Raw genomic sequence first — 72,089 nt, forward strand, 5'->3', positions numbered from 1 at the left:
TGTGCTTGGATCTTTTCCTTATTTCATTATCATAATTTTTATTCAGAATATTTAAGTATTATTTTCCCTTAACTTTAGTTTTTACTTTCAATTAGTAATAGTTACCAATGAACTCATTTCTACTTTTCCCATTTTAAGACTAATCAATTTCTTTCACTGCTGTCTTGAAATTGTATACTTTATTTTCTATTTCAGCAGCTCTAGAATTTAAGGAACTGAGGGAATCTGTTAGATATTCACACCTAGTGACAAGCAATGAACTTGTTATCACCAATTTTTCCTAGTTTCTCAAGAAGAGATAAAAAGGGGAGAAAAAAAGGTTTATTTTCTGTTATGCTTTTCCGATGAGAATGAATCTTCTCTGTTTATTCTATAGCTGGAACTGAAGTTCGATTTGATGTCAGTGAAAAACACTGTCAGCTTAATTGACTACAGAACAGTTCCATAAATCTGGCAAGAAATAGAGACTCAGATGTGACCGACAGGCAGAACTTCCTTTACGGAGTTGCTCCTAATGCAACAAGTAAGCTGTTTTTTTGTTTTGTTTTGTTTTGTTTTGTTTTGTTTGTTTTTACTTTTTGTTGCAACACAACTCAGGAAAACAAAAAAAATTATATTATTGACTGGGAGAAGGTCAGTTACCAAAAGAGACAAAATGGATTTTAGGGAAAATGCTTAATCTGTACTAGACTATTGTGATCCTTTAACGTAATGATTTAATGTAGTTTTCTATCTAAATTTTTTCAACACTTTTTGTTGAACCTCTTTTATATGCAGGTATAGGTATTCTTCATAAAATACTCTTTTTTAAAAGATTTTATTTATTTATTGACAAAGAGAGATCACAAGTAGACGGAGAGACAGGCAGAGAGAGAGAGATAGAGGGAAACAGGCTGCCTGCTGAGCAGAGAGCCCGATGCGGGACTTGATCCCAGGATCCTGAGATCATGACCTGAGCCGAAGGCAGTGGCTTAACCCACTGAACCACCCAGGCACCCCATAAAATACTCTTTAATGTTTATTTTTAAACTTTAAAAATTATGATTCAAGAATATCTTTTTAAGGGTATTTATTTATTCATTAGTGAGTAAGAGAGAGCAAGAGCACAAGCAGAGGGAGGGACACAGGGAGAGGGAAAAGCAGGCTCCATGCTGAGGAGGGTGCCTTACATGGGGCTCAATCCCAGGATCCTGGAATCATGACCTGAGCTGAAGGCAGAGGCTTAACTGACTGAGCCACCCAGTGTTTTTATTCCAGAATATTTTTTTAAAAGATTATTTATTTATTTATTTGAGAGAGAGAGAGCATGAGAAAGGACTGGTCAGAGGGAGAAACAGACTCCCCATCGAGCAGGGAGTCTGATATGGGACTCGATTGTGGGACTCCAGGATCATGAATGAGCTGAAGGCAGTTGCTTAACCAACCGAGCAACCCAGGAACCCAAATGATTCTAGAATATTTTTAAATGAGAATTTATGTCTATGGAAAGAAACGTCAGTGCACTTCATTAAAAGAAAATTTGTGCTTGAAAATAAAAATATACTAATAAATTTTAAAGGCATTCTACCAACATAGCATAAATTAAATATACTATTTTATTAAAACATAATAAAATTCTAGAAAAAAAGGATTCAGAAATAAAAGTCAAAATCATAATAAAAGAGAACATATATGTGAGATACAGTACATTCTGTATTCTTCAGAACTGTGATTTATACCTCTTCTTCTGGCATGGATTCTGCTTTAATAATAACAGTATTGGGGCGCCTGGGTGGCTCAGTGGTTAAGCCGCTGCCTTCGGCTCAGGTCATGATCTCAGGGTCCTGGGATCGAGTCCCGCATCGGGCTCTCTGCTCGGCAGGGAGCCTGCTTCCTCCTCTCTCTCTCTGCCTGCCTCTCTACCTACTTGTGATTTCTCTCTGTCAAATAAATAAATAAAATCTTTAAAAAATAATAATAATAATAATAATAACAGTATTAATTATATTATAATAAATTTTTATACTAAAATAACCTATGATAGCCTGGAGAGACTGGCATTTTGTACATTTTCCATGTGTTGTCTACTCTAATTGCATATGAAATGCATTTGCAGTGAATGGTATCAGAATAATATTTGACTAAATCTGATAGGTAACTGGGTCTTATCTTGATCCTTTCCAGGCGCAATGTTATTACAGTTCATTTTCATGGACAATGTGCAAGGCATTTGCTAAAATATTGAATTATTTTTGGGATAGGAGTGGTCAAGGAGATACAATTCATTTTAGTTTCAGAGGGTGGTGGAGATGTATTTGATACTGGTGTATTTTCCATACTTTTGGTGAAATAGCCAATTGCGCCAAGTTGGCCAGATATTTGGAAAATGGCATTATGTTGTAAATAAAATGTATGTTTGAAATAGAGGATGAGCAGTCCTGCTGTAGAGCTGATTGAGCCATAATATGAACTCTCTTGTGGCAATATGATACCATTTATTGTACACTGTATATTTAAAGATAAATATTTAGGTTAATTGGTTATTGTTTTTTACATTCCACAATTAACCACTTAAACAGCACAATTACAACAACAACAAAACAGAACTGTGTATTTAATTAAAAAAATCAGGTACTGATCTTTCAGTTTAAAAAAAATATATTGATGATGAGAGGGGAATAGTAAAAATTGTAGATGTTTTTGCACCACTAAGAGAGGAGGGTAGCAATGATACCACTGATTACACTAAACTCAGATGATTCAAATCTACTAAGAAGGTGCCTAAATCTAATCTTAGTAATTTTTTAAAAAATATTTTATTTATTTGACACAGAGAGAGAGAGTGCGTGCCAGCAGGGGAAGCAGCAGGGAGATGGAGAGTGAGGAGGAAGCCAGGGAGCCAGACGCAGGGCTTAATCGTAGGACCTGGGGTTGTGACCTGAGCTGAAGACAGATGCTTCACTGGGGAGGGCACCCAGACACCCCTAATCTTAGTCTTCTTAAGAAGGCTTTCCAGAAGTGGATGATTAAGCATGTATGGCTTTAAAAGAATAGCTACATGGATTGTTTGGTATTTTGCACAGATTTATCTCTTATTTATTTGTTTAGTAATTTATTTGCATCAGTGTGGAAACAGGGATATGTATTTTATGCTTTTAGTTATAATCCACTACTACTTTATTATGTTGCTCAAACTGTTCCAGGTTTAGCCACTGGGACCTCTTTCACTTGGCTCCTGTGTCCCTTTGACATTACTCATTATGGCATATATTTGGCATATATGCCAAAATCTTTTTTAATTTATCTCTTTCATGTGTTTGTATTTTTAGACTTCCTCATTTCTGTAACTATAAAATGCTCCAGGTTCATATTACCTGTTTCTTGACTCAGTTCTAGAATCGGCTGCTTCCCCAAGGCACCCTATTTTGTTTTATTGAAGAATTCCTTAAAAAAACAAAGATCTGGGTGCAAACAATAGTACACTGTTGTTCCTGAAGTGTTGTTTCTTCTAGGACCCTAAACTGATAGGACAAGGAAATATATGAATGTATACTAACCTGTATATATACACACATCTATAAATATTTCTCTATGTTAACATCTGGCTATTTTGAACTAAAATAAGTTCATACTAATTTCTCCAACTCTAATCTATCATCATATGATCATCCTACCCCCCATCCTTGCTTATTTGTGATTTTTTTTCCTACTGCAGAAGTAAGAAATTTGGCTCCTAACGGTAAGAAACCTTGTATCAATTTACTTCTTTCTTTCTTTTTTTCTTTTTTTTTTTTTTTAAGATTTATTTATTTGTTTATTAGAGAGACAGAGAGATCACAGGGCAGAGTGGGAGGGAGAAGCACAGAAGAGGAAGGAGAGGGACAAACAGATTCTCTGCTGAGTGCAGACTCTGACATGGGGCTCAATCCTAGGACCCTGGGATCATGACCTGACCTGAAACCAAGAGTTGGAGGCTTAACCAACTGTTAAGGCACATCTACTTATTTTTTCAATTTCAGTATACATGTATTAAATATGTATAAAAATTGTTAACCCATACCCTTGTGGGATACAACTTTATCCAGTAAAGTATAGTGTTTATGTGCATTTTATTTTCTTTTTAGTCTTACAGGCTCCTCTTATTTCTAAATTTATTCAGGGGAGCCCCTTTAGTGAAGTTGTTTTATTTGTAATACTGTTAGATTCCTTTCTCACAGTCTGCATTTCTTCCTAGGATCCCCTAAACTCCTAAGTAAAAGTTTTTGTAATTCTATACATAAAGTCCTCTGGTACTATAAAGTTCTATGAACTTTCTTTTTTTTTTTTTTAAAGATTTTATTTATTTATTGGAGGGAGAGCATGCGAGAGAGAGAGATAGAGAGAGAGAGAGAGAGAGAATGAGGAAGAGATGGCAAGCAAACGGGAAGGAACAGAGGCAGAGGGTGAGGGAGAAGCAGACTCCCTGCTGAGCACAGAGCCAGATGAGGGGCTTGATCCCAGGACCCTGGGATCATGACCTGAGCCAAAGGCAGAGGCTTAACTGACTGAGCCACCCAAGGCCACACTATGAGTTTTAATATATTCATAGTACTATGTATCTATCATTGTATTATCATACCAAGTAGTCTCACGACCTTAAAAATGCACTGTACTTACCTGTTCAATTCTTACACCTCTCCCCAAACCCATGGCAACCACAATCTTTACCAGCCCACTATCTTTTGCCCTCCAACATCTCTGACGAGAAATCTGCTGATGATCTTTGAGAAGATCCCTTTTATTTGTGAATCACTTCTCTTTTGCTCTTTCAAGATTTTCCTTGTCTTTGGCTTTTGGCAAATTTTTCATAATATATCTCAGAGTCTGTCTCTGAAAATATATCCTACTTGGAGTTTCTTGGATGTTATGTTGTCTTTCATCCAGTTTAGGAAGTTTTAAACCATTATTTCTTCAAATAAATTCCTTGCCCCTTTCTCTTTTATCTCCTCTTCTCCTTGTTACTCTCTTGATACATATGTTGGTCCACTTGATGGTGTCCTAGGGTTGCTTACATTCTGTTCACTTTTCTTCTTTTTTAAATTTCTTTTTTTTGTCAGATATTATAATTTCTATTGTCCTATCTTTATATTCACTAATTCTTTCCAATGTCTGCCAAAATCTGTCTTTGATTCCCTTTCATGAATTTTTCATCTCTTATTATATTTTCAGCTCTTGTATTTCTTTTTGGTTTCTTTTAGATTTTCCTTCTCCTTATTGATATTTCCATTTTATTGATTCTTATTTTTTTTAATCATTTTAAAGATTTTATTTATTTATTTGACAGAGATCACAAGTAGGCAGAGAAGCAGGCAGAGAGAGAGGGGGAAGTAGGCTCCCTGCTGAGCAGGAGCCTGATGGGGGACTCGATTCCTGGACCCTGAGATCATGACCTGAGCCGAAGACAGTGGCTTAACTCTCTGAGCCATCCAGGCACCCCAATATTTCCATTTTATTAACACATTATTTTCTTGACTTTCTCCACATCTTCCTTTAGTTCTTTAAAGCGTCTTAATGGCAATTGTTTTAAAGTCTTTATCTAGTATGTCACTATTTGGTCTTTTTCTAAAACAGTTTTGTTGGCATATATATATGTATATATATACACATATATATAGAAAAAATACATACATGTATATATACACGTATATTTATAAGGGAAAAATATATATATACATATATATATATATTGTTTTTTCCTTATATATTTCTGGTTTCCTTGTATACCTTGTGATGCTGAAAAAATGATACTTGAGTCTGATGATGTAGTAACTCTGGAAATCTGATTCTCCTTCTTCCCCAAAATTTGCTGATTGTTTTTGTATTTTGTTTTATTTCTTTTTGTTATTGTAATCTGTCTCCAAGCTGAGGATTAGCCTGGGGCATAAGCTTTACTTTTTCTCTGGTCTTTTCTGGGTCTGTGCCTTTCCCTAGGCATTTGTAGTGACTTTCTAGTTTTTCCATGTAAATGTATTAGCTTTAATGTCTGGCTTCGATAAGGGGGAAAAGAAAAACATGAAGTAGATGAATGAAAAGATGCTGGACCTTCAAATTCTCAGAACTTACTAAAGTTGGAGGAGAATGGGCTTGCAACAATACCAGGGTGGAGGATGGATGTGTTGACAATGGATACTCACCTCTGTGTTTGCATGCCCATGATCAGAAACAGTAATTAGTGATCAGAACTCAGATCCCGGATATTTGGAAGTTATCGTCCACTCCCACTCTTGCAGTCTGCGTGCAAGCTGCTGTTGGAGTAAAGCAGAGCTATCTACTACAGGGCTGGAAGTGGGAAATGGTTGGTCCTGCTGAGCTATAGCTCAAATTGACATCAATTGACTACAATTTAATGCCTTCCTCTGGAAGTTACATGTTTACTAGAACCCAGAGTTCCAAAATAGTTATATCAGACAGATTTCATCTGTCTAATTGTTGTCTAGGTAGATAGACAGACACTGGGGCTTCCTGTTCCACCATCATTCCATAGTTCTTCCAACTTTCTTTTAATTAGTGTTAACATGTTATATATTTTTTCATCCCTTTATTTTTGAGTGATTCAAGTGTTTATATTTAAAGTAAGTGTGTTATAGACAACACATACTATTATTTTAATCAATTCTGATAATATTTGTCTATAATTGGTGTATTTTCACTAATCATCTTTGAGGTAATTATTGACATAGCTCTATTAGTATCTACCCTATTGATAACTGTTTTCTATTTGTTGCACTCATTCTTTTTTTTTAAATTTCTTATCTTTCTGATTTCTCTAGTATTACTTGACTTCATGTGATTATATAATATGCCCTGTCCTAGTTTATCAATCATAGGCTTTTTTTTTTAACACCTTTAGAGTTTGCAGTATATATTTACAATTAATATATATGTGCTTTCAAGAAACATTATATCACTTTGCTGATAGTGAAAGTACATAATAACAGGCTAGTCATAATTTCTTCTTAATCCTTTATAAATTTATAAAATCTCTCATTTATTTTACTTATCTATTTATTTCATTATAATCTTCCAGTACATTTTTATTTGCCATTAATGCTTAAAATTGTTGTCTATTAGATCAGTTAATAATAAAAGCAATGAAATATTTTATTTTACCTCTTTTATTATTTTCTCAGTGGTTTTCCTTTCTTTATGTATTTCTGCATTTCTGAAATATATTTTTTTTTTCTTTTCCCTCTAGAACATTTCTTCCAAGGTAGGTTTGTGAAGGATCCTCTCAGTTTTTGTTTGTCTGATAAATTTTTAGCTCTCCTTCACTTTTGAAGGATCATTTCACTGAATATATAATTACATAGTGGTAGTTTTGTTGTTTCAGCATTTTCAATAATTCACTTTCTTTGTATGGTTTCTGATGAGAAGTCTGCTGTCATTAATGACTTCAAGGTCTTTACATATTGTAGCTAAAACTAAAAGCCTCTTGAGTATTTTATTTTTACTTAAAATTTAAATTTAGGCAAACTTAAGCTAGATAAAAGAAAACTGATGTAAGGAGCACAGCATTCACATATTAAAATCTGAAAAAGTTAAAGCAGTGGTTAATACTAGTTGATTAGCAAAAGACAGGATAGGAGGAGAAATAAAGAATGTGATTCAAATCAAATTAAGAAGGTGATAACATTGTTTACTAGCTTTAAGTAATACTCTACAGTGGACAAATTGCATATTAATGGCCAACTCAAATTGGAAATTATAATTTGAAGCATAATGACCCTTAACATCTTTTCACAGTGTTGTTTTAGCATTATGATATTGACAGTGGTTTTGTATGTATTTCAGTATTTAGCTCAGATAGAGTGCTTGGGGTCTTCAAATAATAAAAGATAAAACCTTCTTTTTATTTTATCTTAAGAACTTCAAATATCCACTCATCTCTTTCAAAGACAAAAAATAAAATTATAACCTTTGGGTTAAGTTGACCAAAGAGTTATATTTGCAAGACAAGTTTTCCACATTGTTTTATTGGAAATAGTACATGGTTGGTAAGCACCCTCCTTTACACTTTTTTTTTAGAAACATTCTGTTCAAATCCAGTTATTTATAAAGTGAATTAGGTGACTTGCAATAGTGTTTCAATGGAGAAAATATGAGGTGTCTATTAGTTTGAATTCCAATAATGTGTCAGCCTTTTCATTGGTTACTTAGAGTGTTAGCTGTGTACATTACATCCTTTTGGTTTGTACAGTAGATCAGATTACAAAATGCACATTTTCAGAATAACCTCAAAATATAACTTTTCTTATCCCTTGTGGTATCACAGTATGATGGGATAAGAAAGCACAATGATCCCTTTCGATCTATTATATATTTAATTGACACATTTTAAAAATAAATTTCAACAAATGTGACTGCAAGAACCCATTTATGTTTTATGTGCTATTCTTTCTACTTAGAGTCAAATCTTCAGGAAAAGCAAGGCAGTAAAAAGAACCGTAAAATGTTTCATCAGAGGAACTCTTTATAGAAAATGCCCTAATGTTATAACCAAATTAAGTTAATCCGCACTGCTGGTTGCCTTTTTTAAAAAGTCATTTCTATAGTTAACTGGAAAATCTTGTAACCCCATGCCAGCCATGTGTCTGCTTCCCCTCCCCTCGCTTTTCTTCTCTCTCTCTCTCTCTCTCTCTCTGTTATCCAGAGTCTTAGACTCTTCTTCATTTTTAGCTGCAAATTCCATGACTCTAAGGAGCAGTCCAAGTACCAGTTAAAACTAGTTTATTTCTAGAGAATCTACTCTTGTCATCTTTTATTTGCCACCAACAGTGATGGACAACACAGAAAAGCAAGACAAAACAAAATAAAAACAAAAAAAACCCCCAAAACTGTGGATTATACTATAATAGATTCATTGTTTATATTACCAGTTGATCAAGAACTTAAAGTAGTACACACAAGGTTAGTTTGTGAGACTCTGACATGTGATGCTGTAAGGAAGTCTCTCACAGCGTGAGCCTTTCAAGGGGCTATGGAGGCATGGGTGACCGCATCCAGAAGTTGAAAGAGGGATTGGAAAAGGAGTTGCATTTCCAGATAATGTTGGCTAGCAACATGACAGAGAGTTTCTGGGTCAGAGACCTCAGAAGGGCAGCAGCACCTTGAGGTCTTTATCGTTTCAGATTTTATACTATCTATTAGCAGATGATGGGTATAGATTTGTGGGATAGGCCAAGCAGGCAGACTGGACATTGCTAAAATTTCTGGGTTATATCTTTTTCAAAAATCTCCAACTCCCAAATCCCCCAGACCCCTTATAGTAGGACAATATCAGACAGAGAGTATCCAGGACAATATCAGACAGAGAGTATCCGTCATAGTTGCTTTTGTCTCTGTTTCACAGAACCAAGCTTATCTACAAAAAGAAATGAAAAGGCCTGAGAAGTATGATAAAATATTTAGAATTGAAGAATGAGATGAGAGGGTGTAAGTACAGGTATTTTGAAGAGTGATCAACTGGTAATAGAAACAATGAATTTATTATCACATATCGATATTCCCTTAATAATAATATAATAATAATAATTCCTTAATGAGGATATTCCCTCTGTGCTTACTTTGTTGAGGATTTTTATCATGACTGGATATTGTACTTTGCCAAATGCTTTTTCTGAATCTAAGGATCATGTGGTTCTTATCCTTTCTTTTATTACTGTGGTGTATCACATTGATTGATTTGTGAATATTGAAATACTCTTGCAACCCAGGAGTAAACCCTACTTGTTTGTGGTGAATGATTTGTATAGTATACTGTTGGATTTTATTTGCTAGCATTTTGTTGAGAATTTTTGCATCCATGTTCATCAAGGATATTGACCTGTAATTCTCAATTGTCTCTCTCTCTCTCTTTTTTTTTTTTTTTTTTTTTGGTAGACTCTTTATCTGAATTTGGTCTTCAGTGTAATGCTGCCCTCATAGAATGAGTTTGGAAGTTTTCCTTCTATTTCTACTTTTTGGAACAGTTTGAGAAGAATAAGTATTAATTCTTCTTTAAATGTTTGCAAGAATTCCTTTGTGAAGCTATCTGGCCCTGAACATGTGTGTTTTGGGAGATTTTTGATTACTGATTTAATTTCTTTGCTGGTTATTGGTCTGTGCAAGTTTTCTATTTCTTCCTGTTTCAGTTTTGGTAGTTTATATGTTTCTAGGAAATTATCCATTTCTTCCAGATTGTCTGATTTGGTGGTGTATTCTCTTTAATTGTTTGTATTTCTGTAGTCTTGGTTGTGACCGCTTCTCTGTTTTTGTGATTTTTTGGGGGGGAGGGGCTCTTTCTCTCTCTCTCTCTCTCTCTCTTTTTTTTTTTTTTTTTTGGATAAATCTGGCCAGGGGTTATCAATTTTATTTTATTTATTTATCTATCTATCTATCTATTTATTTATTTATTTTCAAAGAACCAGCTCCTGATTTCATTGATGTGTTCTGCTGGTTTTCTCTTTAAGATTTTTTTTTTTTTTGCTTTAATCTTTATTATTTCCCCACCTCTGCTGGCCATAAGCTTCATTTGTTGTTCTTTTTCTAGCTCCTTTATAAGTTTATAAGTTTAGTTTGTGTATTTGAGATTTTTCTTGCTTCTTGAGATAGGTCTGTATTGCTATGTACTTCTCTCTTATGAATATTTTTGCTGCATCCGAAAGGTTTTGGACCATCATATTTAGTTGTCATTTGTTTCTATGTATTTTTTTTTTTAATTTCTTCTGTAATTTCCCGGTTGACTCATTAATTCTTTGGTAGGATATTTTTTTAACTTCCATGTATTTGTGATCTTCCCCAATTTTTTTCTTGTGGTTGACTTCAAGTTTTATAGCATGTGGTCAAAAAAGATGCATGGTATGATTTCAACCCTTTTGTACTTGTTGAGGCCTGATTTGTGACCTAGTATGTGATCTGCTCTGGAGAATGTCCCATGGGTGCTCCAAAAGAATGTGTACTCTGCTGCTTTAGGATGAAATTTTCTGGATATATCTATTAAGTCCATCTGCTCCACTGTGTCATTCAAAGCCATGGTTTTCTTGTTGCCATTCTGCTTAGATAATCTGTCCATTGCTGTAAGTGGAGTGTTAATGTCCCCTACTTTTACTGTACTATTATCAAGGAGTTCCTGTATGCTTGTTATTAATTGTTTTATATATTTGGGTGCTCCCAAGTAGGGTCATAAATATATACAATTGTTAGATCTTCTTGTTGTATAGTCCCCATTATTATCATATAGTGTCCTTCATCATCTCTTATTAGAGTCTTTGGTTTAATGTCTAGTTTGTCTGATACAAGTATTGCTACTCCAACTTTCTTTTGATATCCACTTTCATGTTAAATATTTCTCCATTCTTCTACTTTCAATCTTCAGGTATCTTTAGGTCTAAAATGAATCTCTCGTAGGCAGCGTATAGATGGGTCTTGTTTTTTGTTTTGTTTTGTTTTGTTTTGTTCTGTTCTGTTTCCGTTCTGACACCCTCTGTCTTTTGATTGCAGTGTTTAGTCCATTACATTCAGCATAGTTATTGATAAATATGAATTTAGTGCCCTTTTATTACTTGCCCTATCATTGTTTTTGGAGTTTTTTCTCTGCTCCTTTCTAGTCTTTGTCACTTTTGGTCTTTTCTTCTCACTGAGAGTCCCCTTTATTATTTCTTTCAGGATTGGTGTAGTGGTTACTATCTCTTTTAGTCTTTGTTTCTCTGGAAATGCAATCTCTCCTTCTATTCTGAATGATAACCTTGCTGGATAGAGTAACCCTGACTGCAGAATTTTCCCACTCAGCAGCTAGTATTGTTATGATTGTTGTCTTAAAATCTGGATCAGGTATATTTTATCTGTTTCGATTAGAGTCCTGACTGTGACCTCTTGTTCTTTCTTTTGGGATGAATTCCTCCATATATGCATTTTGTTTAGGTCTCTCTATCCTTCTGTGTGTCAGAAAAGCCTGTTATGTTTCCTGTTCCTGAAAGTAATGGCTTAAGGAAGAAGAGGTTTTATAATGTCCAGGGCCTGACACATCAGGAAGTGTCCCTGTTGTGTGCTGCTTGCACTCTGTTGCTGTGTTCTGACTGCTCTATGCCTCAAGTCATTCCTCTGCAGAGTTTTACCTTGCCCACAGAGGGGGGTCTTTGAACCTTAGCCAGAGTGTAGTGAGATTTAACTAGGTGTGCTCTGAACTGTTTGCTAAAAGAGATCTGATGCTATTTCCACTAGAACTGAAACTTTGCAGAAATCTATGGTCAGGAGACATGGTACTTGCAGGGTTTGTTCTGGTCTTCTTGGGGAAGGACTTCTTGTGCTGGTTCTTAGGCACATTGCCTGAGAAAAGCAGTCTCAGCAGTGCTCAGGGTTTGGGATTTGAAGTAAGTAGGTTAGACAGCTTGTGTTGGTGCTGTGCCGTTACTGAAGTAGGTTTATGCTGAGTGTGTAAGGGAAGGAAATGATGCCAGCCTGCTCCTTTGTCCCTGGAGAGGTGAGTCCATGAATGTTACTCCCAGAGAAGCACTTTCAGAGGAGTAAATAATTTCCCCTTACACATCACAAGTTGTTTTCACATCACTGATTTCACACGATCTCTTGCCTTCTTGGAGCTAGGTTTTACCCTAGCTAGGCCTGCTAACTTTTTTAAAATTTCAAACTTCAGGGACCTGGTCTGGCAGGGATCTTCACAGGTCCTCTGGAATGGATCTTGTTGCACGAGGATGGATGTGAGTTTAACGCAGAAGGGCAGTAGCGCCAGAGTGCAGGAACATGGGATTTGCAGCAAACCAGCCAGACAGCCCATGTCCAGGTTAGCTGCCTTCAGTAGGCATCTCTGTGCTGATGCTGAAGGATAAAGTAGGGAAGTGGTGCCTGCTGGGTCTTCTGTCCCCAGAGAGACAATGCCACCTCAAAGATGAGCTCCAAAAAGTACAGTCTCCCCCTGTGTGCCTTAAGGATTCTCAGGTTGCACAGCCTGCCCTGGGGTTGTTTGCCTGTCTCTTCTCAAGGAGTAGGGCAGTGTCCGCGGGTCTCTATCCCAGCAAAACCAGGGACCTCTGAGACCCCACTTTTGAGCGCTGTTGGTTATAAAAGCTCAGGACATTCAGCCCCTGTCATTCTCCCAGCCAGTGGCTTTGGGGAAGTGATCTTACATGTATCTCTGTGTGCTCCACTCTTTCTCGCCTTTCTCTGCGACCAGGACTTCTTCCCCTCCACAGCACCTGTGATCCATTTCTCCCCCAAACCACATCCCACACTTCCTGTCTGCCTCCAAATGGCCTCTTCTTTTACTCTAACTGTGTAATTTATTCTATCAATCCTCTGATTGATGTCTTGAGGATTTAGAATAATTTGATAACCATCTAGCTGTGCTCAAGGGATAGAGGAGCCTAGGGTCCTGCTACTACACGACCATATGAGCTTCCCTGCTTGTTAATTCTTGATATGTGAGAATTATGTATTATCTATGAAAATATTGACTTTAAATATTTATATATTATAACATTATATAATATCATATATTATTTTTGAATTTTCAAATGCATACATATATATGTGTTTTCCAGAGCAGGGGAAATCCACTTTTCAGGTGAAACTAATTGTGGGACTTATTGAAAATATAAGGAACTAGCTTTTAAAGAAATTTCAAAGACAAGGACTCACTATACTTCTCTTTCAGCTTTCTGTTTTCACTTCCTGTTTCATCCCCTGAGTTATGATTCTAAGACAGTCACATTTCTAACCTCCCTCTGAAACTACATGTGCCGTAATAATTGTTTTCCTTGTCATAACTCTATCCAAAGCCATAATTCCATCAGTGCCTCTGATTTCATGTAGTCATTATGAGATAGAAAGTATAACTCTGTTAATGAACTTTGAAGTGAAATCCTTTGAGTAGTTCCTACTGTGGTAGCAGGGAGAAACTGTTCAGCTGACTCTATTACCATAGAAAGAAGTTTAAATATTCCATTTCTTTTCTAATTGTTCACTAACAACATATAAATTTTCTAGAAATTGTTTCACATGTCCTCTTATTCTCTTCCCTACCAATGAAATAGATTATTTCTCTCTTCTCCTTTCTAGGGCTTTTTGGTTGGTATTTCTGAAACTCCTCGTGCATAATACTGGAATGGTTTGGGATGCAGTATCTTCCCCATCTCTATTGCATCCTCTGGTGTGCCAATAAAACCTCTAACTTTTTCAATCTATTTGTAGTATTTTTTACTGCATAAGCAAAATAATGCTGTTTTGTGCTTCTCCTATCTTACACCAAATTCAGTTATATTAAGGAGGGCACGTATTGTATGGAACACTGGGTGTTATTTGTAAATAATGAATCTTGGACTACTACATCAAAAACTAATGATGCACTGTATATTGACTAACATAACATAATAAAAAATTTTAAAAATTTAATACTGCTGTCCTATAGAAAGATAAGAGAGCAAGAAACTTAGCAGCCTTTATTCTCCTATATTTAAAATAATCCTTTTACTCTGAGGTTGACAAAGTACTCTTCATTGTTCATTTATACCCTCTTCCCTTAGTAGACCTTAATTCCTGTTCGAGGTCTTAGGATATGGTCAAAACCAACCTTAGTTGGAGCCCCCCAAAGTGCTCCAAACATGGGTGGTATTTCACAAAGCTTGCATCAACCCTCTGAAAATCTACTACAGTACTATTCAGTGTGATAACTAACACCTTTATCTTTCCAAGGATGAATTGCTAATAAAAATTCTACTTTTTTATAAGAAAGTTTGTACTGAAAAATTATTATTAAAGCATATCTATGTGGATAATTTCTAAACATGGCTAAATATCTGAAAACCCTGGGAAAAATTTTGTCGTATTCTTACAATTATTGCCATGATTATCATCATCATCATTATTAGAAATAACAAAAAGACACGTGGGGTGCGAGGGCAGAAAATAAAGCTTGGCCTCAGCAGTGATTGAAAATAGTTCCTGGAAAAGTATTAAAACAAAGACAGAAGTCATTACCCTTCCTTTCTCTGCCACAGGATCTTTCATCATTACTGTGTATTTTTATGATGTTTGCCCTTTTCTTAGCTGTTGTATCTGCTACTTACCTCCACATTCTACTATCAGAAATGCTTCCAAAGAGAGTTCGCATCCTCCAAGTTTCCATGCCCTGGTTCTGTAGTTGGTATGACCATCTCAGTGAAGTGCTTTTAACTCTGTACCCTGATTCTACATTTTTCAAGGAGAAAACTGTTATTGAACCACTCTGTGTCCTTTGTTCACCAATATAGCCATCATAAATGTCTAAGAACACCATCCTGGGCTACGTGTTATTTTTAGGGCTGTAGTAACTACGTGTCACTATCAGAGCTTTGTGAACTTTTTCTTCTTTTTTTGTCAGATTTTACTCTTTAATACATCAAAGAATATAATTCTTTTCTCAGATTTCACAAATAAGCACACTTAATTTATTTTAATGCAACATTTCAGTTATCTTCAACATTTTTAAATAACTTCTGCTAATAATTTATATTGGATTGAAAACATCCATTATGGGCTAAGTGATATCAGGTTCTACCTCCAGGGGAAGTATCTTACTGTGTGGAAAGATAGCAAAGAGCCTAACAGTGGCTATACCAGGAGGAACAGTCCCAGCATGACCCCCTACTGTATGGTTTATAGGAGTTGGAGTCACCAAGAAAGACAAGACTCACACAGGTTCTGGAGGGAATGCTTTATTTACCTAGAACGCAGATGATAGTCAGCTTTCCATGGCCAAATGATCTTCCCATAGCCAATGTAGGCAGGTAGTCTTTTTGTGCTGCAAACAGAGGACCCAATTTTTTTCCCACTTGAAACATATATAGTTATGGGGTTGTGCCATATGATATAGACACATTAAATCTTTTTAATATTTTTATTTATTTGACAGAGAGAGAGAGACAGTGAGAGAGAGAACACAAGCAGTGGGAGTAGGAGAGGGAGAAGCAGGCTTCCCGCCAAGCAGGGAGCCTGATGCAGGGCTTGATCCCAGGACCATGGGATCATGACCTGAGCAGAAGGCAGATGCTTAAGACTGAGTCACCCAGCCACCCTAATATAAACACATTAAGCAGAACAAAGAAGTACACATCAAATCCAGATAGGAAAAGAAATTTCCAAAGAACTTGATATGCTCAGCGCAGGTTGTGAAGGCTCTTTATCTCCTTGAAGGGAAGTGTCCCAGGCCCAAACACACTCTTATGTAGCAATACCAGAGTGATTCTTTCTCAACATGCATCTAAGATTTATGTTAAAAATGGTTGCTTTACTTGCATTTTATCTTATATTTTAAAATAATGCATTGTAAGTATGCTGAATAATTCCCTAATTTTCCAATTAATCTGAATATAGGATAAATATCAAAATACTGCATTGATGGTTTGACCTCCATATTACCATCATCTTCATATATTAAGAAGTTGAGTGTATGTAGTTTTGGGGGAAAAAAAAAAACAGGTTTAAGTTGAATTAATAATCTCAACTTTAGCATGTCTAAACATATGTCTGCTATGGTGTTAGATTTGTATAATCTGCTCTGCCTCTGTGACTCTATCCTTCATAAACTGAGATCAGAGGAAATGCTCTTTGGGGCTCAGTTCAATTCAATTTACTTGTGTTAAAACAAGTATAATAAATTCTTAATTTATCATACCAAAGTGGACCAAGATTAAGGAAGAAAAGTAAGGAGTAGCCAAAATGTAGTTAAAATAAATTATTCAATATATAATACAGAAAATGCATTATTTCTCTTAATATTTATCTAACACATATGTATCTAACCTATAAAAGCATATTTGTAATTTTCCAGATATGAAAAAGTATAGAAGCAATAGAAGTATAACAGGGTGATTCACTTAAAATGTAACAAGGAATCTCCTGCAAATAAAAAACAGGAAGGTGTTTTTTCCCCCTCCCGAGAAGATATACAAGCCATTGTGTCTGAGATATTTAAATGTCAGACTTCCCTAGTAATCATAAGAAGTAAGTTTCTCTCCTCTTTTTGATCAGAGGACTGGCTTGCTGAGTTAGGAAGTACTTCAAAAGTTCTAGTTTAAGTGAGTGGGTCTGAAAATGAATTAGAAGACAAAATCTGGAGGATGGGAGGGTATAGGATCTCAAAAGGAAGAACTCAGGAAACTTACAACAAAGACATGAACCCACTAGAACGAAACCTCTGTGTGAAAACACAGAGGGGATATGACTGTGGGAATATTGGTCCTAGTTGACCACACAGTTTAATGGCTTTAGGTTAAAGTAGGCCACACAGCTAAAGAACATACCCAAGCTTGTTCAAAGGTCTGCCACATTTCCTGAAAGCAGAGTAGGTCAGGAAACATACTAAAGAAATCAATACAAAAACACTTACTGGTGTTTTTCTTAGAATCCCATTAAATCTATAGGCCAATTTAGGGATAATGGGCATTTCTATAATATTGATTCTTCCAATCAATGACATGTTACATCTCTCTTTTTATGAAGTTTTTCTTCATTTCTTTCAGCAGTTTTTAAAACTTTAGAGATCTTAAAAATATTTCATTCACTTTCTTTCCAAGTTGTTCTTTAATTTTTCTTCACTTTTTCTATTTTGATAAGTATATATATTCAACATAAAATGTAACATTTTAACCACTTTCAAGTGTACAATTCGTTGGCACTAAATACATTTAGACAGATGCTGTACCAGCCTTTGACAGTGGTGACGAATGGTAAGCATGGATGTGAGATGTGTCTCCCAACAGAGGAACTAGTGTATAGAAAAGATCTGTGCAATTTAGCATGGGTTATGGATACTGACAGAAACATGGAGCCCCTAAAGTGCAAGCTAAACACACAAAAGGAAACTAAATCTACTCATATAAGTAATGTCCAGGCCTGGGGATATATATTTGTTGTTTGGTTTTGTTTGGTTTGGCTACATTAGGTTAAGTGTGGTTTGGTTTGCTTTTCTCCTCAGATGGATTATCAGGACTATAACCAGGTTATCAGGTTGTGCAGTTAATTTTGTGAGTGTGGTGCCTCTCCCTTTTTTTCTTCCTGTTCCTGTACTTCATTACTAATGCTAGCAGTTAATTCGAGATGCCTCCCATGCAAGCAGATCTCTGGCACCTCAAGCCCACTCTTTGGTGACTCTCCAGTCATGTCCACCTCTTCTTAGACACACACAGCTTTAGATAGGTACACGGTTTTTCTTTTTGGCCAATTTAGAAGATCAAAAGTTTAATTATGTCCCACAACCATTTCAATGCCAAGACTACTTCTGGGTATTTTAGATCTAGAAGTTAAAATTGCAAACTGGTATCTGACATATCAAAACATAGCAATAGTGATTCTTCATGTTCTTATTATTAAATTATTATTTTTCCAAAAAAATATGTAGACAAATTTGGAATTGGAGTTTGCTAAGCTCACTTTAATAGCAAAATGAAAATTTGGTATATGATGCTATGATTTATCATAAAACCTGCAAATTAAATCTTTGTTCAATTCATGTCACCGCACGAACAAATCAGATGATTCAGATGAGGAAGCAAAAGACTTTGTATGCTAAAACAAAAAGAGGGCATTGTTTCACATAATAAGCTTCCCAGAAACAAAACAAAACAAAAAACTCCAAGCTACATATTTGGGCTCTGGTTCTGCTTCTCTGTGTATCGAAACTATTCTTTACACATGTCTTTATTTTCAGGGAGTTAGTGAAATGGCCACAACATTTCCAGGAACTATAACCAAACACTGTTATATCCAGAAGCATAAATTCAAAAATTTTTTTTTTTAAGAACAAGGAAGACACATTTCACAAATGGCCTTCAGCTGACTAAACACCACATTTTATTGAGATACAAACTTGTGCCCTTTACCCTAGTGCCCAGACTCTCAGTACCACCTTTTTGGCCCCTGGATAACTTGCTCTGCTTTATTTTGTATTCCCTCAAGGATTCCTGTAGTAAAGAAAAAGAAGATTATTTAACATATTACCTTTTACATCATTGTTAAAAGCATGCAGACATTGGTATGATTGTTTTAGTTGTTAGAGAGGAAGAAGAGGGAAAGATTAGAGGAGAACAGAGACATTTTAGGTGACTGGGAAACAGAAAGTTCATTTGGACTGGTGATTAATAATGACATGTTCTGTTGTACCATGAAGAACTAAAAATTGCAAAGGGCATAGCTTTATTATCTACATAAGGAAGTTGGGCCATAAACACAAGAATTTAATGTTCTAGTGAAGCTAATCATGGCACATATGAGGCATAATACACAGAACCACCCAGTTTCAGAAAACAATCTTGACTTAGGCAAGGAGTATTTCAATTTTCAGCTTTGAAATGAATAACAGATTAGCTTCATCATTGTAAGGCATGTAACAGCATCAAAATTCCTTAATCTTACAAAGCAATAGATCACTTTAAGATTTTATTTATTTATTTGAGAGAGAAAGAGACAGAGATAGCACCCGGAGTACAAATGGGCTATAGAAGGAGAAGCAGGCTCCCTGATGAACAGGGAGCCTGATGTGGTTGTCTATCCCAGGAACCTGGGATCCTGAACTGAGCAGAAGGGAGACACAACCAACTGAGCTACTCAGGCACTCTTGCCACTTGCAAGATAAATGAGTTATTTGATGTTTTATAGGCACAAATCCAAATTTTAATGGAGTATTGGCCTTCTCTAATATTTTTGTTATAAAAAAATCCACATTACCTTTTGTGTATTCAAGATGGATAGTTAGTAATACTGAGTCATTCATTTATATATTGGCCAATTATTATTGAAATATATCCTGTAACAAAGCATGCTTTTGTTATTGTGACTTTCATTCCAATGTGTGTTGGAGATGAGGATTGAGAAGACAAATAAAAATTAAATATATAGAAGTGAGTAAATAGGAGCTAGGAAGAAAAAGCGTCTAAGAAGATAAAGAATGACAGTGGTAATATTTAATGAAATGTGATCTGAACAATCAATTTCATAAAGAGACATTTTATTAGGAAATTGATGGAAGTGGAAGACAGATATTGAAGGCAGAATGTTTAAAACAGAAGCAGCAGGGCGCCTGGGTGGCTCAGTGGGTTAAGCTGCTGCCTTCAGCTCAGGTCATGATCTCAGGGTCCTGGGATCGAGTCCCGCATCGGGCTCTCTGCTCAGCGGGAAGCGTGCTTCCCCCTCTCTCTCTCTGCCTGCCTCTCCATCTACTTGTGATCTCTCTCTGTCAAATAAATAAATAAAATCTTTAAAAAAAAATAAAACAGAAGCAGCAACAAATTCAAAGGTCTCAAAGAGAAGACTTAACGGAATGTAGACTTGAATATGCCATTGACAGATACCTATCAGTTCAATACAAACAAACAAACAAAAAACAATAAAACTTTTGGATTACTCCATGTTGAAGGATAAAAGCTAAGTTTAAAAATATATATATATAAGCATTCGATACCATTTTTTTTTTTAATTTAAAGATATATTTATTAATTGGGAGAGAGAGAGCACTGGGGGAAGGAGAGGGGTAGAGAATCTCCAGGCAGACTCTCTGCTGAGCATGGAGCTGAACACCAGTCTGGATCTCTTGACCCCTGAGAACATGACCTGGGCTGAAACCAAGAGTCAGATACTTAACAAGCTGAGCCATCCAGGCACCTCTTGATATGATTTTTTGGTTAGGTATTTCCTAACTTTAAACACAACATAATCAAATTGTGTGGTGTTTGTGTGTGTAATATCATTAATGTATTTTATGTGCAGAATGTATATTTTATGCCTATGAATTAACTGAAAACTTTTCTAGACACTTGAATATTATAACTTCATTACATACAGGAACACTTTACATACTTGTATCATTAATGGTTTTTGTAAGCAACCAACAGAAATCTACTGGAAATGATTCAAGTAAAACAAACATCTATTGGAATGAGTCAGAAAGGCCCAAACAAAGAAATAGAATCGAGCCCGTAGTGTTTGATTGATTTATCATGGATCATGCCCAGGTGTCCTTGCCTGGGGAGAGAAAGCCCTCAGGAAAGCCACAAAGAGAAAAAGAAAGTTTTGCAAAAAGAAATGGAGGAAAACCCTTTTCATAAGAAGGGCAAAGTAAATGGTGTCCCAACATGAAAGTGTTCATTATTAGTCTCATTTATTAACAATATTATTATTTCATAATAATCATGTATTATAATATAATCTGGTATAATATTTTTATTTTACACATAGACAAACTTTCATTAAAGCTGATCTATATTAATATAAAAATGCTCTTTCACATTCATTTCAGGAACACTTGAGGTTCTCCAAGGAACTTTATATTGAATAAATATATACAAGTAAATGTCATTGGTGAATAGGATAGCTGAGAATACAAAAAGCATTGTAGTTGGAATAATATAGAACTACAATTTAATTTCAGATTGGCCAATTCCAGTTTAATCCCTTTGCCTCATTTTTCTCATCTAGAAAATTAGAAGGGATATTAGTATAAGTGATAATGGGGTGCCTGGGTGACTCAATAGGTTAAGCCACTGCCTTCGGCTCAGGTCATGATCTCAGGGTCTTGGAATCGAGCCCCGTGTCAGGCTCTTTGCTCAGCGGGAAGCCTGCTTCTCTCTCTCTCTCTCTCTCTGCCTACTTATGATCTCTCTGTCAAAAAAATAAATAAAATATTTACAAAAATAAATAAAAATATGTATTCTCTCTTTGTGCTGCATTATTTTAAAAATAAGTGATAATTATATAGGGGTGAATTGAAGATTGGTATGCATTACATGCTCAAATACTTAATTCATTTACATAATAAAATGATATTAAAATATTTTAACATGAAAAATATAGGTATGTAATAAGTATAAATAAATATTTTTTTAAATTAGGGATAAACGGTTCCTGGGGCTTTCTGACCCACTTTCCTCACATCTTTATTAATAATATGGTAGTACTTTCATGGAGCAATTTCAAAGACACACAGTTTAGAAACCACAGACTTCATCCATTGAAGTTTGAGAAAGGCTTATATGTCTTGGTCCCATTAAAACATCTAGTTAGTTAAAACTTAAAGTCAGCTTCTTATTACACAGATTCTGTCCTTTTTTTTTTCCTATTTTCCTCCTATCTTTGTCTTTATAAGATAGAAATTTGAAAGTAGCATTGTATAACATCATATCCCAAAGCCCAGGTTGGCTTTCATAAATCTTTTCCATTAGAGAATTATTTGTACTATATATTATGAAACTGAGTTTCTTATATAATTCTGTTTAAATTACTATTTGATGATGGGAAGAAAGCATATTTGTGGGTTACCTCAGCATTAAAGGAAATTTCTTACATAGATTATATTCCAGTGATCGTTCCATTTTTTGAATTTTGATCAAAAGCAAAATTTTACCTTTGAATTTTTTAAAAGAAACTTGTTGAGATTTAAAATCTTTTTCTAAAGGCAGAGAGAGAAAAGTTTAAGGTCCAAAGGAATTTTCACAACTCCACAACATTCTATGCATTTAAAACAATTATGGAAGTAAATTTATATTATAAGTACCCATAAGTAATTCAACAAGTTATTGATGAGTAAAATAAAATACTCATTTAAGTTTGTTTATAATTGCATTTTAAATTTGGGACACTGAAAAAATTATTCAAATGTGTGAAATCCTGTGTGTATGTGCTTGTGTGTGTCTCTGTGTGTGTGTGTGTTACAGTGTAAGACCTTCCTTCACACTTACTATCTCCTGAAATCTCCTATTCTGTTATATCTAGAGAGTGACAACTTGCATCAGATGTAAAATGCATACATAATGGCAATTCTTTCATTAAATTGTCTTGTTTTGATCAAGGCTGAGGTGCTGAAGTAGTCATACCTGTTGCTGTTGTGAATAAAATCTAAAAGCTACAATTTTCTTAACTATAAAGTAGAGAATTAATACCTTTTTTGTATTTTTAGAAATTACTGTGAGGATCAAAATAATTAAAGAAATAATTTAAATAATTCAGAAACTATTTATTTTATGGGCATTGCTTATCAAATTAGATTCAGGTCCTTATTTCTATACTTTTGTATACATTTTACTTTTTTTCTTACATTCAGTGTTTCCCTCACCAACACTTAAATTAACTTCCCTCATTTTTAATCCATTTTATACTTAAATAATATATATGCAGCTCTCTATTACAACTCCTATATTTGCTATTCTATCTTATTTAATGGCATTTTGATTTGTCTATCATGAATTGCATTTATTATAGATTTTCATTTAGCAATATCATTAATCAAACTGTTTTATAAGCCATTTAAAATCACATATCCTGTTTTCTACCTACTGATATGCAGAAATACAAAATAATTAAACAGTAATATAAACTAATTGAGATTATTTCTAAAGCACATAGTGTCTGAAAAAGAGCACTAGTATCCTTAATAGATGGAACTTTTCAATCTGGTAAACTATGACTCAAATTTTTTGTCTAGTTTCTAACAATGTAATTTCCTGGACTCTGTTTTTTTTTTTTTTTCTTATTAAAAGTGTTTTAACATGGGCACCTGTGTGGCTCAGTCAGTTAAGCATCTGCCTTCAACTCAGCTCATGATCCCAGAGTCCTGAGATCAAGCCCCACATAGGTTCCCTACTCAGTGGGGAGCCTGCTTCTCCCTCTCCCAGTCACTTTCCCTGCTTGTGCATGCTCTCTCTGTCAAATAAATTTTAAAAACTTAAAAAAAAAACAGTATTTTAACATTTTTTCATGTTGTATATATTTTAGTATATCTCTTTAAATCATATTGGAAAAATATGTATATATACACAATTTAGTAATATGACTCTTTTCTGGCTTCTAACTTTGTATTATTAGGCACAAAAACATTGTGTTAAAATAAAGACAGAATTTTCCATGTAGTCAGAGAAAAGAAAGTTAAATATAACAATGCAGGTTGTTGACACAGCAATAAAAACAAAATCTATTTTCATGGTACTCCACCAAGGAAAACTAAATTTTAAATGTAAGATAGTTAGATATTTTTCTGTTATAAAATGCCTTAAGATATTTTTGTGATATATAATCTCATATTGATAACTGAAATTGGAACATATTAATACTTTTTCTGTTATAACTATCCCATTCTTGATACTTCTCTGGAATGTATTAGTGCTTGTGATATATGATAACACAATCATGACATATTTTGAAAGAAGATTGATTTACTCTTCATTTCATTAAGGAATTTTACCAAAAAAATAGTTTATTTTTGTTTGTTATATACACAAGGTATAGTACATGAAATATCTATACCATGTAAGGATGTGTTAATATACTTATTTATTGTCAAAATTTGAAACTTTTTCTAACAAACATTTTTGGATTATTTTCTCTATGAAATGGCATAATTTCTGTAATGTTATATAAAAAATATTGTAGGAGGTGAAAGTTTCTGCTTAAGTGTGCCTTGTCTTCTAAAGGAGAAATTAATTCATTGCATGATTTTGTAATTTAAGGAAATATTTGATTAAAATTACCAAGGCATAACATTTGCTTTACAAGATACTGCAAATGTAGTATGTAGCACTTGGCAATAGTTAAAAGTGTCTGAATGAATATATATTCATATCTGTAGAAGAAGACTAGATTTTGGTTGAGTTGGATTCACATACTGATAGACAACTATTCCCTGGATTCAATTTTAAATGTAAAATACTAGAGGAAGATGTTCATAATAGTAACTGATGGTATTTAAATGTCTTTTAATTATAGGACTGGAAAACATTTCTGAGTGGTTATATATTTTACTTAATTCACTTTTACTTGGAAAATAGAACCCAGAATGTAATCGTTTGAACTTGACATTGAAGAGTTCTTGCAGCAGCTGGTAGTATAATTTCTTCATGTGATACCACAAACTAGTTAGATTTAAACAGATAGTTTAGGGCTTTTAAAAAGCAATTAAAATTTTGTGGCAGGTGATTATGTCTCAGTGCTCCAGTTGCTTACATAAATGCATCAGTACAGTACTTCACAAAGAGAAAAACAATAGCAAACTTATACAAATGCCCAATTACATTTGTAAACTATGATTTTTTTCTTTCATTCCTGCAATAGAACTTTTGGATTACCAGCTAGCTGAGAAGCAAGAGATTGGCATGTCTAATGTTGACAGTTACAATTGTATCTTTGTACTGTTTTCTCCCTTGGAATATCATTTCTTTTTCAATGTTATAGTATATGTTTCAGTATCTCATTTTTTAACAAGGAAAAGTTTTTCTTTTTCTTATAACATCCAGAGAAAGTATTGCATTATCAATGCAGAATGACAGGGACACTATTTAATTTCCTGATTCTCACTGTATTGAGAAACAGAATTTATTGACTTATTTTATCTGAAGTAGGTTCAAATGTGAATTCACCAGTAGATTTTGGAGAGATATGAAACTTGTTTTGTCTTTTTCTCAGTATTTTGTGGAAACAATATTCCCAGGCTCCAAATATACAATGATCATTCCTCTGCTCATGTTGCATTTGTAGATAAAGCATCCCACACAAGTAATCATAATCACAGTTCACTGAGGTGGAATTTGCACAAGCAGGAGTATAAGTAAACAAAACTCAGAGTTTCCTATTCTTATATATTTCACTCTTCCATCAAGAAGCTCTTGCATACTTTTCCTAAACTTTAGATGCACATAGGAATGATAATTTATATGTTCTGTTTTAGGGTTATTTGTGATAGGGAAAACATCTCTTACATAGGAAAGGAATTTCTATTATAACTGTTAATAGGAAACAAGCATTTTAGTAGCAGAGGATTCACTTCCAGTAAGTGTGTGTAACTTAATGTAGAATGAAAAGTAAAATAATTCTCTAAATGAGTGGACAAAATTATTCAGAAGTAATTTTATTTCTAAGCATTTCTGACTTGGTAAGCATTATTCTAATTCTCTCACTGGTTTGGATTAGATATCTCAAATAAAAGAGAAACAAATGATTTAGTTATTTATGTACTTATGTAAAATCACCCAGATAAATAATTCCATGGGAATCAAAACAGACTATATAGAAAGCTTACTTTCAAAAGTCCTAAATATCTGTCCCATTATTTAATCTGTTTATACATTCAAAGGTATTTCCATATCAATCTGTATTTACCTTTTGTGACATGAGAACATTATGTTTACCTCCTTGAGGCACATAAATTGTTTCCTAAAACCCACCTTAGTGATGGGGTCATTAACAGGCAATGAATATACATTTGAATTGCATTGCATAACATATATAGAAGATAACAAATGGGAATAAATGCATCTATATTTTATCTTTTTTATATTTTAATAAATTCATGTATAGAACATATGTCTTCATTCCCAAGACTATGCCGTGTTGCTATATAGATAGATAAAGTAGCTCTTTCAATTGCATTAAATTATTGAAATTTACCCCAGTTTGCTTTACAGTATATCAGTTTTCACTCAAAATTCACATTAGCTTTTTGCTTCAAATGCTGTCGATCCCAATTAAGCATTTTAATAGTAGAGGAATAATCAGTTCCTAAGGATGCTTAGTAAATGTCCACGTAATGCATCAGAACTATGAAGTGCATCTTGGAATATAGGGTTTGGGCAATGCTACTTCTTTTCCCATTCTTCTTCCTTGTTTTGTTTCTGATGAACTCCTTCCAGATTTCCTCTGTGAAGCCTTCTCTGATCATCTTTATTAGAAATAATTACTCTCTGTAAATTATGTAGCAATTACTGATTATTCTACTCATTTCACAGATGCCATAGAGTCCTTACTTTAATCATATTATAATTTTATGCAAGGATAAAAATATCTATAGATTTTACAGTTGAATTTATATCATAAGAAGGAAAGACCAGGTCATTTTTTTATAACTCTCTGAGTAAATAATGAAAATGTGAAATAATTCCCAAAAATAATTTGAGAATAATCAAGAAAAAGTCTCTAATTTTATAGGTGATATTGAAGACTCAGGAGGTGGAGGTCACTTACCCAATTTCACGTAGCTAATTAATCTCGAGTAAATTCCTTGATGTCCCAGATACTAAGTAATGATATTCTCATTATACTCCCAATAATATGAATATTGGCAAAATTTTCCAAATTGTAAATTGCAGCAGTCTTTCCTAGGCCCTCTTCTTAATACATATTTTTTGTGCGCGTGATTTGAGTACTAATGTCATTGCTGTACATAATAGGTTGAATAATAGCCACCCTCATATGTCTATTCCTTAATCCTAGAAACTGTGAATATCACATTAGATGCTTAAATAATGAATATTACCTTACATAGCAAAATATGTGATTAAGTTAAAGATTTTGAGAGAAAGTTCTATTTCTGCATTACCCATGTAGGCCCTGAATCGAATCCCAAATGTCCTTATAAGAGCGAGACAGAGGAAGATTTGACAAAATAGGAGAAAGCAATGTGGTCATAAAGTGGAAAGAGGAGTGATGAGGTCACACACCCCTGCCCCCAGGCACATCTGGACAAAGCAAAAGCAGATTCTCCCCTAGTGCCTCCAGAGGGAATGCAGCCCTGAAAACACCTTAACTGGAAAATTTTCTCTTTTAGAACTGTGAGAGAATAAATTTACTCTCTCTTAAGCTACCTCATTTGTTGTAATTTGTTACAGCAGCCACAGGAAACTCTAAAGGTGTGGAATCCCATATTCTACATGTCAAAATTCCAACATGGATAAATAGAGCATTTCACGGTGAAAGTTTGCCCAATAGAAAAAAAAAAAAAAAGATTTTTTTTTTTTTTTAAAGCATGTTGTTATACAACAGGGAATATATCTCGGGTAATTAACATGTGTCAGGTAATATTGCAGCACTGCAATATGGTATTTCATTCATTCATGGCAAAAGATTTTGAAGTATCTAACCCTTAATGCAAATGAATGAATTAAGGCAGAGAAATTCCCCAGCATTATATGACTAGCAAAAGAGTGAAGACCCACACTGATTAATAAATTTGTCCAAGGTCAGTCAATAATTAAACTAAAATTGAACCTATTAAAATTAACCTTGACAGAAATACATGTGAAGCTATAATTTCTATTTGTATACAAACAAAGAAAAAGTGTGAAATTAAGACACAGAATCAGCAATTCTTAATTATTCCTTATGGACTTGCTTATTTAGGAGGAGGGAAGTTTAAAACAAACAAACAAACAAACACGTTAAAGTTGCTATACTAAGAAGTGTACCAGTGCCATCATGATGCTTAGAACATGAACAATGGTAAGTTTTTTCACATATTATTAGGCATCATTTCCATTTGTGGGAATGGAAAAACGATAATGAGAATTTTCACAAAGCTAATCATATACAAAATAATGAACAATATACAATAATATTCTCTGAAGAAAGAAGATTTAGCTGAAATGAGAAAAGCTGTATCCTTAAGTTTATGTTCAAATATGTGGTGCTGCCTCAAATTAAAGAGGAAAAAACTTAAGTCATCAACAGCATAGAATCTGGACTAAGGGTAGAAATCGTAAGAAGATGGATCTTAATCATTAGAAAATCGTTATGTCATGTATGAAAAACTCTGAGATACTGTAGAAGACAGAATAATATATTAGGAAAGAGATCAAATCAACTGAGGGTAAAATGAAACTATATATTGATGAACTTGGACAGATAATTTTGAATGAAGAGAACAATGATTGGCAAGAAGAGGAAATTCCATATGACTAATCAAATATAAATTCCAGATGTGAATAATCAAAAATTACATAAAATACCATATTTTAAGAAATCTTTAACGACTTAAAGCTCTACAGTACATACATTTGGATAGAGCTTCATGGGTTTTTTTTCCCCTGTTTATTACAGTTCATACTAACTTTATTTCATAAGCTTAAGACCATTTGCGCTAGAGAAACACGTCAAGGGCATATTTGCTGGCAAGAATGTAACTCTACCCTCTTGGCAGACAGTGAGGAAGCAGAACAATTAAATGGGATAAGTTTGCTCACCATTTAAGGTGAAAATGCAATGGAGGTTAAGTTTCTGTCGTTCATAAAGAATTCAGTTTTATGTGACCCTCCTAGTGTGAACATCTCTTTTACTAAGCATGGCTATCATAATTCAGCACGAGGATTTTTTTATTATATGTGCTCTAAACATAAATTTCATCTGAAGCTTAATCAAAACAACAGGGAGATCAGGATTATTGAGTTAAGTTACATTAATTTCCAATAGTTAATATTAATCATTAAGTTAATTAATAGTAATTAACATAAGGGTGGTTGTGATTTCAATTTTGCATTAGCTGATGCTCTTTATAATCATTAATAAATCACTGGCCAGGCTGTGGAAAAGAATACGCTTATGTCTATGAAAACTATATTTAGCTGTGAAGTGCTTATCTTGTTTTATTTTAATCAGCTTAGGTAACCGGCAGCACATATCCTTACCTGGAGGGCTAGATATCAGACTTGGAAAGGAATGACCTGTGTAGAGCTCCAGAACTTTCATTAGTAGAAACTGAAGTCAAGGATCTAAGTCAGCAGAAATGGTCTAGTTAGGACTCTACATTTCTAAACTGGATGCCACTCTCATCCTTACTACTGTGATGTCAAAATCTCTAAATGTCCCTGCTTCTTGTATCACATGCTCAAGTAAAAAACGCCCCAGCTAGAGCGTCAGATTGAACAACTGTAAGCCACAGGCCTGCACTCTGGCTGACAGGATTTGAATAAAGAGGATTTTCCCTTCCCGCAGTAGGAGTGAAAGGCAGCACATGATAATATACACAATGGTAGATTCTATGCAAATAGGAAACAACAATGGGATCACAAATAAAAACAATGAGTGAATTGATCAGTCAAGTAGTAAATGACACATTAATCTTTTATTGTAAAATAATAAGTAAAGGAAAAGGCAGATGGTATCCCAACTCCAGATGTTGAGAACTCTTGGTAAACCATGTTCTCTGTTAATGTAATAGGGTAAACTGATTAAATGAGTAAACCACATAGGTGGGGATTTAAAATTAATCAATTACTAAATGTAGTCTAGCATTGTCTAAATTTTAATATTTTTCTCCCGTAGTTGCAAAAGCATATTAGTATTGAAGTATGATTTCCTTGGTCTTGGTACCATTTTATAAAATTTTTGATAATTTCCTCCTTACTTTCTACTCAGAGTAGTTCTAGATCATACTGGGAAATAGCATAATACATATCAAGAGGAGTTGATTCAGCAGGCAGCCAAAATCCACACAATGTCAGCAGAGTTTACAAACATGAAGAGGAAGAATTCAATGCTCTCTAGTCCTTGGACCAGTCTTTGTAGGCAAGTGCTCAGAAGTTAGGTAATACAATATTCTTAATTGTATTTACTTAAATCAGTAGCAATAGTTGACTGTAATGAAAGTTAAGTACTGGTAAACTCCTAATCAACTGGCTCAAATGACAGATTTATTCACAGATTAAGCCTTTTGCTTAAACTTAAGCTCTTTTGCTCCCTTTTCTTGGCTTCTGCCTAGGACTAAAAATGTACCATTGCTGGAAACTTTAAAATGTATGCCTCCATTTTCTCCTCTTTTCCGTGGCAGGGGAGGTGATAATAGAGAAAATTTCATGTCTTACTTTAAGGCTTTTTAATTTTTTTAGTCATGTACTCTTAAAAGAATTTGGCAATCTCTGTGCCTTTGTTGCATTCTTAATTTGGCACCTGCCGTTGTTAAACTAAATTTAAATATTCACAAAGGATGTGATTTCCAATATATTATAATATAATTCTAGAAACAAAAGCCTTAAGGCATTCAGTGAAGGGCAGTCTTGGCCACAGCTGAAGGTATACTCCAGCTGGAGTGGGTTCCGGGTAGGGAGGGAGTGGGGTAAAAAAGAGGTGCAGGGGCGCCTGGGTGGCTCAGTGGGTTAAGCCGCTGCCTTCGGCTCAGGTCATGATCTCAGGGTCCTGGGATCGAGTCCCGCGTCGGGCTCTCTGCTCAGCTGGGAGCCTGCTTCTCTCTCTCTCTCTCTCTCTCTCTCTGCCTGCCTTTCTGCCTACTTGAGATCTCTGTCAAATAAATAAATAAAATCTTCAAAAAAAAAAAAAAAAGAGGTGCAGAAAAACCTTTATACCTACAGGAGAGTGGCTCATTGGAGAAGGGTCAGGCCTGCAGGAAAAGACCCTCTCTGGGTCATGGGTGAGGTCAAGATCTGAGGCTGAGAGTGGAGCAGTGATAGAGAAAAAGCCTAAGAACAAGGTATGAAAACCTACAGGAATCCAAGCCCAAGCTAACCGCAGAGGAATGGACAGAGCAGCAGAGGTAACTGCTGAGCAGGCTGTAGGTCTGTGTCACTGCTCAGGAGCTCAGAGACTGAGAAACTTCCGATCGTAAAAGAGAGTTAATGGTCAGTTTGTCCAAACTTTGCTCTAAAGGGAGTTGTTTGTTTGTTTTGTTTGTTATTGTTGTTGTTTTTTGTTTTTTGTTTTTTTTTGTTTTTGTTTTTGGTCAGAAAGCAAATCTACCTTCTCTCCTGAAGGAAAATACTATAGCTATCCTTCGAGACTATTTGTTCTGCAGACATACTTAAAAAAATGGTTCAAAACAAGATGTTCCTTATTCACAAGTGCAGGAACAAAAGAAACCCATAAGGAATCATTTCCCAACATTCTAGTGCATTAGGTTACTTCTGCCAGCAATTTGTCTGTTACATTGATCCATGTGGATGAATGAATCAACAGTTACTTTTATTGGTGATTGCATTCCATTGTATCTGTAAGTCACAATTTGTTTATTCATTCACCTGCTGGTTGAATTGTGTCGTTTTTGTTTGGATATGATTTTTTTTAAATAACTGCCTCGAACATTCATGTATAAATCTTCATCTAAATCATATGTTTTCATTATACCTCAGTAAATGTATGGGAGTGGAATTGGTGGGTCATACAATAAGCGTCTGTTTAACATTACTAGAAACTTCCAACATGTTTTCCAAAGAGGTGGTACCATTCTAATCAGCCATGGGTAAATTGACTGGAATCTCCATTAACACTTGGAAATGCCAATGATTTGAATTCTATCTATGGTAGTGACTGTGAAATGATATCCCATCATGGTTTTAATTGGCTTATCATATTGAGCACTTTTTCATATGCTTATTTGCCACTCATAGATCTTTCTGATGTCTTTTGAAATCGTTTGCCTACTTAATATTGGCTGGTCTTACTATTCCTTTGTAAAAGCTTTTTATAAAAATTTAAAAATAGGAATACAAGTAATTTGTATGTTATAAATATTTTCTCACAGTCTGTGTTTTGCCTTTTCATTTTCTTAAGACCTTCTTTTGAAAAATGGTATCAGTTTTGAAGAAGTCCATTTTATCTTTAGTTTATATGTATTGCTTTCTGAGTCCTCTAAAAAATCTTTCCCTTTCTAAATGTTTAGTTCTAGAAGTTTCTAGTTTCACACTTTTCACTTAAAGCTACGATATATTTTAAACTAATTATCATTATAATGTAAGAATGAGTTCTCTCTTTTCGTGTGTCTGTGTGTTTATGTATGTGTATTCAGATTTCTAGCTGTCTTGGAGTCAATTGTTGAAAAACAATCATTTCTATTTCCAGTGACTTCGGTGAATCTTTTCAAATCAATTGAGCATATACATACAAATCAATTTTGGGTCTTTCTATTCTTTTGTATTGATTCATATGTCTAACTTTATGCCAAAACCATATTGTATTATTTACTATAGTTTTATACTACATTATAAAATCAAGTGACATACATTCTTGAACTTTGTTTTCATTTTTAAATAAATTGTTTTGGTTACTCTGGGTCCTTTATACTTCCATATAAATTGTAGAATTAGTTTCTCATTTTTTACAAAAATAAAACAATGAAAAATCCCTTACTGGTATTTTTGTTAGTATCTCATTAAACCTATAAATTAAGTATAATGGACATCTCTACTCTGTTGATTTTTCTAATCAATGACATGTCTGTTTCTCTGTCTCTTTTTTGAAGTTTCTCCCCATTTTTATCAGAAGTTTTTGAGACTTTAGGGAAGAGGTCTTAAAAATATTTCATTCACTTTCTTTCTTAGGAGTTTTTAATTTTTCTTTAATTTTTTATTTTGATAAGATCTATAAAACATAAAATTTATCATTTTAACCATATTCAAGTGTACAATTCGGTGGCATGAAGTTCACATTGTTGTGTAACCATTAACAATATCCATTTCCAGAATATTTTTTATCATCGCAAACTGAAACTCTGTGACCCTTAAAAATAATCCCCCACTTCCTCCTTTCCTCAGCCCATGGTAACTATTCTTTCTGTTTCTCATCTTTTCCATTCAGGTAACCCATGTAAGTAGAATCATGTATTTCAACATTTGTCCTTCTGTGTCTGGATTATTTAATTTAGTATAATGCCTTCAAGGTTCATCCATGTTATAGCATGTATTGGAATTTCCTTTTATTTAGGCTGAATAATATTTCATTGTATGCAGCTGCCTCCTTTTCTTTATCCATTCATCTGGGCATTGTGTTGTTTACGTCTTTTGACTGTTGTGAATAGTGCTACGAACATTGGTGTGAAAATATGTCATCTAGCTGTTGCTATCATGACCTTACCAATATCATTTGGTAATTCTATGTTTAATATTTTGTGGAAATGATACATTATTTTCCACAGCAGTGGTGCCATTTTTACCTTCTCACCAACAATGCACACAGGTTCCAATTTCTCCACATCCCCACTATTTGTTCATTTATTCATTTATAGTCATTCTAATGGGTGTGAAGTCTTATCATGGTTTGAATTTAATTCTCCTAATTATTATAAAGTTGCACATTTTTTTATTTGCTTATTGGCCATTTGTATATATTCTTTGGAGAAACGTCTACACACATTCTTGCTCATTTTTCAATGTTACTGTCTTTTCTTATTGTTATTGAATTGTATGAATTTTATTTTACTAAGTACTGGATAATGATACCTTTTCAGATATATAATTTGCAAGTATTATCTCTCATTTCATGTATTGTGCTTTCACTCTTGATATTGTCTTCAGTGTTTTTAAAAACCTCTTGTAAGTGGCAGTTTTAATTTTCAAAATATTTATGATCAGAATCCTGTGCTTTGTTCTGTCCACTGCCTACCTAATGTATTATTCAGATTTATAGGTTATTTTTAAAGATTTATTTATTTATTTGAGAGAGAGAGGGAGAGAAAGGACAAACAGGGGGAGGGAGAAGGAGAGAGAGAATCTGAAGTAGACTGCCTGCTGAACATAGAGCCCAGTGTAAGGCTCAGTTTCATGATCCATGAGATCATGACCTTAGCTGAAATCATGAATTGGACGCCTAAACTACTGAGCCACCCAGGCACCCCAGGATTTGTAAGTTTTTTGGTTTTTTTTTTTTTTTTTTTTGAGTGGGAGAACTCATCTTATATCTTTATTCTTTATGACCAAAAGTGAAAGTTCAGAAGTATGACATAGTTTTAAAATTCTCTCCTACTCCACAATCTGAATTTAGAACATGGGCCAAATTATCTATTTCTGTCTATACACTTTACTCTCATCACAAACATTTTAAGGCAAAGAAAGAGCCATGGTCCTCTCATGGGTTTATGATTACTTAATTGATTATGGAAAGCTTTACTGCCATTCACATATCAAATTTTATCTTTGTTTGGAGGCCTGGAACCAGAAGATGATACTCTTAAAAATATTGAATTTAAAATTTCAGAGCCCCTCCATTGAACAGAGTCCTATCATTGCTTGGAGTTACTGTTAGTTTTAGACTGTTCTAGGAGAGGAAATGAAGACATATTACAAGCAAGAAGCATTTCTGTGTAAGCAGTTCTGGTAAATTGCCTAAAGCAATTTCACAAGAAATGGACCTTGAGCTCCAATGCTCCAATAATTATTCATGACCTCTTTTCTTATTCTAAATAAATATTTACTTTCATACCTAATTTTGTATTTGCAATTTTGTATTTTTTTCTTAAAGCAGGCTCCTTATCTTCTATAAGCGTCATCCTCCTCACAATCATGATTTGTTTGTGCATAGAACATATTAAAACCTGGACCAATACCTGACTGTGAAATGTAGTATGATGCGAAGTATGTCTTTCTGTTTTGAATGTGGGAGAAGGGTATTTCACTTAAGGAAGGCAAGGCAGAAGATTTGACATGATGCCTCAGCAAGAAGTGTTCTCCCCGGCAGTACACATTTAGTATTTATAAAATTTGGCTACATTAAATAACGTTCCCTTTGAATAGTAATGCTTATCTATAATTGCAAAATCTAAAGATAGTTTCAATGTGCATGCACCTCAGTTTGAGGACTGCTAATCTGAACAACCTTGTTTTGTGCTTAACAGTTCTTTAATGTGATTATTATTTAATGTTTTAATCATTTAATGCTACTGTAATACACCTGCTTATAATCAAGATACAACTTTTCCTTTTGTCATATAGAGTCCAGAATGTGCTCATCAGTTCTGAATAATTTTCACTGACTTAAACATTTTGTTCTCTCTTTTGGGGGGGAAGGGAAGATACTTCTTGTTCTGTCTTTATATTTATTTACATCTCCTTTCTTTCTCAATGAAAAATCTCTAACAGGATATAGATGGTAAACCACTCAGCATAGAAGAAAACTAACCAGGGTTTTTTTACTCGTATCTATCCACTGCTGTGCAGCATTAGAATGAACAAATTTCCAGAGTCTCTATTTTTTTCCCCTAGAAAGCTATCAGTATTATTTTAAGATAGTGACCATTCACTCATTTGTAGATGCATTGTTGTGAATTTACTGTATGCTGAACACTCTGTGAAGGGGTTATGATATTACTTTGAACTAAAGAGCTATCTTTTCTCATGTTTGTTTTACTTTTTTATATATTTTATATGTACTACATGAATATAATTTTAAAATATAAATAATACCTCAAAGTTTATGCAGTTGCTTGGACCACCCATCATAGTCTCAATTCTTACTCTAAAGATACAATTACTTTCGGGGCGCCTGGGTGGCTCAGTGGGTTACGCTGCTGCCTTTGGCTCAGGTCATGATCTCAGGGTCCTGGGATCGAGTCCCGCATCGGGCTCTCTGCTCAGCAGGGAGCCTGCTTCTCTCTCTCTCTCTCTCTCTCTCTCTCTGCCTGCCTCTCTCTCCATCTACTTGTGATCTCTCTCTGTCAAATAAATAAATAAAAATTAAAAAAAAAAAAAAAAAAGATAGTGACCATTCACTCATTTGTAGATGCATTGTTGTGAATTTACTGTATGCTGAACACTCTGTGAAGGGGTTATGATATTACTTTGAACTAAAGAGCTATCTTTTCTCATGTTTGTTTTACTTTTTTATATATTTTATATGTACTACATGAATATAATTTTAAAATATAAATAATACCTCAAAGTTTATGCAGTTGCTTGGACCACCCATCATAGTCTCAATTCTTACTCTAAAGATACAATTACTTTCGGGGCGCCTGGGTGGCTCAGTGGGTTACGCCGCTGCCTTCGGCTCAGGTCATGATCTCAGGGTCCTGGGATCGAGTCCCACATCGGGCTCTCTGCTCGGCAGGGAGCCTGCTTCCTCCTCTCTCTCTCTGCCTGCCTCTCTGCCTACTTGTGGTCTCTCTCTGTCAAGTAAATAAATAAAATCTTAAAAAAAAAAAAAAAAGATACAATTACTTTCAACTCTTATATTTGTATAGACTACTAGCTCTGGAATATTGAACTTTATTTTTTTTTAATTTATTTTTAGTTAAAGATTTATTTATTTGTTTTAGAGTCAGAAAGAGAAAGTGAGAGCATTATGGGCGAAGGGGCTGCGGGCAAGGGAGAGAGAGAAAATCTTTAGCAGACCCACTGAGTGCAGAGCCCAACACAGGATCCCATGACCTTGAGACCATTGACTGAGGCAAAATCAAGAGTCATATCTTAATCCACTGAGCCATCCACACACCCTGAACTTTATACATTTTCTAACCAATTACTCTGGCACAAATTAACTTGCTGCTTATATCCACCACCCCATCCCCACCACCATTGTATATTCATTGATTTTAGCCACTGTTTAATTAGTTGCAACTAATTAATTTGCATTTATTCTTCCAAAAATTTTACTAATACTCTCCCTTAATTTTGTCCACTCTCCCTTAATTTTGTAGTTTTGTATCTTTTTGTTATTCTTTTTACTACCATTTGATTCTCATTTCAGTAGAGAATTGATGTAATGTATATGTTTAACACATGCTTTTTAATCAGGGACCTCTCAGTTACACAGGGTCACTCAGTTCATTCTATTGTACTTCTATAAAAAAGCATTAAATGCAGAAGCTGACATTAAAAGACATTTGATAAATGCAGGTTTCCTCTTTTCCTTCCTTCCCGGCCTTCTAGAGATGTAACTACTCTATTAGGTTTTATGAAGCATCTAGTAATGGATACTGCATTTGTGTATGGTCTCCTTTCCTGACATGAGCAATTTAATGAATTAACATAAAGCACAAGCCATTTTCTCTGGATTTTAGGTGATTACTGGAAAAATATACACAGCTGATTTGTATTTTGTTTTAGTAACCTCTAGTAAAGCCCTTGTGCCAGTTCAGATTCATAATTTCAAATATAGTATCTCATTTTTGGACTGAAATCATAATATCTTGTAAGTTTTCTAATGAAATTGTTTCTGTGAATGACATAAATGTATAACATTTCTGTAATAGGATGATAACATGTCAAACAGAGCCTAACATATTGATGTTTGAAAATTTCTGGAAAGCCTCATAAATACTGTGTCTGAAAAGTACACTTAAAGGCTCACAAAGCTTTCGTAATTCTCAATACCAGTACTGAATGTTAATTTTTTTCCTAATAACAAGGAGTGCATTTTTATGAATGTATAATACATAAAGAAGGATTAAGATTCTATCCCCAAATTTCCACAAAGACATGAATTGCTACATATTTTGTTTCTCCATATGTTCAAAAGAGCAACTCAATTAAAATTATTTATTATAGTCTTTAAGAATAACAAAATTAATGAGATCCATCAAAGAGCATTCTTTGAAGAGTCATTTAAACTCTATATAATACTCATAGCTGAAACTGTGAGCATGAAACTTGCTTTATAATCCAATTTCTAGGAATGGAATATAGAAAAAAATGGGCTATGACATGAAAATCTTGAGAGGTAAGAGGAATGATTTTTATACAATGATGACCTCTAAGAAAGGATACAGTAGAGGACTATTACCAGTTTTTAGTGGTTTGAAGTTATATATTGTGTTATGTATTTTAATTTTGATTCAAGAATCATTTCTAGGCCATAGGTTTTAATAGATGTCCATGATTCAAAGAATTGCAGGAGGTGAGTAAATCCATTGACCTTGTATGTGAAAAATATTATGCATGGTAGCATTTCTATGTTTTTTAAAATTCTCAAGAAACCTGTAAAGTATAATATTTAAGAATTACTGCAAGCTATATGCTTAAAATGATCACTTGATGCTATATCATTGACTTACAGTCAATGATAGATATTACCCAACTTACTATTTAAAAAAAAAAAAAAAAAGACTGTCTTCAAAAATCAAAAGTTAAATGTTTTTTGCCTTTTGCAAAATGCTTACCTATTTGAACTTTGCAAACAGGTTTATGTCAACAACATTTAGATTTTAAAAGTTAAAACAAAGATGTAGTTAGGGGTGCCTTGGTGGCTCAGTTGGTTAAGCATCTGCCTTCGGCTCAGGTCATGATCCTAGTGCCCCACCTTGGGCTCCCTGCTCAGTGAGGAGTTTGCTTCTCTCTCTCTCTCTCTATCTCTTTCTGCCCCTCCCTATCACCCATTCTCTCCCTCTCTCTCAAATAGATAAACATAAATCTTAAAAAAAAGGGGGGGGATGTAAATAAAAACAAGTAATGTAGCAGAATTTGAAAGGAAACTTCCAGATTGTCACAAAGTCCAACACAACCCTAAACCTCCAGTTTATGAAAGAAAAAGGTAGAAACAGAAGGGATATTTATCTGACTTCCAAACTTTATAGTGTTCATGGGGCAAAGTGACTTCCTTGCCTCATGTGAGAGAACAAGATGTGCTCCAAGTGGCAAGGACTTGAAAGAATTGTTATTAGTAGAAATTGAGATTGTTAATAGAAAGGAGAGACTGACGTCTCCTTCCCTGAATAATTCCTAACCCATAGAATCCCTAAGATCATCATTGTGTAGCCAGCAAAATAGAGCAGAACATGGTAAGAGAATTCTTGGGCGAGTTTGACATGGTTCCTTAGAACTTGGGGGTGAGTGATAGTGTAAGATTTTTGTTTGTTTGTTTTGGATATAAAGACTTCTAAGGAGTGACTGGAGGATTTGGAGCCAGAAAGGCTTGAGAGGACCATGGGAGAGATGCCTGGGAAGAATAATAGATATCATATCAATCACTCCAGTTCTCAAAAAAAAAAAAAAAAAAAAAATCACAGAACATGAAGTAGAACAACCCATCAAATTCTGTGTTTCAAAAAGAAAAAATTCAGAATTTAGAAAATGAATAGGAACTAAAGTGGTACCTTAAATGCCATATGACCAAAGTGATGGGGCAGTGGGTACAGGGAAAGTTTTGATACACAAACTTCCACTAGGATCAAAGGGAATTATGAGTTATGACTAGGGTTGTCAATGTCAAAGAGACTGAGGAGAAGCTCAGCACCACCCCCAAAGAAAAAAAATAAATAGCATTTACACAAAGCTGTCACATTGTCACGTCTTCAAAGATTACCATCAACAGGCAAGATTAGGGCCAAACTGAGTAAGGGCAAAAAAATTTTTGTTCCCCTCAATAATAACTATTTCTGTTCCCTGACCTAACTCCAATCTTGAAAAACCTTGAAAGAGAAGTGGGAGTAGGAAGAAACTATTTTAGATCCGTATGTGCCCATACATCTGTTTTAAGTCCAAGAGCTTACTTTTAACCTTTCCTGGTAGTATGGAAGTTGAGAGATTTGTGATTAAACTATTGAACTTTACTGCATAAAACTGTTTGAAAATAAACTTTCTGAGGTATAATTTACATATATTAAAATACATCTATTTTAGGTTTACATGTAGGTGAGTTGTGATTATATACATTCCTGTCACTATTATTACAATCAGAACTGCTATTACATGTTACTGACATGTCAAAAATGCAAAAAGCTTCTACGTGTCAATGTTCCAGTCAATATCCTTACAAGTATTTCCCAGTTTCAGGTGTCTTGCAACCATACATACTTTATAGAACTACACAGAAATGGAATAATATAGTAGGTATTCTTTCATATTAGGTTATTTTCACTTAGCTTAATCTGAGTTTTCTTTATTTTATTTCATGTATCAGTAGCAACCCATCTCCTTCTATTGCACTGTTTCTTGAAAAGATATACCATAATTGTTTGAGCATTCAGTTGTTGATATGTATTTATATTGTTTCCAGATTTGGGGTGATGTTTATAAAGCTGTCATAAAATCTTGCCTATACATTGTTATGCAGACATACCTTTTCATTCTCTTAGGTGATATTGGTATGTCATATGATAAATTTCTAAGAAACTTTGTCAAAATGATTTTGTCATTTGACACTCTGACAGACAATACATATGGGCAACATATCCTAAGACTGATACTATTTATCTTTTTAATCCCAGCATTTTCATGTGTGTATCTTAATATTGCAATGTTAATTTCCGGTTTCTTGATAAGTAACAATAGAGAAGCTTTTTACTTATTGAACACTCATATGTTTTCTTTTATGAAATATATGATCAGATCTTTTGTCTAGGTTATTCGTGTTCTTACTGTCTTTTAAGAGTTTGTTATACTTTCTGTTTACAAGCCTTTTCTGTGATATAGGCATAATGAAAAAGTTGTCTCAATTTTTGGAATACCTTTTCATTTTCTAAGTGGTGACATTCAAAGAACAGAAAATTTTAAGTTTGATATAATAAATTTGCTCATTTGTTTTGTTTCTTTTTCTAAGTTTTTATTTAAATTCCAGTTACTTAATAAATGGTGTACTATTAGTTTCTGGTGTGGAATTTAGTGATTAAACACTTGCATACATTACCTAGTGCTCATCACGAGCACCAGGGACTACAAGGAAGTGTCAAATCACTATATTGAATACCAGAATCTAATATGTGCTGTTTGTTAACTAACTGGAATTTAAATAAAAACTTAAGTAAAAATTTTGAGGTAGTCCATTTTGTTTTATACTATCTTTTACGAGTTGTATGTTTTGGATACTTTAAATTTTCTTTTTGTCTACTTTGAGGTCACAAAGGTTTCTTCTCTGTTTTCTTTTAGAAATGTTGTAGCTTGAGGAATGTAATACAACTATTATTATCTTTTGTATGTGTATGAGTAGTGAGTGGTAATATGTCAGAATCATTTGTTTTTTCATTGAAAGATACAGCAGTTTCATCACCATTTCTTGAACAGATTGTTCTTGCACCATCAAATTAAATTAATAAAGTTGTTGAAAAACAGACATATATACATGGTTCTCCTTCTCTGTTCTCTGTTCTCTTCTGTTGATCTGAATGTCTGTGTCTATCATTATGCCAATTACACAAGACCTATTTACTGTAGCTTTACAGCAAGTCTGGAAACTAAGCATTTTAAGTCTTCCAAATTTGTTTTTATTTTTCCAGATTATCCTGAATATATTAGATCATTTGAGTACCATATGAATTTTGGACTAACTTTGTGCTTTTAAAAAAATTATGTAATTAATATTGAGATTACATTAAATCTGTATGTCAATTTACAGAAAACTGGTATCTTAATAATATTGAATGTTTCAATTTATGAAGTATACCTAATAATCTATGTTTTCTTTAATATTTCTTACAGTATTTTTGTACTTTTCAGTGGATGTTTTATGTTTATTCATAAGCATTTTCTATTTGCTGATGAAAAATAAATTGAATAATTTATTTAATTTTCCTATTGTTTGCTCCTATACTTGACAGTGTGTGTTAACCTCTTTAATGTCCTTGATAAATTTGCTTATTAGTTCTCATAGTTGCTTTTTAGATGTCTCCAAATTTTCTCAGTAAACAGTTGTCTGCCTTAAACATTTCTTATTATCCTCATACTTTTTTCTTATTTTATTTTTTTTGCCTTAATCAAAGTTATGAGAATCCTATACCATTTCAATTCTGATTAGAAATGAGGAGAGTGGACATCATTGCCTTGTTCTTCCATCTAACACTTTCTTACTAGCTAAATTCTGAAACCAATTTAGTGGGGGAAACAGTTTTAAAGAAAAGTCTCATCATGTAAAAATTTTCTTTGACATACTTGGACATAATGGTTTTCGTTCAAAATCAAGTATGTGGTTAGTGGTTGTACTTGTCCTGTGTCTGTTTTTCTGACAGACTGTTTTGCAGCATGCTTATATGAGACTCCCAGTTTCTCTAAGTCATTGCAAATATATGATAATGTCAAATTTCAAAGTTTGAGCCATTCTAATAGATGCGTATGGTATTGTTTATTAATTTAAGCACATTTGCATTTTGTGTATCTTCTTTGGTGAAGTGTTTGTACAAATATTTTTGCCTTTTTTTTAAATTGCTGAGTTTTGTTTTGTTTTTTAATGTATTTTTTTGTTGTTGTTTGAGGGAACAAGAATGAGAAAGAGAGAGAGAGAGAGAGATCATGAGCAGGGGTGGCAGTGGGGGAAGCAGACTCCCCACTAGACAGGAAGCCTGATGCTAGACTTGATCCCAGGACCCTAGCATTATGACCTGAGCCAAAGGCAAACACTTAACCGACTGAGCCATCCAGGTGCCCTATTGCTGAGTTTTAAGAATTCTTTGTATATCCTGGGTAAAATTCTTTATTGGATATGTGATGTGCAAATATTTTCTTCTAGTTTGTGGTTTTTCTTTTCTTTTTTTTAGTGGACTTTTTTTAGAGCTATTTTAACATTAGAACAAAATTGAGGAGATGGTATGGAAATTTCCCATAAACTCCATACCCCATATATGCCTACCCCATTATCAACAATCCCCACCAGAGTAGAACTTATGTTACAGTTGATGAAACTACAGTGACACGTCATTATCATCCAAAGTCTATACATTACATCAGTGTTCACTCTTGGTCTTGTACTTTTTTAAGTTTGTACAAATGCATGTTGACATGTATATACCAATATAACATCATGCTACTCTATAGTAATATACAGTCGAGTGTTGTAGTATCCCTGCCCGAGTAATCTTCTGTGCTCCACCTGTTCATCTCTTTTCCTCACAATCTGGCAACCACTGATCTTTTTATTATCTCTGTAGTTTTGTCTTTTCATTAAACATACTAAACATACAACTGGATCATGCATTATGTGGCCTTTTCGCATTGGCTTCTTTCACTTAGTAATGTGCATTTAACTACCCTCCCTCTTTTTATGGCTTGATAGCGCGTTTCTGTTTAGCACTGAACAATATCCTGTTGCTTGGATTTATCAGAGTTTGTTTACTGTTCACCTACCGAAGTGCAATGTGGTTGTTTCCAAGTTTTGACAATTACAAGTAGAGCTGCTACAAACCTCCATAAGCAGGTTTTTGTGTGGACATAAGTTTTTAGCTTCTTTGGTTAAATATCAAGGTATGTTATTGCTTATTATATGATAAGAGTATGTTTAATTTTGTAAGAAACCACCAAGCCGTCTTCCAAAGTGGTGTACCATTTTGCATTTCCACCAGCAATGAGCCCCTGTTGCCCTACTTCTTTGCTAGCATTTTGTGTGTCACTGTTCTGAATTTTGTACATTGTGTGTCATGGTGCCTCATTGGTTGAATTTGCTTTTCCCTGTTAATTTGTGACAAGGAGCATCTTTTCATATGCCAATTTTCATTTACATATCTTCTATGTTGAAAATAGATGACATTGTTTTGTCTATTTAAATTGATTTTTTTCAACTTTTAAGAGGTTTTTGTATATTTTGAGTAACAGTTCTTTATCAAGTATGTGTTTTACAAATATTTTCTTCCACTGTAGTTTGCCTTTTCTTTTTGTTAAGATTGCCATTCACATAGCAAAAATTGTTTTCTAAAGATCTTATTTATTTATTTACTTGAGAGAGAGAGAGAGAGAAGCAGACTCCCCACTGAGCATGGACCTTCAATGTGGGGCTTGACCCAAGATGCTGAGATCATGACCTGAGCTGAAGTTATATGCTTAACCAACTTAGCTACCCAGGCACCTCTCACATAGCAGAAATTTTTATTAGTGAAGTTAAGCTTATTAGTTTTTCTTTTTTGGATCATGTCTTTGATATTGTACTTAAAGTGTCACCATCAAACTCAGGGTCATGTAGAGTTTCTCTTACGTTTCTTCTAGGAATTTTATAGTTTTGAGTTGTACATTTAGATCTCAAATTCCTTCAGAGTTGATTTTTGAATGGTATGAACTCTGTGTTGGTTTGTTTTTTATCCTTTGACAGGGTTTTTCAAAGAGTAGGCATTCTTATTTTGATGGAGTCAAATCTGTCAAGTTTTTTTTTTCTCTTTTATAGATCATGCTACCACTGTCACATGCCACCACTTTCTCATATATAAGAAATATTTGAGGGTGGTTGGGGTACCTGGGTGGCTCAGTTAAGCATCTGCCTTCATCTCATATCATGATCCTAAGGTCCTGGGATCGAGTCCCACATTGGGCTCCTTGTTCAGCAGGGAGTCTGCTTCTCCCTCTTCCTCTGCCTCTGTCTCATGCTCTCTATCTCAAATAAATAAATAAATAAATGAATGAATGAATAAAACAGTAAAAAAAAATATTTGGGGGTGGGTTATAAGAGCAAAATGATTTTCTTATATATTTATCTTGGAATTTCTATAGTCTGAGGTGCTAATTTTAAGGCTATGGTTAATTTTTAGTCATTTTTAGTATACAGTGTTAGGTATGGATCAAAGTTCTTTTTTTATTATATTATTACACATATTGATTTCCAATTGTTTTTTAGTCTTTAATTTTTTTTTATTAAGATTTTACCTATTTATTTGACACAGAGAGAGCACAAGTAGGGAGAGAAGCAGAGGCAGAGGGAGAGAGAGAAGCAGGCTCCCCACTGAGGAGGGAGCCCAGTGTGGGGCTCAATCCCAGGACCCCAAATCAAAGGCAGCTGCTTAACTGACTGAGCCAACCAGGCACCCAATGATTTCCAGTATTTCTTGTATGCTGAAAAGGAATACATTTTCAGATTTTAACTTGAAAATATAATGTAAACTTTCATTTGAACTGTGAAAACAAAAAACAAAAACACTACATTTCTAATATAGCATTTAATTTAATGGTATCAGTTCAGGAAAAGTTTTGTGCAAATAGACCAGCCATAATAACACGAAGTTATGAATGTTATACTAATAGTTTGTCTGAAGAGTGAAAGGTAGGAGGAGAAGAGAGAAAGTTCTTATGACCTAAATGATAGCAAAGGCTCCAAAGAGGTAGGAGCAAATGTGTTCAGCTTTGAAAAATATATACGAATTTATCAGTTGAAATTAGTATGAGATGTATGGCATTTCAAGGGATAAAGAAGAAACACTTAACAGTGTATATGTAACCAAATATGAAACTGCCAAAAATGTATTTGTAGAACTAGCAGGAAGCACTTTGTAAACAAAATCTATAGTTTGTAGGAGTTAGTACAGAAGAGAGTAGAAAGCCAAGGAGGGAATTTATTAGATATTAGGGAATTTGTATTGTATTTAGAGGTTCCATGAGGATCATAAAAATTACTATAAATGTTATCATTTTAGAAACCCTTCTCTTCTGGAACATCAAATATTCCATGTTCTTTTAAATTTTAAAATAATCTAAATTATCATTGAATTTCCTTGTCAAGACTGACACTTAACCTGACCTCTGACCTTGAAATCAGACCAACTTTTATTAACTATAATTTGCATTTTCTATTATCCTTTGGCACTTTCTAATTTGGGATTTGGGAAAATATTGTTATGTGATAGAAAAAAATAGTTGGGATTTGGAGTCACAAAATCTAATCTTGATATTACCCGTCCTTAACTTCTTTTATAACTTTATTTTTTTATAATTTCAAGCATATCACTTCCAGTTTCAGTGCTTTCATATCTAAAATTCTGCAGCTAGATAAACTTAAAGTTCACTTCAGAATAAAAAAAATCTATTATCTATGTAAAGGTAGGTGTATTTTCTCAGCAATAAGAATTTCCCATAAAATTCATAAGCATGCTAAATTTAACAGTAACATCAAAATAAACATTACATTAAAATAGTCACAGGTTGTTAGTAAGAGACCCAGATTAATGTCAGAAAATTCACCTACTGTTTGATTAGAAGGTTTTAGTCAGTTTTCTCCATTAAAAAATAAAATCTTAGACAATGACATGAGCCATTTTTATTTTATAAAGAAAGGTGAAGCTTTTATTATATCTATTGTGAATGGCTCTGATTCACTACTCCAAACCCAATTATCCTAGGTATTATGCAGACATTGCAAAGTCCATTAATATTAGTGTTCATTCTTCTGCACTGTTCATTAGTAACGAGCCACTCTTTCTTTATGTCTCTGACAGTAAGGATATGGCAGGACAGTCATTGCTTTACTGTTGTCACTTCTCAAGTGGATTGTGATAATTGTTTCATTATAAACCCAGCTTCTACTTTGTAAACACCGTGTCATTTCACTGATAACAGCAGTTAAAAAAAAAATACAGGAAAATATATATATGTGTTATAGAATATTTTGCAAATTCTTTCAGTTTAGTTTTCTGATAATGTTTAGATTTTTAAAAATTATCTTTTCTGAACTGATACATTAATACAAGTTAGTTTTTTTTTTTTTTTTTAAGATTTGTATTTATTTATTTATTTTTTTTTTTAAATTTTTTATTTTTTATAAACATATATTTTTTATATACATATATTTTTATCCCCAGGTCTGTGAATCACCGGGTTTACACACTTCACAGCACTCACCAAATCACATACCCTCCCCAATGTCCATAATCCCACCCCCTTCTCCCCAACCCCTTCCCCCCGGCAACCCTCAGTTTGTTTTGTGAGATCAAGTTAGTTTTTTTTTTAAAGAAATCTTTTATAATGGAAATTTTATGAACTGTACCAAAGCAGAAATTGAAAATCTTAAGGCCTATTGAGCTTTGTGGTATTCTGAGAATATACACTGTAGACATTTCTTTCATAAAGCAACTGGGCTGAGACTTAAGTCACAGAAGATTTTAAAATATTAAAAGCACAAACTCAAGGAGACCTGGCAAACTAATGTTTCAGTGTCTACCAAGAAAGTTAATTCTTAGGTTCCACATAAATTTTATTGACAATTTTATAAGGTATAAAAGTATAAAATTTCCTCTTCAAATTTTGTTTCATAGAAAAATTTTATAGGGGCACTTGGGTGCTCAGTCAGTTAAGTGACTGCCTTTAGCTCAGGTCATGATCCCAGGGTCCTGGGATCCAGCCTCTTATTGGACTCCTTGCTCTGTGAGAGGCCTGCTTCTCCCTGACCCTCTGCTCTCCCCCTGCTTGTGCTCTGTCTTGCACAGCTCTCTCTCTCTCTCATGAATAAATAAAATCTTTTTAAAAATGTTTATAACAAATACATAAATTAGTGAGAATGTAAATATGCAAAAGTCCTAAAATTAAATTTAGTCAATAAAAAAACAGCCAAATCTATCCTGAGATACTGTAGCTCTCTGTAAGAAATATTACATTTTAATAGAGTGAATGTTTACATGAAATAATAAAAAGTACTTAATGTCAGTACAGATTCATAATTTCCATAAAATTACTAAAGCAACCAATGTTAGAAAATATATTTTCTTAAAATTGAGTCACTATACTTTTAAATAGTAAATATTAATAACCTATCATTTTATTATTGAAATTCTTACAACAAAGGTTAGTTTAAAATGCACATGATGAGGATGCCTGGGTGGTTCAGTGGGTTAAGCCTTTGCCTTCAGCCCAGGTCATGATCTCAGGGTGCTGGGATCAAGTCATGCATTGGGCTCTTTGTTCAACAGGGAGCCTGCCTCCCCCCTCTCTCTGCCTGCCTCTCTGCCTACTTGTGATCTCTCTCCCTTTGTCAAATAAATAAATAAAATCTTTAAAAAATAAATAAAATAAAATGCACATGATGTTGCACAATAAATATGTCTCATATATAATAAGGGGACTTTTTCAAGGAAGCCTGAAAAATCAGTAACTAGATTTTAAAATAATGAGTTGATTGATTAATGAGGCTGATATTTTATTAGATAATTTTTACCTTTTTTATTATGTCCATCTTTAAAAATCATATTTACTTAGAAGGTACTATTACATGGTGGTTGTTTCCTATAGCAATCCTTGAACAGTTTTAACTTTTCTTTTTTAAACTACTTGTAAGAGTGATTCTAAAATTAGAAAGTCCAGGAATGGTAGCTGAGTTCCAGTTTCACTTGTGGTTTCAATGTTCACTTATCATTCAAGCTTGGGCAAGTCTCTGTGCTTTAATGGGATTTTGAGGTACTTTAATGGTAGAAGATACTTGTTCAAGTGGCAATGTGATTCTATATTATAGGCTAAAAGTAACATCCAGAACTTTTTCTTATTATAACTTACCTAGTATTCTGAACCAGTGGTGTACATGTATTAAAGTTTCTCTTTAGTTTTTCTTCTATTACAGTTTGAATTTTATAGAAGTACGGCAGATTCTCATATAACCAGCCTTAATCTAAGGTGACTCAATGTCAGAAGTAAACAGAGCCCTCAAACACGCACACAAATTTAAAGTGTGAAATATTCAGATTTACTAAAATAAGCTAGTTTCTATTCTTGGAGAATAGATAACAGACTCAGCTGCCCTATATTTTTAAGCAGCTAAACAGGATTGAGTTGTTACATGGTCCTCTGCCAGTGTAATTTAGAAAGATTTAAAAACACAGATGTGATGTATTAGAGGATTTGTGTGAAAAGAAATATCTATGCCACCTATTTTTTAAGTCTTTATTTGCTGATGAAATAGCCTACATTTAAAAAAAAAAAAGAGTATAATAGTGTTATGCAAACTACAGATGACATTCATAAAGTTTTAATTATTTATTTATAAGAAACATGCAAGTGTGATATTTACACTGTAAGAGAATACCTAGAAAACCGTTTTTAATTTAAAAAGCAATGAGCTAAAATTGTATGAAAAGTAATATATGATCATGCTCAATATACTCACATGTTACTGAAAGTCACATTTTTGCTTTGTGTGTCAGAACATATTTGTGGAAAAGAGGCTATTATCTGATTGGCTTCTTTTAAGATAAAGTCCATGCGACTTTCTGTGTCCCTAAAATTTTATAAATTATTTTTTTCTAAAGATTCATTCCATATCCAAGAAAACAAAGCGAACTAAAATAATATGCTGCAAATATATAAAATATTTCATGACAAAGTATATTTTAAAATACAACTGTGTTCAACCATCTCCAAAAACCTGATAAGCATACATTTATAAAATGCATTTACACAGAAAGACCCCAATAATTCTTATTTGTACGAAAATTAAAATTTCAAGTTCCTACCAGAGTCTTTGGTCATTTGATAGATATTCACTGCCCCATATACACAGTGTAAAAGGCATTATTTCAAGGACTAGTAGTAAATAAATAATAAAATAAACTTTCTAAATATTTAATAAAATAAATAATAGTAGAAAAAATAATAAAAGTGTAATTGGACAAATAATAAAGTAGTAAAATAAATAATAAAATAGCTCAAATATATAATGTTATTTTCAAATAGTGCAGCAATATTTTTTTTCTTTTGTCAGCTTCTGTCTTCTGTATAGTTAAGCATACAGAAACAGTTTGACCTCATTAAAATGAAACATAGGAATGTAAATCTATTCAGCTTCAGAAGAAACGTTTATACTTGCATATGAATACAAAAAATGTAAGAATTCCACAACATATGTGTCACAAATGTACTGTTTAAGAATATTAAATCAGTTGGGGTGCTGTGGTGGCTCTGTCAGTTAAGCTTTCGACCCTTGATTTTAGGTCAGGTATGATCTCATGCAGGTATGATCTCATGGATGATGAGATTGAGCCCTGTGCTGGGCTCATGCTCACTGGAGGTTTCCTTGAAGGCTCTCTCCCTTTGCCTCTGCCCCAACTCATGGGCATATGTACTCTCTCTCTCTCCAATAAATAAATGTCTCTTAAAAAAAAAAAAAAAGACTATCAAACAAGTAACTTACTGAAGCTGTCTCATAACAATCCTTAATAATATCAGTAATTTCCCATGCCGAAGAGGCTAAGAACCTCATCTAAAAGAATTTGTTATTTATTTATTTAATAGATTTACTTATTTTGGAAACAAAAGTTTTTCTGAAAAGTGATTCAAGATTTGTAATTCTAAACCTTTTATTGGGGGTTGGGTGTGGTGAGACTGAATATTCTATAGTTTTCACTTCAATCTTGGTATAGACAGAAAAAAATTATTTTTGTTAACAATGTGTTGAGTCATTCAAAAACAAAGAGATTTTTTTTTTATTCAATTCTTTGTCTCTCCTCCACTTCTAACTCTTGCTCGTTTAATTTGAGACAAGCAGCTGCTAGATTTGGGCTTCAGAAAACAGGGTCATCCTCCAGTTTTCAAGAGAAAGTGGGAAAATGCAGCTTGTGCCAGATGTTGCCTGTTCTTAATGAACAAGAAACTACAGGCAAAGATTCACTCACCTTGCAAAAAGCTTGGTTCCAAGAGACACAAAGTCCACTCAAAATAGAAAGTATACATTGGCTATGTGAAAAAAACAATTTCCCTGACATCCATGGAGAGGGCAAGTGGACAAGGAGGTATCTGAGTCTCCTCCACTCCTGAGGCTTAGAAAAGTTTGGAAAACATAGGACCAGAGAATTTTCCTCTTTGTGCTTCAAGGGTGAACTAGAAATATCATCAAGAATAAATCCCAGTCTAGCAAAGTAATGAACAACATATCTGAGGTGCCCCAACAGTCAAAGATGTGAATATCAGATAAAATTCTAAAGGTATGGGGCGCCTGGGTGGCTCAGTGGGTTAAGCCTCTGCTTTCAGCTCAGGTCATGATCCCAGGGTCCTGGGATCAAGCCCCGCATCCAGCTTCCTGCCCAACGGGAAGCCTGCTTCTCCCTCTCCCACTCTCCCTCCTTGTGTTCCCTCTCTCGCTGTGTCTCTCTCTGTCAAATACATAAATAATATCTTTTAAAAAAATTCTAAAGGTACGAAAGACTCTTATGAAACCTATATGTGAATAGGTATATATGTACATATATACCTACACACATACATATGTGTGAAAAACACATGGAATTTCATATACAAGATGAAAAGAATATTAAAAATTAACATATTTTAAAACATTTATTAGATCAGTTGAAGAAGATTATTGCTATGTCTTGAAAAATACCCTATGCAAGAGATGTTTCAAAGTACAAAAGCAAAAAAATGAAGGTAAATACCTTATTAAGAAAACCTAAAGAGATCTGTGGATTGATTCGGGGAATCTGACATGAAAACCAGAGGAATCTCAAAAGGCAGAAATAGAACAGATGGAGACAGGACCACTATATCGCACAACAGCAGGAGACACAATCTGTGAGGCTGTGTTTGATGATTCTGAGTGGAGAGGAGGCAACATAATAGACATAGCATAACTTTTTTAAGCTACAGTGTGGTTTAATACTGCTTATTAAATTCTTGTGAGGATTGACTATAAAACACATACATAGATATAGTTTGGTAAGGTGACTGAATCGTTAAGGGAAAACAAAGTAAATGCTATTTCAGACAAAAAGAAAGTGTAATTTACAAAGAAAAAAAAAGGTCAGACTGCTATAGGACTGCTTATCTGCTAGATTGGTGGTAGAAGTACATGGGTATTAAAAGGGAAGACCAGGAGCCTCAGGATGCTATATACTCAGGTGCAGTTAAAGGAAGAGGAAGTGAAAAGGCAAAAATTCACAGAGTATTTCATGATATACCCGAGAAATGCACTTAAAAAAAGGCATCATATTAGAGGCCGTGAGATGAATGAACAAGAAGACAGCAATGAGTGGTGTGCAGCCTTGCTAGATACCTGTCCATCTCTCTAGCCATACTTCTGTAAAGTAAAAATGATAGAAGAGAAATTTGTAATATGTTGCAAATAAGGATCACAAATTATAAGACACTTTTTATAATACTCATAAAATAAAATACTCTTTTTCTCCAGTACCTCTTCTTTAGATATCCTAGAATATTTATACTTTTTTTTTTTTTTTAACACAATCCTGGAGATCTTTCATGATCCTGATTCTAAAATTCCTTTCACTCAGACATCAATATGTTTGTACTGTCAGCCTCTTTAAAATGCTTCATCTGATTTTTCTACTTCCTGGAAGAGTTTACCCAATCATCAAGAATACTCCTAGTTCCAGTAATCCTCAACACAACTCTTAAATTATCTGTTGGAGATGTAGAGTCTACAGATATTTGGCAGATATTTTATGTCCTCCATGAATCCATAGACAACCTGTTTCTATCTCGACAACCAGATTGTTCTTTTTGTGTGTGTCTGGTGGGGTTGGAGGTTTGTTTCAAATTGAAAGTAACTTTACAAGCATTGAATGTATTGAAATAGAAATTTTTCATAGGCAGTCAAATTTATTTGAAATAACTTGATAAAACTTATATGGTAGATATTTTTCCTCTTATTTTTTGTATGATAATTGTTTTAATTTCCCATCCTTTATACTAGACTGATGCTGAAAATACTTTTAAGTAGAAAACATGATCAAAATTTGTTGGTGTATTACATTATCAATGAATCAAAGCTTCTGGTAAAGTTTCAGAATATGAATTAGAGGCAAAAGTTACACTAAACAGCTTTCAGTGGGAAAGTTCCAAAATCATGTAAGTTTCTACTAAAACTTGCACTTTATTCCCTAAAGGGAAAATTATTTAAGTGGACAGACACCAAACAGTGGCAATTTTGGAAGATGAAAATGAATTATTCCAGTAATTGTTTCATATGCAGAAAAAATATGATTCCTAAGAAACTTAAGCAAAACAAAGATCACATAACCTTATTCTATGAAAAATAAGCTAGAGCTCATATGGTATTAAATAAGGAAATTCACAAGTTTGTAATAAACCAAAATCCCTGTTTTATTCTATATTTAATTTTTTTTAAAAATTAAAACTTTAAAAAATCTAAATAATTTACATTTCATAACATTACAGCTTTGCTCACAAAAATTTCAAACATAAACTCTCGTTTTATTTTATTTATTTATTTGTTTATTTTAAAATAAACATATTATGTATTTTTATCCCCAGGGGAACAGGTCTGTGAATCACCAGGTTTACACACTTCACAGCACTCACCATAGCACATACCCTCCCCAATGTCCATAACCCCACCCCAGTCTCCCAACCTCCCTCCCCTTAGCAACCCTCAGTTGTTTTGTGAGATTAAGAGTCACTTATGGTTTGTCCCCATCCCAATCCCATCTTTAAACTCTCATTTTCAAGTGCAGCCTAGCAACTCTGATTAGATTCTTTTAATGTGTCTAATACAGAAGACCTATGTAGAGGGACAGGTGGAAGAAGTCGTAAACAGTGCCTACAGGTTGGAGATAGAGGCTTGAAGTGACACTGAAATAGTTTTCACAATTTTCTGCATATATTTTTGTCACTTAGATTTTCAAAAATGGCAATATTTTTGGAATGTTTTAAATTATAATTGGGTACAAAAACAATGTAAACTATAAATCTGGGTTTTTAAATAACTGTTTTGGCAGAGTCTACCTTATACTGTAAAATCAAAGTTAGTCATCTCATTAAGTCAGAACAATTTTAATATTTGTGAAAATAACATTTGAATTATTTGTGCTAGAAAGTATTTTAAAGAAATATTTATAGGTCTGCTTAAAAATATTAACTTCATTAACCTTCAATAGTAAAAAAAAAAAGTATGGAGTCAAGTTTTTTTTTTAATGCTAAAACACAGCAATATTATACAATTTATCTGAGAAACATTCAAATTATTAAACAATACTCATCACAGATTTTTCAGCCAGAATTAAGATGTGATGTTAATATCAACACAAGAAGAGAGAGCTATGCAATGGAATGGCTCCTGACAAGAAGAAAGAGTGAAGTGTAAACCTTTTAACAATAAAGAAAACTAGTGTGAAATAACTTGACTGATGTCAGGTTTTAGACTTAGGTTTGTGGTGCACATGAGACACACAGGTACGTTTTATATGATCTAAAGAGTGTCCAACAATGCTGTTAAATATTGATTATAAAACAGGAAATTTTACATCAAAATCAGTTTTGGTCACTCCTTTTGGAAAAAAGAAATTTGTCACAGTAGCCTTTTATTTAACAGGGCATCAGTTCCTGCCTGGAAACACAGCATCAATTTGTTTTCCCCTCCCCTAACACTAATCTAAGCCATTTTCACCCCTGGCAGTACATTTTTGGAACTGCTTTTACACTTCAAGTAGATCATTTCACCTTCTAAACTTACAATTATTTATTATGTTTATTTTTTTATTGTCTTGTTTTCCCTGTGGAATGTAAGAATTAAGGGGTAAGGACCTTTATTTTGTTTTTTTCTATGTTCTAGGAACCTAGAAGTGGGCCTGGCACATAGGAAGTACTTAATAAATGTTTGATAAATAGAAAATTATTTAGTGAATGAATGGATAAATAATCAAACAAACCCGGTCTGCTTCACTCATTTATTTTCAGTGCCTTGACATTTAAGTTCCCTGTTTAAAGTTTATTGGCATATAATAAACAGAACTGTGGCACGTAATGGAAGAGAAAGTGACAAGTAATAAACAATTAAAATATATAATAATGAGGCAAAGAATAATTTATATGGTCATCAAAGGTACAAAAGTATTTAATCACTAAAGTGCTCAACTCCGTAAACAAAGAAAACACATAACTATCTTCTTTCTGTGTTTTTAAGATGACAGCATTAAAAGGTATAATTTGTCAACTGGTAATAAAAATTTATTCATGAATAGTGAGAATCACAACTTAAATGCAGAGTAACCAACTTTTATATAATAGAATTAGAAATTAAGCATTTCAATTATATATATGTACATATATGTGTGTGTATATATATAGATATCTATCTATCTATATATATATTCAGAATTATTTGAAAAAATATTTTTGCCTTGGAGATTTAAAAAATGAAAATCTCTAGACACCTGGGTAGCTCAGTCGGTTATATGTATGCCTTTGGCTCAGGTCATGATTCCAGGGTCTTGAGATCAAGTCCCACATTGGGCAACTTGCTCAGTGGCGAGCCTGCTTCTCCCTCTGCCTGCTGCTTCCCCTGCTTGTGTTCTCTCTCTCTCTCTGAAAAAAAAAATTAGTAGAATCTTTTGAAAAAATGAAAATTTCACACTGGATTCATTTCTTTAAAAAATGAGCAATGAGCAAAGGCACACATATAGGCTATGGACCAAATGTTTATGTTATTTTTCAACATAAAACTTCTATGTTGAAATTAGGGCCATAAACATAGTATATGTGGTTATTCTGAGGGGGAAAATGGCGCAGTTCACAAAAACTCAACAGAAAAAGTTGGTCAACTTGTGTTCAAATATTTGATTTACCCATCATATGTGGTAATAGAGTTTTTTAAAACTCTATAATCAGTATTTAACCTCTACACATGAGGCAGCTCACTGTAACAGTAGTTGAGCCCATTGTTCTCCTAGAAAAGCCTCAGTAGTTTTTTGATTTGCCGATTAACATTAAGAACCACGTAGAAAATCAGAAAAGCTAGAAAGTATGAAAGAGTAAAAATTGCACTTTCAGAAGAATATTCCAAATAAATTGTTTCAAAACTGTTTATACACCTTTGAGAAAGTAAAAAGCTTGTTTTGTCAAATATTTCAAAACTTAACAAACCCTAAATGATGTGATTATTTGAAAAATAAGAACTTAACCTTCAAAATAAAACTTGAAAAGTAAAACTTTATGTTCATTAATTTTCCCCATCAGTTTTTTTTTAACTTCATAGTATTTAATTTTAATGAGCTATGCAATGGTTCACTTCATATATAAATTCACCATTAGCCTCTGCTAATGACATTTTCATCAAAAGATTAGGTTTTAGGAAATCAAATTATGACTTAATTAATGCACATTAACAACAACAACAAACTCAAAGCAAATGTGATTAGATATGATTTTTGAGCCTTTATTTACAAAGCAGTACTGGAGATACTTTATGTTAAGAAGACCTTTTTTTTTTTTTCCCTAAAATATTTTACTTTACTTATAAAAACAAATAAATACAACTTAAAAACTAATTTTTATCTTAGGAGTTTCGATGAGTGTACTTATTGCAAGACACTGTGTAAAAGAAGTTGAAATACTCAGCCAGATTGGTTATAATGAACATCTGACCTTGTCAATGCCGCATTCAACCCATCTTTGTATAACAGACAGTTTTCTTCATGATTCGTGGAATACTTTTCCTCTTCACCATTGGATTTACCAGGTTCCAAGAGAGTTCTTTTTCCAATATCTTTCTTTTTTTGATTTTAATTTTAATTTTTATGTTATGTTATCACTATAGAGTACACCATTAATTTTTGATGTAGTGTCCCATGATTCATTGTTTGCATGTAACACCCAGTGTGTCTTTCGATTTTCCTACAAATGCACCTTTCACTATAACCATGACATACAGTTTCACATAGTAAGTGTGATCCTTAGGATGTATCACAGTATTTGGCCATTTATACTTTTGTCCATAGTCTCTTGCCCTGAATTACTGTCTCCCACCTTCTAAATGAGGATAGGTCATACTTGTTTTTCAGAGATGTCCAAACATCTTTTTCCTCAAAAGTACACTGTAAATATTCATTCAGATTTTTCTGATGTCTATTTTCCATGAGAAAACTTTTTGTTTAGAAATTTTTATAATCCTTTATGGTTGTTGAGTTCTTTTCTCTACTTACTACTTTCTCCTGCCTGATCTGACATGGGCACATCTGCCTAAGGACAAACTATAATGGGTTATATATTCCATTTCCACAAAGAGGTTTTGTTGGTTTTCCACTTTATAAACCTAAATTTTATCAATTGACACTATCAAAATATTTTCCTGGGAAATATTTGCAAATTTTGCATAGACAAGTAGCTCTATGCTCTATTTTTAATTTTTTTTGTATCCAGTCTGCCAAGCAGGTATTACCATATTGATATTTTACATTCTCCATTCAAAAATATTTTTAAATCATTTTGCTTCACTTTGGTAATGTAAGTGCATACCAATTTTATATTTGTACATGGTATGAAACAGGGCATACTTTTATCATCTTCCAGATAGATACTTCTATTTAATAAATCTCACTGTGCTTTAAAAGTTTACACACATTGTACAGTAATTTTATTTATGTTTTCTCTAATTGAGAATTTTATATATTTTTTAATTTCACTGACATTTTTGTCCATTGCTTTGCCAATGTGAGAATAAAAGAAGTCATCATATACTTAGAAGAATTCTCTGTATTCTAGAGTCATTATAACTAATAGCCACCAGAACCAGCTTCAGTCTGTCAATAACGGCTTGCCTCGGTGAACATACTTTTTCATTCCAGCAATTCCTGTCAGCCTCTCATCTGTTCCCTCTGTCCCCACTTCACTTATAAAAATCAGCAAGTAACAAACTCCAGTAAGTACACTTCTGGGTGAAAATCCTTCAATACTATCATTCAATTAGTCTTATTTCTACAGATGATACTAATATATTTATATCTCAGATAGTCTTCCCCAAAATTTTATATAACAAGGCTGTCAGTGGAAATGTATGCAGTGGTGAAAAATATTTTTATCTGAGTGTTTGACATGATAGCTACTAGCCCCATGTGACTATTGAGTATTTAAAACATGTCTAGTGTACTGGGGAATTGAATTTTAAATTGCATTTAATTTAAATTTTATAATTTAATGTGATAATTAAAATTATCATAGCTGTATTGGTTAGTGACTGTTACATTGGGCATCATATTTAAAAGATCAACAATCTGTGCTGCTTGAAGAGATTATGCCTGAGCAGCATAACTCTTCCTTAGTATAGCAAGCAATACATTCAACTTTCTCTTTTAATTTATTTCATTCATTGAGAGTTCTGGAAATTACACTGAAGACGTTTTTATAACACTCACTTAGAAGAATTTCAGGAGATTGTCAGACCAGCTAGTGTCCTCAATAAGACCCTTGTGTCCAAAATTTTTTTATCCTTCAGATTGGCTGTGAGATGAATCAGTCTAAAGCACAAGCTGAGTTTTGATTATTTTGATTGTTTCTAATTGCTAAATTTACTTTGTTATCCTTTTTTTTAAATTAAAGTATAGCTGGCATTAGTTTCAGGTGTACAACATAGTGATTCAATAATTACATATATTATGAAATGCTTGCCACTATAAGTGTAATTCCCATTTGTCACCATGTACAGTTATTATAATATTATTGACTATATTCTCATGCTGTACTTTTCGTCTCCATAATTTATTTGTTTTATTACTGGAATTTTGTACCTCTTAATCCCCTTCAAGTATTCCACTTTGTTTGTTTTCCCATTAAGGACATAAGAAGAAGGCTTTTTATTTTTTATTTTATTTTATTTGTTTTTGGCTCTAAGGGCATTAGATGGAGAGCTTTATATAAGATAACCAGACCTAGTATTTTTAGTTGAATAATTAGTTTTGATAAAGTCATTAATTTTTTTTTTAACCATTAAACTGCTTATTTTCTTGCTACTTACTTTGGTTTTGTTTTTGTCTGCCTAAACAAAGTTGTGTTTCTGTTTTGTTATGGATTGTCTAGAAAATTTTTAATACCAAATTTTGACTTAACATTGTTTGTTGGTGAGTTTAATATGAGAAATAATAGTAATTTAAAATACCAGGGTTGAGGGACACCTGGGTGGCTCAGTTGATTAAGCCTCCAACTAACTCTTGGTTTCAGTTCAGTTTGTGATCTCATAGGTCCTGGGATTGAGCCCTCATCAAGCTCCATGCTCAGTGGAAAATCTTCTCAAAGATTCCCTCCCTCTGCTTCTCCCCCAATTCATGCACATGCTCTCTCTCTAAAATGAACAAATCCTAAGGAAGCCACCCACCATCACCACCACCACCACCACCAACAACAACAACTAAGACAGTGATAGAGAAAATCTTCCAAGATTGCAGGGAACTAGTATTAGAGTTTCTGTTTCCTACTTTGGACATTCCAACTTTTCTTTATTTTTTTTAAATATTTTACTTATCTATAGAGCAGAGAGAGAGAGCACACAAGAGAATGGGAGGAGGGGCAGAAGGAGAGACTCTCAAGCAGACTCCCTCTGAGCATGGAGCTTGACATGGGGCTCAATCCTGTAATCTATGAGATCATAACGTGCACCGAGTTTAAGAGTCGGTCACTTAACCAACTGTGCAACCCAGGTACCCCTGGGAATTCCAACTTTTCAATCCAATAATATGAGTGTATATTCAACTAGATTTTGTGTGTGTGTGTGTGTGTGTGTGTGTGTGTGTGTGTGTGTGATTTGACCCAGGCATAGCCTTGCCCTTAATTCAGAAAACTTTCTATCTTACCGTATATAGCCCTTAGAAGATAAAAGGGATCCTACTAGATTTGGAGTGTTGTTCTCATAATCTCACAATCTAAATGGAGATTTTTTGTAGAGAAGCTACAGAAGCAAAGGGTCCATAACAGTTGATTACTTGCCTAACATTCTCAGAACAAGCAGATGACTACCCAAAGTAGAAATCTTCCTAAATCATTAAAACAAGGTTATCTTAAATCTTTAACACTCCTTAATATAAATTTGTAGTTCTTGTTTGTTTTTTGCCATTTGATGCCTGTTGCCTGGAGTCATGAACATTGTAACACTGCCATGTTCCCAAGAGATGATTAAAAAAACCATTCAAAAATGAAAATAAGATAAACAGGGTGATTAATATGCAAAACTGAGAATCAGATTTCCACAGATGAAACTTTATTTTTCAGTGAAAATTAACTACATTAGTAAAGATCAGGGTTCAGTGAAAGTTCAAACACATTGTAAAAATTCACTGGTCTGTAGCCTTAGAAACAAGGAGTCACCAAGACCAGAACTGTTCAATTTTGCAACCAATTAATGTCATTCTCTCTCTTCTGAAAACCAGCCAATCAAGGACAAACCCACTCCAAAAATCACACTTCTGAGTGACACCTAATCAATGACAATCTCATTGGAGTACCCACTTTTCTACATATGGTATTAATCCACTCACACCTCTCAAAGTCCATAAATCCCTAAATTCAATGATTCCCAAATACCAGTATAAAATATAGGAGTAGACTTACTTTCTCAGACACACTGTGCCTGACCACTGTATCTCTCCCTTACTATGATCAGTAATGGATTCAGTTTTCTTTTGTTTTCCACTTTATTGTAGGTTTTTGACTGATATTTTAATCACTCTTTGATGATCTTCATTTGATGATCCCAGTGCCAATTCCCCCCCACCCCAGAATGGTGAAGGAAATCTTCTCCCTGGGTATTCTGTTTTTGTTTCTGGGATTTTTCTCTCTCTTTTTTATTAATATTTTATTTATTTGACAAAGAGACAGCGAGAGAGGGAACACAAGCAGGAGGGAGTGGGAGACGGAGAAATAAGCTTCCTGCTGAGTAGAGAACTTGATGTGGGGCTCAATCCCAGGACCCTGGGATCATGACCTGAGCCCAAGACAGATGCTTAGCAATTGAGCCACCCAGGCACCCCTGTTTATTGAATTTTCTATTGTTTGACAACATATATCAGAAAAACACCAGTTGCAATTTCAGTTGAAAATTAAAAATGTGTCTTATTTTATTTATTTATTTATTTACTTACTTACTTATTTTCATTATATTCAGTTAGCCAACATATAGTAAGTATATCATTGGTTTTTGATGTAGTGTTCAACAATTTATTAGTTGTGCATAACACCCAGTGCTCATCACATGTGCCCTCCTCAATACTTACCAACAAGTTACACCATCCCCTCTTCTGTAACCCTGTTTGTTTCCTGGTCCCTCTCTGATTTCTTCCCATTCAGTTTTCCCTGTCTTCCCCTGTTCTCCCCCATGCAACCCCTTATGTTCCACATATGATCAAAACCATATTACAATTGTCTTTCTTTGCTTGACTTATTAACTTGTTAACTTATCACTTAACATAATCGCCTCCAGTTCTATCCATGTCAATGCAAATGGTAGCTATTCAACCTTTCTGATGGCTGAGTAATATTCCATTTATATACGAACCACATCTTCTTTAACCATTCATCTGTTGAAGAACATCTGTGGCTATTGTGGACATTGCTGCTATGAATATTGGGGTGCATGTGTCCCTTCTTTTCACTACATCTGTATCTTTGGAGTAATACCTAATAATGCAATTGCTGGGTCATATGGTAGCTTTATTTTCAGCTTTTTGAGAAATACCCATACTGTTTTCCAGAGTGGCTGCACCAGTTTGCATTCCCACTGACAGTGTAAGAGAGTTCTCCTTTCTCCACATCCTTGCCAACATTTGTTGTTTCCTGTTTTGTTAAATTTTGCCATTCTGACTGGTGTAAAGTGGTATCTCACTGTGGTTTTGATTTGTATTTCCCTGATGGCTAGTGATGTTGAACATTTTTTCACATGTCTGATAATCATTTGTATGTCTTTTCTGTATTTTATGCTGTACTCACCACAGTATAGCTACCATCTGTCATCATGCAGTTCTATTACAATACCATTGACTGTATTCCTTGTGCTGTATCTTTTATTCCTGTGATTTTTCATTCTATAACTGGAATCCTGTCTCTCCCACTCCCCTTTATCCATTTTGCCTACCTCTGCCAGCCTCTTCTCTGACAACCATCAGTTCTCTGTATTTATAGATCTGATTCTGTTTTTTTCTTTATTCATTTGTTCTGTTTTGTTTTTAGATTTTACATATAAGTGAAGTCATATGGTATTTGTTTTTCTTATGTCACTAAATATAATATCCTCTACATCCATCCATGTTGTCACAAATGGTAAGAACTTGTCCATTTTTATGGCTAAATAATATTCCACTGTGTTTGTGGGGGCACATCTTTATCCATTCATCTATCACTGGACACTTTTATGTCTTAGTTATTGTAAATATTGCCACAGTAAACATAAGAGTGTATATATATTTTTTCAATTTGGTGGTTTTGTTTTCTCTGGATAAATATCAAGTAGTGGAATCATTGGATTATATGATACTTCCATTTTTAATTTTTTGAGGAAACCTTCATACTCTCTTTTTGACTCTATCCATTCCTACAGGTGTAAGGTGATATTTTGTGGTTTTGATTTTCATTTCCCTGATTATTAGTGATGTTGGGCACTTTATATGTGTCTGTTGGCCATCTCTGGTTTCTTTATAAATCTCTGTGTACATTCTTCATCCATTTTTTAATCAAATTATTATTATTATTATTATTATTATTTGGTGTTGAGTTGTGTAAGTCTTTATATATTTTGGATATCAGTTTCTTATCAGATATATCATTTGCAAATATGTTCTTCCATTTAGTAGATTTTCTTTTCATTTTGTTGATAAGTTCCTTCAATATACAGTAACCTTTTAGTTTGACATACTCCCAATAGTTTATTTTTGGTTTTGTTTCCCTTGTCTTAGGAGATATAGCTAGAAAAAATATTGCTCTGACTGATATCAAAGTAGTTACTTCATGTGTTTTCCTCTAAGATTTTAATAATTTCAAGTTGCATTTAGATCTTTAATCCATTTTGAGTTTATTTTTGTGCCTGGTGTTAAAAAGTGGTCCAGTTTCATTATTTTGCATGTAGCTGTCCATTGTCCCAGCACCAATTATTGAAGAGACTGCCTTTCCCCCATGATATAAGCTTCCTTTCTTTACCATAGATTAATTGACCATCTAAATGTAGGTTTACTTTGTTCTATTGATCTGTGTCTATGTTTGTGCCAGTAACATACTGTTTTGACTACTACATCTTTGTAGTATAGGTTGAAATCTGGAATTGGGATTCCTCCAGCTTTTTCATTTTGAAGATTGTTTTGGGTTTTCAGGGTCTGTTGTGGTTCTATACAAATTTTAGTATTACTTGTTTTAGTTCTGTGAAAATGCTGTTGGTATTTTGATAGGGATGCTTTGATTCTGTAGATTACTTTGGGTAGTATGGACAGTTTAACAGTGTTAATTCTTCCAATCCAATGCTATAGCTTTCCATTTGTTTGTATCACCTTCAATTTCTTTTGTCAATGTCTTATAGTTTTCAGAGTACACATTTTTAACCTACTTGATTCAGTTTATTCCTAGGTTTTTGATTTTGGTTTTCTTTGTGAAACTTTAAATGGGATAGTTTTCATAATTTCTCTTTCAGCTACTTATTTATTTGTATATAGAAAAGCTATCAATTTCTGGGTATTTATTTTATACCCTACAACTTCACTGAATAAATTTATTATTTCTAACAGTTTTTTGATAGAGTTTTTAGGGTTTTCTTTGTATAGTATCATGTCATTTGCAAATAGTGACAGTTTAATTTCTTCTTTACCAATATAGATGCCTTTTTATTCTTTTTCTTGTCTGATTGCTTTGGCTAGGATTTCTAGTACTTTGTTGAATAATAGCGGCAAGAGATATTCTTGTCTTGTTCCTAGTCTTAGCAGGAAACTCTCAGTCTTTCACCATTAGGTATGATGTCAGCTGTGGATTTGATATATATGGCTTTTGTGTTGAGTTATTTTCCCTCTAAGCCAATTTCTTTGAGAGTTTTTAATCAAGAATGGATTTTTAAGTTTTGTCAGATGATTTTTCTGCATTTATTGAGATGATAATATAATTTTTATCTTTTGTTAATGTGCATAATGTTGATCAATTTGTGACTATTGAAACACCCTTACACGCATAGAATAAATCTTATTTGAACATAATGAATGATCCCTTTAATGTATTGCTGAATGTGATTTGGTAATATTTTGTTGAGGATTTTTGCATCTATTTTCCTCAGGGATATTGGCCGGTAGTTTTGTTGTTGTTGTTGTTGTTGTTCTTTTTAATCTTTACTCTTAAAACATTAAAGTTTTCCTTTTACCCATAACATGATAATATAATAAAATATTCCCTAACTTAGGAATATATTTACATATTCCTATGTATTTAGGAATATATATCTATATATATCTATAAAATGTATATTTCTGTGAGATTTGAAAATATTTCTATATTCTTTTCTGCTATAGATATCTGATTTGTTTAAAGCAAATATATTGAACTTTTTCATAATCTGATAATTTTTATCATGAGATAAGCATTGTTTTTGATAAGACATTTAATTCAATTTACACTTAATATAAAACTGGAGAAAAATTTTCTCTTTTTGTCTTACCTGTGTTTATGAGTCATTTTACTTTCTGGTTTATCTTTTAAATTTTATATAATATTTTGATAATTTTATCAAGTTGCTACTTATTCATATTTTTTCCTTTATTAAACTGAGAATTCAACTTTATTTTTCACTGCTTTTAAGATTAATTTCCTTTTTGTTGTGTTTGTAATCAAACATGCATGTCTCTGTCAATGTGTGAAAGCCAGATGTATTACCACCAAATCCTGCATTTTACCTGGACTTCTACTTTCATTCCAAAAAAAAATTTGGAAATTTTTATTTCTTCTTTATTTTCTTTTAAAGATTTTATTTATTTGACAGAAAGAGATCACAAGTAGAGAGAAAGAGAGGAAAGAGCAGGCTCCCTGCCCAGCAGAGAGCCCAATGCGTGACTCGATCCCAGGACCCTGAGATCATGACTTGAGCTGAAGGCAGTCTTAACCCACTGAGCCACCCAGGCAGCCCCTTATTTCTTCTTTAAACGTAATCCTTTCTCCTATAAATTTATTAAAACGTATAATTCTGCATAAAGAATCATATTTAGTGTTTACATTATGTATCCATAAGTATACTATCATTACAATTCTCATTTTTTCCCTTCTTTATCTTTCTTTATTTAGGTTTGTCTTCTGATTCATTTATTGTTGAGTTAGAATTTTCCTAAAATTCTTTGTACTTACATATTTTTCTCAATATATTTATCTTAGTCTGGCAAATAATTGGTATTTTGATGGAATATAGTATTTATCTCATTGTATAGTATTAAGTATCAATGTAATTTCATTTGTAAAAACTTTAAAACAGAGTGTTTTAACAAAATAAACAAAAATGTGTTTATTTTGTTATTCTATCATTGTTTTTTATTTTAAAAAGTAATGTTTATGACCTTTATTATTACTTTTAGGCTTCATTCCTTTATATAAATATGCATGTCAATATAAAAACTTCTTTTTATACCATTATTTAAATCCAGTTTGAGGGGAGGAGCTAAGATAGTGGCCAAGTAGGAGGACCTTAAGCTGGTCTTATCTATGGAACACAATAGGATAACTATCAAATCATCTTAAATACTTCAGAAATCAGCCAGGGCACTGACAAAACAAACTCTATAACTAGAAAGAGAGAAGAAGCCTCATTAAAGAGGACACTTGGCAAGCTAGAAGGGCATGATTCAGTGTGCTGAATGGGAGGAAAATTCTGATTGCAAATCAGTCCAAGCTGGTGGAAGAATAGAAGACCTTAGTTTCATCTGGTCCCAGGAATTCAGCTAGATAGCTATCAAATCATTCTGAACACCTATGAACTCAACTAGAGATCTAAGAAAAGAATAGCTGCAATGCTACAAATAGGAAAAAAATAAATTAAAAAGTTTCTGCAAGAATGACAAGATTGAAAAAGTCACCTCAAAAAAGAACAAGAGGCAGTACTGACTGCTAGGGACCTATCACTATAGACATAAATAAGATGTCAGAACTAAGGTGTAGAATAATGATTCTAAAGATACTAGCTGGGCTTGAAAAAAGCATAGAAGAGACACTAGAGACTCACTTTCTGGAGAAATTAAAGAACTAAAATATACCATATCAAAATCAAAAAGGCTATTAATAACATGCAATGAAAACTAATTGCTAGGATAAATGAAGCAGAAGAGAGATTTAATGATAAAGAAGACAAATTGTGGGTAAAAAAGAATCTGAGAAAAGGATGAGGAAAGAGGAGGTGGGGCAGAAGGTATATTGGAGCAAATTATAGAGAACTTCCCTACTCTGGGGGAAGGAAAGAAGCATTCAAGTCCAAGAGGCATAGAGAACTCCCCTCAAAATCAATAAAAATAGGTCAACACCTCAACATACAATAGTGAAACTTACAAATCTCAGACACAAAGAGAAAATCCTGAAAGTAGTTTGGGATAAGAGGTTCATAAACTACAAGGAAGGAAGGTTAGAAACAAAAGACTGAAAGCAGACCTATCTACAGAGACCTGGCAGGCCAAAAAGACGGGAATGATATATTCAGGGTGCTACAGGAGAAAAATATGCAGCCAAGAATACTTACACAGCAAAGATGTCATTCAAAATAGAAGGAGAGAGAAAAATCATCCAGAACAAACAGAAATTAAAGGAATTTGTGATCACTAAACCAGCCCTGCAAGACTATTAAAGGTGTATTTTTACAGCTAGTATCTTTAGAATCATTATTCTAAACCCTAGTTCTGACATCTTATTTAATTCTGTAGTAATAGGTCCCTAGCAGTCAGTACTGCCTCTTGTTCTTTTTTGAGGTGTCTTTTTCCATCTTGTCATTCAAAAATCTTGTTATTCAAAAGTAACATAGACCAGAAAGGAAAGGAGACCATATACAGAACAGTGACATTATAGGTAATACAGTGGCATTAAATTTATCTTTCTTTAGCTACTCTGAATGTAAATGTGCTAAATGCCCCAATCAAAAGACACAGGGTATCAGACTGGATTTAAAAAAAAATCAAGAACCATCAATGTGCTGTCTGCAAGACACTCATTTTAGACACCTCCAGATTGAAATTGAGGGCAATGAAAGAATCGACAAAACCAAAAAACAAATGGCTAAAATGGGAGAAGATATTTGCAAATGACATATCAGATAAAGTGCCAGTATCTAAATCTATAAAGAACTTATCAAACTCAACACCCAAAGAATGAATAATCCAATCAAGAAATCGGCAGAAATCAGGAACAGACGTTACTTCAAAGAAAATATACAGTGGTCAATAGACACATGAAAAACTGCTCAACATCACTCAGCATCAGGGAGATACAAATCAAAACCACAGTGAGATACCAATTCACACCAGTCAGAATGTGAGGATGTGCAGAAAGGAGAACACCCTTACACTGTTGGTGGGAATGCAAGCTGGTGTAGCCACTCTGGAAAACAGTATGGATATTTCTCAAAAAGTTGAAAATAGAGCTACCATATGACCCAGCAATCGCACTACTAGGTATTTAACCCAAAGATACAAATGCAATGATCCAAAGGGGCACCTGCACCCCAATGTTTATAGCAACAATGTCCACAATAACCAAACTATGGGAAGAGCCTAGACGTCCATCAACAGATGAATAGATAAAGAAGATGTGGTATATATATAAAATGGACTACTACTCAGCCATCAGAAAAATGAAATCTTGCCCTTTGGAATGCTATAACTGGAACTAGAGGGTATTATGCTAAACAAAATAAGTTAATCAGGGAAAAACAATCATATGATCTCACTCTTATGTGGAATTTAAGAAATAAAACTATCATATGATCTCCCTGATATGAGGAAGTGGTGATACAACATGGAGGCTTAAGTGGGTAGAAGAAGAATAAATGAAACAAGATGGGATTGGGAGGGAGACAAACCATAAGTGACTCTTAATCTCACAAAACAAACTGAGGGTTGCCGGGGGGAGGGGGTTTGGGAGAAGGGGGTGGGATTATGGACATTGGGGAGGGTATGTGATTTGGTGAGTGCTGTGAAGTGTGTAAACCTGGTGATTCACAGACCTGTACCCCTGGGGATAAAAATATATGTTTATAAAAAATAAAAAATTAAAAAAAATAAAATAAAATAAAATAAAAAAAAAAAAAAGAAATAAAACATAGGATCATAGGGGAAGAGAGGGAAAAATAAAACAAGATGAACTCAGAGAAGGACACAAACCATAAGAGACTCTTAATCATAGGAAACAAACTGAGGGTTCCTAGAGGAGAAGGGAGTAGAAGGATGGGGTAACTGGATAATAGACGTTAAAGAGGTTATGTGATGTAATGCTCAGTGGGTAGTATATAAGAGTGATGAATCACTGACTTCTACCTCTGAAACTAATAATACATTATATATTAATTAACTGAATTTAAATTAAAATAAATAAGTCCAATTTTAAATGAGTATATTTATATTTATGTGAGTATATTTTAAGTGAGTATATTAATATTATGAGTATAAATGCACATGAACAAGCACACACATATATTACATACATTTACATATATTATACATACATATGTATGTATAAAGTTAAGTGATGGTATTATAGAGTAATATTTTAATTTTTTGCCATTCTATATATTTAACCAATTAGTAATGAGCACTTATTGATTTATAACCAAGAAAGTTTTTATTTTCCCAGCATATTGCTGTGTACAATGTAGAAGAGTAAGAGAGTAAACCCATGTTTATTTCTAAATTATATACTTTGGGGTTATGGGTCTCACGACGAATAATAATAAATGCCAATAAAGCAAGAAGAACAAAAGTGCATTAAACCTTTACTTTTATAAATAAGGTTATAAATAGCAACTTAACTTTAACATACTTGGACACGTTTGCTTACTTGAAACAAAGACAAAATTTTATTATTATTTGAGCGCACTTTATCCTATAAATATTTTTATAAGGGAGTCTAAATAAAACCATTTTTCCTGCTCTCAACAGTAAATAGAAATTTTCATAAAAGTGTAATGCTGACAGTAATATATATTTTCTTAAAAGATTACATTTATATATGTACTATTGCTGATAGCAGGTATCTAGTATATTCAAGAAGCATTTCTAAAGTTTATTTTTAGAATTTCATATATAGAAAATAATGAAAATTATAATAGTAATATTTAAGAACCTAAGTTCTGGAGTTCTCATGTTGACTGTATTCAAATTCTAGTTCCATTACTTAAAACTTTTATTGTCTTGTACAGTTCACTTAGCCAATAGGCACCTTAATGATTATTGTTCTACCTGATTAGGATACTGTGCAGAACTGGTAGCAGAAATGTCATTCTTAGGGCACCTGGCTGGCTCATCGGTAGACTATGTGACTTAGTCTCAAGGTTTTAAGTTTGAGCTCCATGTTGGGTGTAGAAATTACTTAAAAAAATAAAATCTTAAAAAAAAATCTCCTTCTTATTTCAAGAGAAAAAATTTCCCACAGAAGAATTCTAAATAATATACACAAATACTCCCTCATTCAATAGATAAGAACTACATTCTTACCACTCCTTCCCTTGAGGGTAAACTAGGCTTAATGAGTGGATTCCAGCAATGGTATTGTGAATGGGTAAGAGTAACTCTATCCTGAAGAAGCCTGATAAACAGATCTTAATTAATTTATGAAGTTCAACATCATTAGTGATGGCGTAAGCATATCATGCACCCCTGATATGATAGGATTAGAGGAAGTCTTCAACAGTATTCGTTCAAAAACTAACAACTAAACTATAATCATGAGAAAAATGTTAGACAATCCTGATTGGAAGGTAGTCTACAGGATACGTGACAAATATTCTCTAAGACTATCAGTGTCATGAAAATAAACCCAATATGTATACAACTGGGTTGTATGTGGAACTAAGAAAGAAAATATTACTTAAATGTTTAGAGAAAAAAATTTAACATCCCAAGATACTTTTTCTGATTTCTCAGAGGCCACGATACTTCCCTATTTACACCCTAATAGAAAGTTAAAGATACAACATTCTGGATTTATGGACAGGAGATCTGAGCCAATACTGCATTTCTAGCACCAGGAAAGAAATAAATACCCTGGCTAAATCTTACCAGTCTCCCCTATGTACAAGCCCACTCTCATGTTTGTACTGTAAAAAGATAAAGTAGCAGGTTGCAGGTTTCCTGTCCTGGAGCATAATCCACAGTATTGAGTTACGCCATCATCAATTCATGTTTCACTGTCGCATGAGCAGAGCTTTCCAAACCAAGTTACTCATCACATTGACGCTGTGCTTTTGCAAGTTTCCCCAGTAAATCCCACTTTATGCCCTAGATAGATGGCACTGTTGTGTATATCTTTACCCACCATATTACAAGTGTTATAACTATGTTTCTTTCAATTTTTAAACCTACAATTGATTTATTTCCAAAATTCTAAAAGCATTGAAGAATATGCACATATAGTTCCTGTATCCTCATCTGTGTTTTTCTTCTTCCCTCTCTCTTTAAGAGGAATAAATAAATCTTTGCAAAAAACAAATTTAAAAATCCAACAGTAACATAGAGATTTGTCGCTGGTTGAAATAAAAAATACGTCATAGAAGTTTTTTGTTTAATTTTTTAAATATTTTTGTTTAATATTTTCTTTACAAAATTTTTGTCTAATAAGTTAGAATTTTATTTATGTTATCTTTTAATTTCCTGATAATTTCACATGTTCATTTTCTTCAGAAAAATACACATTCATGCGTCTTTATTATCTGGGTTACTGTGCATAATACAGTTAGATTTCATGTAGCTACTGAAGTTCACATGGGTGTAGTAGAAATTGGGTTGAAACTCTGTTTATGTGGTGGAAGGGATTCTGTGATAGAAAGTGAGAAAGAAAATGGTTTTCATAAAAGAAATTTAAAATTTAAAATGTCTAGCTGAAATAGTCACAAAACAAAAAATAGATCAAGGATATCTATTTTATTTATCTTAGGCCGTGATGGAATTGTGGTTAATTTTTTTTTTCTATAGAGGTTGAAGAAGCAATTTCTAACTCTTTCCTTCTTTTACATAACATCCATCTTCCCCTCCCTGCTCCCATGATTATTATCTAATGAATGGTCTGCCTAGTACTCCTTGGTGTATCTGCCAAGCAACAGTTCATTCTGCCTTATTTTATATGAAGAAAATTAAATGGAACTTTTATTTCAGAATTTTAATTAAATACCTATGAGATTCAAACAGTGTTAATATGCATGTATAAAATTCCCATGTACCTGTTTCATATATATAATAAACCTTTGTTTAATGTTTCTACAGAAGCTCAGAATGAATTCTTCTAATAGTTTGTACAAATTATCCCCAGTGGATGATCTTACTAAAAAGGAACAAATAGAAGTTCATTATTTTTTCTTCAAATAAATTTACACTAAGTATCAATTCAGGTTTAGTAAAAAAAAAAAAAATGTATTTTTAAATATCCATTAAGGAGTATAGACCTTGATTGCAGTAACTAGAATTTTATGTGTATCAAAAATGTGTAGTAGGATCTGAACCACACACAGTGATGGATCTGATAAGGGAGGTTATTGTTATCTCTATATGTCTTAATATTTCCCATTTCCTTAACTGGTTGTACTCCTGAGTGCCACCTCCTACAAAGGTAATCATAGGCTTCAGTATCCAGTTATTCTTATCTATTCTTTGCTTCTATAGATGTCCTATATTTATGTAACTTTAAACAATATTTCCCCTTTGTCTAAACTTATAATTTATAGGGATGGAAATATAAGCTATTCTATGATCTTTTTCTCTAACTCAATATTGTGATACAGAGATTTAGCCGTGTTGATGAATGCAGCTTTACTTCATTTGTGTTCATTGTGTAACAAGTCCATTTTTAGTAAAACAACACAATTTATCCATTTACTATTTGTAAGGATTTGGATTGTTACTTTTTTTCTATTATGGACAACTGTATAAGAATCATTCATATATAGAGATTCTAGTATACATGTGCATTTGTTTCTTTGGAGTGATATGGTTGGGGGAAACAGGCTGTACAATTTTACTAAAAAAAATTAATAAATTGTGAAAAGATCTTATGATCCACAATTTTACCTACATTTGGTATTTTGCTATTTTATTTGTTGTTAGT

The sequence above is a fragment of the Mustela lutreola genome, chromosome 14 (genome assembly GCF_030435805.1).
Source record: "Mustela lutreola isolate mMusLut2 chromosome 14, mMusLut2.pri, whole genome shotgun sequence".
In the NCBI taxonomy this organism is placed as follows: domain Eukaryota; kingdom Metazoa; phylum Chordata; class Mammalia; order Carnivora; family Mustelidae; genus Mustela; species Mustela lutreola.